This window comes from Apium graveolens, chromosome 1 (genome assembly GCF_009905375.1).
Source record: "Apium graveolens cultivar Ventura chromosome 1, ASM990537v1, whole genome shotgun sequence".
In the NCBI taxonomy this organism is placed as follows: Eukaryota; Viridiplantae; Streptophyta; class Magnoliopsida; order Apiales; family Apiaceae; genus Apium; species Apium graveolens.
Genome location: NC_133647.1, coordinates 72,877,264 through 72,949,352, shown reverse-complemented (window position 1 = coordinate 72,949,352; position 72,089 = coordinate 72,877,264). Strand labels below are relative to the sequence as shown.

The 72,089-nt window shown below is 37.3% G+C and overlaps 3 protein-coding genes and 2 non-coding genes across 5 annotated transcripts; 2 read left to right on the top strand and 3 right to left on the bottom strand.

Annotated features, from left to right (window-relative positions):
* Positions 1-11,694: 11,694 nt before the first annotated feature.
* Positions 11,695-11,801, top strand: LOC141681517 (small nucleolar RNA R71). The gene has a single exon (XR_012558951.1). It is a non-coding gene; the product is annotated as a small nucleolar RNA R71 (small nucleolar RNA).
* Positions 11,802-15,534: 3,733 nt separating this feature from the next.
* On the bottom strand, positions 15,535-15,641 carry LOC141682471 (small nucleolar RNA R71). Its single transcript, XR_012559793.1, has one exon. It is a non-coding gene; the product is annotated as a small nucleolar RNA R71 (small nucleolar RNA).
* A 21,215-nt stretch (positions 15,642-36,856) lies between these two features.
* LOC141664316 (cation/calcium exchanger 5) lies at positions 36,857-46,351 on the top strand. The gene is made up of 2 exons (XM_074470240.1): positions 36,857-37,833; positions 45,190-46,351. The coding sequence occupies exons 1-2, from the start codon at positions 36,943-36,945 to the stop codon at positions 45,952-45,954; spliced, it is 1,656 nt and encodes a 551-aa protein (XP_074326341.1). The 5' UTR covers positions 36,857-36,942; the 3' UTR covers positions 45,955-46,351.
* Positions 46,352-47,769: 1,418 nt separating this feature from the next.
* On the bottom strand, positions 47,770-49,247 carry LOC141664308 (gamma conglutin 1-like). The gene has a single exon (XM_074470231.1). The coding sequence runs from the start codon at positions 49,148-49,150 to the stop codon at positions 47,861-47,863; it is 1,290 nt and encodes a 429-aa protein (XP_074326332.1). The 5' UTR covers positions 49,151-49,247; the 3' UTR covers positions 47,770-47,860.
* Positions 49,248-50,438: 1,191 nt separating this feature from the next.
* LOC141664296 (uncharacterized) lies at positions 50,439-53,326 on the bottom strand. Its single transcript, XM_074470220.1, has 3 exons — positions 52,970-53,326; positions 52,785-52,860; positions 50,439-52,002 (listed from the first exon to the last, which is right to left on the bottom strand). Exons 1-3 carry the CDS (start codon positions 52,997-52,999, stop codon positions 50,600-50,602), a joined length of 1,509 nt encoding a protein of 502 aa, XP_074326321.1. The 5' UTR covers positions 53,000-53,326; the 3' UTR covers positions 50,439-50,599.
* Between the last annotated feature and the right edge of the window lie 18,763 nt (positions 53,327-72,089).

The following is a 72,089-nucleotide window of genomic DNA, read 5'->3' as shown; positions in this document are numbered from 1 at the left end:
AACTTAAATCAGTTTATTCTAACCTCTGGCTCCGTGCCTTTCTTGGTCTTTCACCAATGGGTGGTCTCTCTCTTAGGAGGGTAAGTGACAAAAACGGTCTTTTGTGGTTCATCAATCATTTTGAATCTCAAATGATTCCTATATTTCCTTTAGCCAGGTTCTTGCCTCGGCTGGGTCAGCCTGTTCCTTGGAACTCTGAGAGCTTAGCGATTTAAAGGTCATGAAAGAATTTCACACCACATTGTTTCCTCAAGGTGGTGGTTGGGAATAAAATATAAGTTCTGTTTAGACAGGTTCATGAATTTCCGTATAGGAGTACCATCTCGGGTCTCCTTATCTCGCTCGACTTTTGCTTTCTTAGTCTAAATATTTCTTCCTACTCCCCATAATTGGAGTCATCTTTTAATTTAAAATCTTCATTTTCCACTTTATTATATTCCGGGTTCTTTATATCTTAATTGCAACCTCCCTGATTATCACGTTCAGGGTTTGCTCTAAATCTTATTCCTCAAACTATGGCTCTCATCTAAGTTCTCATCCTTACGCTCTTGAACTTTCGGAACCCAAATTCTATAAGAATACCTCATTATTCCCTTATCATCTTTCTCGATATTAATCTTTTATCTAATTGTTGGCTCTCTGCCTTCATTCATAACTTTTTCTGGCACAATATGATCTTTTCCAATAATTCGGGCTGTATTGCAATCTCAAACAGCTTTTCGGTACCGGCTCCGGTTACCTTCACTTCTATTTTCATTTTCTCAAAATCTCTTATAAACTCTCCAAAAGACATTATCATCTTGAGTCTCTCCTTTTTACTAAGGGCATCAGCCACCATATTGGCTTTCCCCGAATGATAAAGAATCTCCCAATCATTATTCTTGATTAGCTCTAACTGCCTCCTCTGGCATACGTTGAGCTCTTTCTACGTGAAAATGTACTAGAGCACTTATGGCTTAGGTAATTCTCGCACTTCTCTCCATACAAGTAGTGCCTCCAATCCTTAGGGTAAAACTATTACCACGAGCCTAAGCTCATGAGCGGGGATATCGAATTTCATATTACCTTAATTGTCTTGACATGTACGCGATTACCTTACCGTGCTGCATAAGCACGCACCCTAAGCCCTTGTGCGAAGCGTCACTATACTTCACAAAATCTTTTTTTTCCATCCGGCAACGCCAGCATAAGGGCCATCACCAACCTCTGCTTCAGTTCTTGAAAGTTGTTCTCGCATTTCTCTGTCCATTCGAACTTCTCAGTCTTACGAGTAAGCCGCGTTAAAGGGGCTACTATCTTTACAACTTGAACGAACCTCCGGTAGTGACCGGCCAATCCTACCTCTGGTAGTCGACCAAACCATGGTCATCAATTCATCAGTGGTCCTTTATCCAATCCTGTCAGGATCCTCCATGGGATCCTCCTCAATAACTATCCCTTCTAGGACAACATCCTCAACCGCTAAATCCTCAATATCAACATCATCCGGTCCTGCATTAGGACACTCTATCGGATCCACAATCCGATCTCCAATTAGTAATAAAATATCATCGCGATGTTGCTCCTCAACCTCAGGGTTCGGAGTCCCGCTACCATATACGATAACGAACTACGCTCCTATCACGATATTTATAAGGGTTCCCATAAGGGTTATAACTGTCAGTACTACGTTAGGTAGCCCGACTATGAACTTGGCAAGAGTTCTTATTATCTTAGTGAATTTATTATCTTAACGTCCCATCATCTCTGAGGTTTATAACGCTTAGCTCTGATACCACTTCTGTAACACCCCCAGATCCGGGGTCGGGGATCCGGGTCGTCACGGTCTTTCTTTCCACAATATCACTTCACTTAATTAATAATAATAACCTTATGCTGTGACCCCACACTAACACACACCACAACCCGTTATAGTCTCAGAGATGAAATTTAAATAAGTACAAGTCTTTGAATCCACAATTTAAAAGTTATTACAACCCAAAATGATTACTTGATAAATTTACAGTTAATTGCCATTATCTGCCACAAGTTATAATTATACATAATTTGATTCTCAAAAATAGAATGCCTGATCTACCAATAGATCTACCTCTGCAGCTATAGCAGCCACAACATCATCGGGAAGACGCGGGATGCTTCCCACGCGCTTGCGCTGGGTCTGCTGGAGTCTGGCCATCTTTCCTAACTGTTGTTGTGTGATGAAGAAATAAAGCAAGAGTGAGCCTTACAGCTCGCAAGATAATATGTAGTGATAACAATAATATAAGTATCTAAATGGATACTTACTAGAATCTTTTATCATGAGTAAGATAAAAACAAGGGATGAAGTTACCAAATACTTCACTATACTTATATCATTTATAAAGCTACTTGAACTACCACTGTTCAAAGTATAATGAGCTTTCAACAGTTCATCACATAGATGAGACTACAAGACAAGATTTGAATAGATTAAATCTTTAAAATATCATCAAAATAAAATGAAGTTACGAGATACTTCATTTGATGCAAACATCATTTTGAAAACTTGACCCTGCCAACACTCAACAATCGCCCAACCGTAGCCTTTCTATCGAAATGCTCTGGGTAGTGTTGCAGAAATATCCAATTGGATGATGAACTCATTACGGGAGTTTGCCGCGCCAGGAAGACCACTTACGATGATCAGTCGTAGTAGTGCAACCCCACCATTTTCTACATGTAGAGGAGAACCTGTCGGATTTACTTGTCAACCGAACACTGAACTCCTAAGGAATGGACCGCCTTAGCGGAACTTCCAGGCCATTTGGGCCAATATAATAAGGCTGGGCCGGCGCTACTCGGCCACTTATGCCACTCCTAGTTCAGATGAAATCCATGACTCTGAAACGTAAAGCTCGTTCCCCCTTTCCCCAAGTAGAAACTTGTTGATACGGCTTCACCAAGAAGTCGTATCTAGTTGGAAAGGAAAACTCACCGATATTTCCCAGGCGATGCCTGTTAATGGATTAACTTGTTCCAAGAATTTTACTTCCCGAATATTGGGTAAGTAATCAATTCATTTATCAAAACAGCAACCTTGTTGCGAATATAAAATACACCACAGAGCCGGATTCCCCAGGTTTTGAGCGAGTATTTAAATCCCCTTAAAAAGGAAGATCTTAAATATAAAAATGAGTTTTGGGATCCGCTCTAACTTTTAAAAATCATTTTGAAGACTCGAAAACACTTTAAAGAGTGTTTGGAGTAAAGCTGATTTAATGAAGTGAATCAGTCCCCAGTATATTTAGAAAAATGCCTGAATATTATTATTTAAATAATATTCTCATAAAGATAATCCTTATAAAAATAATCGAAGTAGAAGTATTAAAACTTATACTTGAAATGGATATTAAATAACCAAAGATATACTTATATAAAAGTACTATCTTTATTTGAATAATCGAAAATAAGTTTGATTATTTACACCTTATTCTTTAATAAAATAAAGAATATATCTCAGCAAATAATCGGAGTCATAGATCCTCAAATGAATATTCAAAAATATTCAATAAATAATATAAACTGAGTCATAAGCCCTCGAATGAATATTCAAATAATATTCAGATAAATAAATAAAAGGGTCATAAGCCCTCGAATGAATATTCAAATAATATTCAATAAATAAAATAAAGTTAAAGTTATCGAATAAACCTTATTCGATTAATAGTTTGGAAAACTATAACCATATATATATATATATATCCATATCCATATATACAAAATCTACTCGGGATCCTCGACTCCCGGTTTTAGAAAATATTTTCACCTTTGGGTCCCTATACTAAGGGTATATGCAAGTTACCGCTATCCTCTAGCATAGGTATTATCAACTGAACCAACAGATATATAACTCAAGAATATGAGACAGGCATGCATATATATATACCATATCAGCATGCTTCAATATATCGCAACATTTGCTAATTAACCAATATGCATTTATCACAAGATCATGCATATACAAATGTATACATCACAACAACAGTATAACGGATAGAATACTTGCCTGAGCGACTTGGGGTGATAAAAGGCTCGGGACGAGTCTGGTAACCTATAAACAACAAGTAAGTTGGAATTAAACCAAAATCACTTGTAAATCTATACTTTAACTAACTTAGACTCTAACGCTTGTTTTGCGCTCACTGATTCGCTTAAGTCACTCGGGTACCCTCGGCTCCACCATTTTTAATAATTTAACCTTTACGAGTTTTAAAGCGATTCCTTCGCGAGTGTCTTACCAACTGCCTAAAACACTTACCATAAATGTTTCATACATTAATTAACCCTTTTTGGTCTTTAACCTATGTTTCAAAGTAAGGCGAGGGGAAAAGTTTCGTTCGCGAAACGCCGTTACTTGAAACGGTCGTTTCTCCTAAACCGTGCATCGGAATCGAACGAACTACATATCAAAACGAAGCTCGTAACATGAGCTATCTAAACATGGCAGTGGTAATAATCTAGCAGGGGGTTCTCGGGTCCTAATGCTATGCACAAAAACAGTCCAAAGAAAATCGGACGTTACAACGGCTATGTTTACGCGATTTCCCAATTTTAAGCCATTCAAAACCAACCACAAACCAACCTCAAATCCAACATAAAACCAACATCCATCCTTATCACATCATAACAACCCCAACCAATTCAATTTAATCATTCATACTTATGCCTAAGCTTAACTTTAATCATACTTAAGTTCTTTTAATCAAAACCACAACATTTACCATTCCATTTCACTACCATTCCAAATCCCAAACTCTAAATCACAACAACAAGCTACAATATCATCCTACTAATTAAAATCATCTTATAATACATAGGGATCTAGGGTTTGGAGATGGTATACCTTCCTTGAAGTGGTGGGAGGAGCTAGGAAGCCTTAAGAAGCTTTGAGAAGTCTTAGGAAAGCTTGGATCTTCAAGAAAAACAAGAAAAACTTCAAGTTAAAAACTTGAAAACACTATTCATAGTCTTCTTCTTTGATTAAATGAAGAAGATTGAGAAGGAATTAATGGCTTAAACTCATGATATAGCCCTAACTAAGCATGAAGATGATTAGGGAATTTACTCACCAATTTAGGAAGCTTGGATCTTGAATTTTTGAAATTTTTGCCCATTTGCAATAGTAAAAGCCGAGAGCATGATGAACCATGCCTTGGTTTCTTTTTGATTTTGATGAAAATGATTTTGCTTGGCTTGGTTTTTGTGTTTGATTTAGTAAATTACCTAGTTGCCCTTGATTTTGTGTGGTTAAAAAGTCACCACATCTCCTTCCTTTCTTGTCATGCCTATGTCACCTTGCACATGTCATAATGCTCCCACTTGTCCACACCTTGTGGTTTGATGATGTCACAATCCCTGGCTTCTTGTACAAGCTTGTCTCTTGGTCACTTATTTGTTTTACGGTTCGCTTATCTTTCGTTCTCGTTTATCGTTTGAGGGATCATACCCGGGATCTTATTACTTAGGTTCCCTTAACCTTTCTCAATATATTGTATTCCTTTTATGATCCTCTCTTATAATCCTTTAATTTAAATCCTTTTTATCCTGTTACCTTATACTCAATTCTCTCCGTATCTAGTGGATTTCCGGGAAAATCAAAGTGTTCAGAATTGGATTTTGACGATCTTTACATACACTTATATACCACATAGAGTACTAATAATATCCCATAAGATCAATAACAGAACCCCTACATAGCGTGGCATGAACAGTTTTCTCATTCAGCAAAAATACTATTCATAAGGGTTTCAAAAATTTCCAAAAATTGGGGTTATTACACAAAGTGATCAAGCTAGTCAAAGTGCTATGGCAGAATCATAATGTGAAAGAATCAACTTGGGAACTATAGAGCGCAATGCTAGAAAAGTACCCCCATTTGTTTTCTATTTGATTCCGGGACGGAATCCTTTTAAGGAGGGGAGACTGTAATAACCCCAAAATTTGGAACTTTTTGTAACCCTTATCAATAGTGTTTTTGCTGATTATGCTGAATAAGAAAAATTTTCATGCCACACTATGTAGGGGTTCTTCTATTGTTATTCTGAGATCTTATTAGTACTCTATATGGTATATAAGTGTATGTAAAGATCGTCAGAATCCAAATTCGAACACTTTGATTTTTCCCGAAAATCTACCAGATACCGAAAAAATTGAGTATAAGGTAACAGGATAAAAAGGATTTAAATTCAAGGATTATAAGAGAGGATCATAAAAGGAATATAATTTATTGAGAAAGGTTAAGGAAACCCAAATAATAAGATCCCGGGTATGATCCCTCAAACGATAAACGAGAACGAAGTTAAGCGAACCATATAACAGATCAGCGATCATTAACCAAGTAATTAGGAGTTAATCAAAGAGGTTAGTGATAATGATGTCATCACACCAACAAGAAGAGGACAAGTGTGGGAAGGTGACATAGGAAAATGACATAAGCATGACCAAAGGGAAGGAAGTGTTGGTTGATTATAAACCACACAAAATTTACCATGGTTAAAAGGTAATTAATCAAAACAAAAGCAAAACAAAAGCAAAACAAAAGCAAAACAACCAAAAAAACAAATCACAAATCACTAAAACACATTTTCTCCACCTTTCCAAGCAAGAAGCTCTCGGCTTCTTCACTTTTTCAAAGATAAGAAAATCAAAATCCAAGTTCCAAGCTTTGTCAATTAGTAAGGTAATTATCTAAGGTTCCTTGTACTTAGATATAGATATCCTATAAGTCTAAGCTTCAAATTCCTTCACAATCTCTTCCTAAAATTCATGGAAGAAGAGAGTGAATAGTGTTTTTCAAGAACTTGAAATTTTGATCTTGTGTTTTTGTTTAGACAAAACTTTAGTAAGGATTTTCCAAGGTTGTTCCAAGCTCCTTAGTTACTCTTACTCACCAAGGAAGGTATAATCTCATACCCTAGCCCTAATTTTGTAAATTTAGGGTTTTTGTGTTTGGTATGGTTCATGAGAAGCATGGTTATTGAATATTTAGAGATTAGTCGGTTTTGTGATGTTTTTTGCAGTTGTAAATCTTGATTATTAATTAATGAACTTAAGTAAGCTTTTAGTTCATGATTGAGAAGTAGTATAAATTGGAGAACTTGAGGTGTTGGGGCTGTTGTAGTATTTTATGGATGGAGTTTGGTTGTAGTAATGATTGTGGATTGATTGTGGATTGATTTGGAGTAGGATAAAATTTGGTAATCGCTTAAACATAGCTGTCGTAATGCCCGATTTACTTTAAACTATTTTTGTTCTTAACATCAGGACCCGAGAATCACTGTTAGGTTTTTACCATTGCTATGATTAGATAGTTCATATTACGAGCTTCGTTTTGATATGTGGTTCGCTTGAATCCGATGTACGGTTTAGGAGAAACGGCCGTTTTAAATAACGGCGTTTTGCGAACGAACCATTACCCCTCGCCTTACTTTGAAACATTGGTTAAGGCCCTTAATTGACTAATTGGATTATGAAAAAATTATGTAAAGTGGATTAGACAGTTGGTAGGGTACTCGTGAAAGAATCGCCTTAAAACTCTTAATGGTTAATTTATTAAAAATGGTGGAGCTAAGGGTACTCGAGCGACTTAAGTGAATCGCTAAGCGCAAAAGCGAACGTTAGCATCTAATTGGTTAAAGTATAGATTCATAAGCGACTTTGGTTTAATTCCAACTTATATGTTGTTTATAGGTTACCAGACTCGTCCCAAGCCATTTATCACCCCCAGTCGCTCAGGCAAGTTTTCTACCTGTTATACTGTTGTTGTGATGTAAATATATGTATATGCATTATCTTGTGATTAGTGCATGATTGTTATTAGCAAATTTTGTGATATATTGGAGCATGCGGATATGGTATATATGCATGTCTGTTTCGTAATCTTGATATCTATCTGTTGATTCCAATGCTTATAATTGCATAATACCTATGCTAGAGATAAGCAGTAGTTGCGTATACCCTTAGTATAGGGGACCCAAAGGTGAATATTTTCTAAAACCGGGATTCGATGTTCCCGAGTATATTATATATATTTATATATAGATATAGATATAGTTTTCAAAACTATTAATCGAATAAGGTTTATTCGATAACTTTATTTTTATTAATGAATAATACTTTGAATATTCATTCGAGGACTTATGACTCGGTTTATTTTATTTAATGAATAATACTTTGAATATTCATTCGAGGACTTATGACTCGGTTTATTTTATTTAATGAATATTATTTTGAATATTCATTTGAGGACTTATGACTCCAATTATTTACGAAATAATATTCTTTATCTTATTAAAGAATAATGTTTCGATAATCAAACTTATTTTCGATTATTCAAATAAAGATAGTACTTTCGTATAAGTATATCTTTGGTTATTTAATATTCATTTCAAGTATGAGTTTTAAAACTTCTACTTTAAATTATTATATAGAGATTATCCTTATGGGAATATTATTTAAATAATAATATTCAGATATTTTCTAATATATTGGGGTTGATTTATTTTATTAAATCGGCATTACTCCAAACATTCTTAAAAGTGTTTTCGAGTCTTCAAAATGATTTTAAAAGTTAGAGCGGATCCCAAAACTCATTTTTATATTTAAGATCTTCCTTTCAAAGGGGATTTAAATACTCGCTCAAAACCTGAGGGATCCGGCTCTGTGGTGTATTTATGTTCGCAACAAGGTTGCTGTTTTGATAAATGAATTGATTACTTACCCAATGTTCGGGAAGTAAGTCCATCTATAGAGTCGGCATAAGCAACATGGGCTCAGTGGGCGTCCATGAAAGTGTAAGTGGCTCAGTGGGAGTCCATCAAATGCGCAAGTGGTTGAGTGGCAGTCCAGCATAAGGTCCTATTGCGGCCAGAGTGATGACCAGTGGGGAATTCATCCATCTACTAGTAGAAAAGGTTACTTATTCGTATCTTTGCCTGATCAGCAAGATATCAGGTTTATGCCAAGGTTTTCTCCTTTCCAAATTCATTGGATATTACAATTCTGTTTATAATTTTCATAACAGAGGTTTTCAAGGAGTGTATGAAATGTATATATATAGGTGTATATATATATCAGGACTTAATGAAGTATCTCGTAACTTCATTATTTATAATGATATTTCAAGAATTGAATATATTCAAATCTTATCTTGTAGTCTCATCTATGTGATGAACTTTTGAAACGGATTATACCTTGAACGGTGGTAGTTCAAGTAGTATTCGGAAAAGATATAAGTATATTGGAGTATCTTGTAACTTCATATTTTAAACTTATATCTAATAAATGATTATCTTGTGCATGTCAAAGATTTTCAGAAAAATGTTGAGACAAGGTTAGATATATGAGATCACCTTGCAATGATATTTTTATACAGTTATAAACTGGAACTCTGTGTATATTATACATGTCAGAGGATTTCAAAGATTTTGAAAACTATATATGTATATATATACTGAATATTTTGCGACTTGGTCGCGTTAAGATGTCAACTTGGTTCATTTCTTCTTGACCAAGACTTTCATGAGTACGATGAGAATGTTCATATATTGTTAATTATTATACATATTATTTCGGTGGGCTTGTTGCTCACCCTTGCTTTCTTCTTTCATCACACAACAACATATAGCAAAGATGAACAGGACCAAGCTCCCATTTCGCAAGCGGTTAGGAAACATTCCCCAGTTTCCTGTAGGCGTTGAGGCCGTTGTAGCTGAGGTAGGATCTACCAATAGGCTAGGCTTTCAACTTCTGATGTACCAGACTATGTATATTTATGAATTGTAATAATGGCAAAGAATATGTAAATTATTCAGAAACCCTTTTTAAGGTGAAATGATTTATAATTGTGGAATAAAATGACTTGTGTTATTTTGGTATTCATCTCTGAGACTATAACTTGTGGTGTGTGTGTGTATATTGTGGGGTCACAGTACGCAGCAGTTGGTTTACTGTTAAGATTAAGTATGGGTAAGGGAAATGGAACGCGTGACAACCCGAATCCTCGACCCCGGATATGGGGGTGTTACATCAGACCTTAGCATTTGATCAAGTTCCGAAGTAACCACAGAATCGACCAATTCCACTTTTAAGCACTCTTCATTATCAGTAGGGAATTTTATGGCATTGAACACATTAAAAGTCACGTCCTGATCCAGCACTCGCATAGTAAGCTCACCCTTCTGTGTATCAATCAAGGTTCTGACAGTAGCCAAGAATGGTTTTCCCAAGATTATGGGAATCTTCTTATCCTCCTCGAAATCAAGAATTACAAAATCAGTAGGAAAGATGAGTTTGTCCACCTTGACCAAGACATCCTCCACAATGCCTCGTGGATATGTAATAGAACGATTGGCCAACTGCAAGGACATATAAGTAGGCTTTGGATCAGGTAAATCCAACTTCTTGAAGACAGACAAAGGCATCAGATTGATGCTAGCTCCCAAATTACATAAACACTTGTCGAATGACAAGTTTCCAAAAGTGCAAGGAATAGTGAAGCTTCTAGGATCTTTAAGCTTCGGAGGCAACTTTTGTTGCAGCACAACACTGCATTCCTCCGTAAGGGTAACGGTCTCTAAGTCATCGAGCTTCACTTTACGAGATAGAATACCTTTCATAAACTTCGCATAGCTAGGCATTTGTTCAAGAGCTTCAGTGAAAGGTATGTTGATATGAAGTTTCTTGAAACCTTCCAAGAACTTAGAAAATTGCTTATCCAGCTTTTGCTTTTGTAGTCTTTTAGGAAAAGGAGGTGCAGGATAGACCTGCTTTTCTACTGTATTACCCTCAGGAGGAGTGTTGACAACAGCTATCTTCCTTAGTTCCACTTCTGCTTCCTTCTGCACTTCTTCTTCAGCCACAACTTTAACTTCTGGAACTTGAGATTTTTCGGGATTTTCAACCTTCCCAGACCTCAATGTGATTGCCTTAACCTGCTCTTTAGCTTCCTTCTTGCCTGGCACTTCAGCGTCACTAGGGAGTGTACCAGGTTGTCGATTCAGCAAAGTATTGGCAATCTGCCCAATTTGATTCTCCAAGGTCTAAATAGAACCCGCTTGGCTCTTGCACATGAGCTTCAACTCCTCTAATTCAGATTTTTCATTAGATTGTGGTAGCTATTGAAGTTGGAGTTGTTGTCTTGATGCATATTGCGGTTGTTGAAAACCATGATGGTTCTATTGCTTCACTGCATACTACTGATAAGGCTGTTACACCGCATTTTGAGTGTTGCTCCAGCTGAAGTTAGGATGATTGCAGTTTTTGTGATGATAGGTGGCTGGAGCTGGTTGCTGCGACCTCTGAAATTTGCTCATGAACTGAACTGATTCACTAGAAATAGCACACTGCTCCATCTCATGCACACCATCAAAAAGCTCATAGACACTAGTGATCTGATTCACCCCATAATTAGCCAAAGAATCCACCTTCATAGTCAAAGCTTGAAGCTGAGCAGCTATAGCAGTAGTTGTATCCACTTCTGGAATTTCTACTACATTGACTTGAGGCATTCTCTGAGTTGGGTTCTGGTATTCATTAGCGGCCATCAGCTCAATTAATTCATAAGCTTCATCATAGCTTTTAGCCCATAAGGCTCCTCCTGATTTTGCATCAAGCATGGGTCTAGAAGTTGCACCCAACCCATTATAAAATCAGTTAATGATCATCCAGTCAGGCATCCCATGATGAGGACACTTCTTAAGCATCTCCTTGTAGCGATCCCAAGCCTCACACAAAGATTCTCCCGATTGCTGCGTAAATTGAGTAAGAGCATTCCTGATTGCAGCAGTCTTCTCCATAGGGAATAATTTAGTAAGAAACTTCTGAGCCAGATCTTCCCAAGTAGTAATAGAGCCTGGTGGTAGAGAATGCAACCAACACTTAGCCTTATCCCTCAGAGAGAATGGGAATGGCCCCATCTTAATAGCATCTTCAGTAACTCCATTAAACTTAAAAGTGTCGTAGATCTCGATGAAATCTCTGATGTGCATGTTGGGATCTTCTATAGGAGAACCCAAATTGAACTGAATTTTGTATCATCTGAATCGTGCTCGACTTGATTTCAAAGGTGTTAGCCGCAATGGATGGCCTGATAATGCTAGACTGAATATCATTGATCTTCGGCTTAGAATAATCCATCAAAGCCTTAGGATTCGCTGTTTGATCTCCCATTATAACTAGAGCTTCTTCTTCAACTTTCTCCTCAACAAAAACTTCTTTTTCAAATACTTCCTCCACTTTATCCAGTGTACTCTTTCGAGATCGAGAATGCGTTAGCATAAATGTTCTCTTGACTACCTGAAAAAGAAACAAGCAAATAAGTAAGTAAAATATCTGAGTCGGTGAACTTTAACGACTACTGATGACAAGCACATAAACTAAAACTTAACACCGAGTCCCCGGCAGCGGTACCAAAAACTTGTTAGGACGAAAATATGCGCTAATATTCACGCAAGTATACGCGATCGCAAGTAATATAGAATTAATTCTAGTTCGTTCCCACAGAGACTGGTTTAGGTTAATTTAAGAATGTGTACTTATGCAACGATGGTATGGTTATTATTCAATGCTAAGACGATTAACAATTTGAGATTATTTATAACTAAGATATTAACTAATATAAAATTAACTAAGAGAATTAAGGTTAAATTACTTATATGAAACAAACATGGGATTCTAACTTCATTACTACTTCATTCAAAGTCATTGTTCTTATCCTTAGCATGCAATGGTGATGACAACTAATCAGACAACACGAAACTAGTAAACGCCAACTTTCGTTGTACGAATACCCTACAACCAGACATCCACAAAAGAGATAGAAGATGAATATACATCAAATATGTTGAGACCCTATATGTCTATAGAATTTGACAACATAAAGGTTTAATGTGCAAGTTATCTATCTTGATTACATAGGGCAAGTAAGATGGTTAAAATTACCTACGAATCATGCATAACAAATACATAAACCTATGCTAGCATGGCAAGTTCTAAACTCCTACATTCACTTTCACTTCAATAGAGATTAACATGCTATCTTATAAGTTCGCAACGCTCATAAGACGAATAAGCACAACCAATACTAGGATATCATACAATCACCACACACTAAGGTATTAAAACATAATAACTATTGAAATCCATAAGTAAATCCGCTAGAACCCCATGATAACGATTAGCCCATAACTGAACTCATCATCACCGTGGGTTCGGATGAAAGCATGTTATAATAAACTAAGTCTTTATAACTGAATAAATAAACCAAAGTACTTAATCAAGAGTAATAGGTTCAATAATCAAGAAAACTAGCATCCAAGATTACAACTTAAACAAAGAATCACAAGAATAAACTAGATCCTCTTCGCCTTCATTGTATTTGTGCTCCTAGGTTTTCTCGATGTCTTCTCCTTAGTCTCGTTATTAAAAACGTCTTTAGATAGGCTTTATATAGTAGTAGAATAATCCTTCAAACTCTCAAAATTCAAGTAGAAACAGAATTCTGAAAACCCAACCTGGCGCGGCCACGCGCTCTCCCAGCGCGGGCGCGCTGTCTGTTGAGTGGCATTTATGACACTTTATTACGCTCCGTAAAGCTTTGGATTGATGTTTTGCACTCAAATTGTTAGTGTTTTTAACGTGTTTTTGTAGTGTTTTCGTATTTCAGGCATTTACCAGGTAACCAGGTGAATTAGCATGGTTTTAGTGCTAATATGGTGTTAGGATGGTGTCTAGAATAAAAGCTCGTGAAAAGACCAGCTCAAATCAGGAAGAAAAGAAGAAGTCAATATTTTTTCCAGAGAGACGGCACGCCCACGCTATATAAACAAAACTTATGCTCGTTTTTCATAAGAAGACGTACCAGAGCTTAAGGAGAAGGCGTAAGAAGACTGTAGAGCACAAATCAACCAAAGTGAAAAGGATCTATTTTATTCTTGTGATTCTTTGTTTTAAGTTGTAACTTTGGAAGCTAGTTTTCTTATTCATGAACCTATACTCTTGTTTCGTACTTGGTTTTATTAAGCATAAAGACTATGTTTATTATACCATGCTTTCATCGGAACCCACATTGATGATGAGTCCGATTATGGGCTAATCGTTATCGCGGGGTTCTAACAGATTTATTTATGGATTTCTTTAGTTAATTCATTTCGATGCCTTAGTGTGTGGTGATTGTATTATAACCTAGTTTTGGTTGTGCTTATTCGTCTTATGAGCGTCGCGAACTTATAAGATAGTGTGATAATCTTTAATGAAGGGAAAGTGAATTTAAGGGTTTAGAACTTGCCATGCTAGCATAGGTTCATTATGTGATATGCATGATTCGTAGGTAATTTTAACCATCTTACTTGCCCTATGTAATTATTATAGATAACTTGTGCATTAAACCGTTATGTTATCAAATTCTATAGACATATAGGGTCTTAATATAGTTGGTGTCTATTCAGCTTCTATCTCTTTTGTGGATGTCTGGTAGTATGGTATTCATACAATGAAAGTTGGCGTTTATCAGTTTCGTGTTATCTGATTAGTGGCATCACCATTACATGCTAAGGTTAAGAACGAAAAGGTTATTGAATGAAGTATTTAATGAAGTTAGAATCCCATGTTTGTGTCATATACTATTCAATTCTCTTTAATCTCCTAGTTTATGTTCTTTATTATAATTCTTAGTTAATCATAGTTATAAACAATCTCAATTTGTTATTCGTCTTAGCATTGGATAATAACCATACTAGTGTTGCATAGATACATTGATTGAAATTAACATAAACCAGTCCCTGTGGGAACGAACTAGAATTTATTCTATATTACTTGTGATCGCGTATACTTGCGTGATTATTAGCGCGTGTTCTAGCCCTAACAAGTTTTTGGCACCACTGTCGGGGACTGCGGTGTTAATTTTTAGTTTATGTGTTTGTCATCATTGGTCGTTAAAGTTTAGTGACTCAGACATTGTTACTTACTTAATTCTTTGTCGCGTTTCAGGTACTCTAGCGAGCGTGTATACATACGCATTCTCGGTCTCGTAAGAGAACACTGGATCTAGCTGAGGAAGTAGTTGTAGTCTTAGAGAAAGTTGAAGAAGAGATCTTAGTTGAGAAAGAAGAAGAAGCTCTTGTTGCAATGGGAGAACCAGAAGCGAATCCAAAGACTTTGATGGACTACTCTCAACCGAAGATCATTGATATTCAGTCTAGCATTGTTCGACCATCCATCGCGGCTAATACCTTTGAGATCAAGTCGAGCATGATTCAAATGATACAGAAGTCAGTTCAGTTTGGGGGTTCTCCGACAGAAGACCCCAACATGCATATCAGAGATTTCATCGAGATCTGCGATACTTTCAAGTTTAATGGAGTTTCTGAAGATGCTATTAAGTTGAGGCTTTTCACATTCTCTTTGCGGGATAAAGCTAAGTGATGGTTACATTCTCTACCACCAGGGTCTATCACCAAATGGGAGGATCTTGCTCAAAAGTTCTTAACTAAATTCTTTCCTATGGCGAAGACTGCTGCAATTAGAAAAACACTTACTCAATTTGCTCAGCAATCTGGAGAATCTTTGTGTGAGGCTTGGGATCGATATAAGGAGATGCTTAGGAAGTGTCCTCATCATGGGATGCCTGAATGGATGATCATTAACTGTTTTTATAATGGTTTGGGTGCTGCTTTTAGACCCATGCTTGATGCAGCATCAGGAGGAGCCTTGTGGGCTAAAAGCTACGATGAAGCTTATGAATTGATTGAACTGATGGTTGCTAATGAATAACATAATCCTACTCAGAGACTTACTCAGGGCAAGGTAGTAGGAATTCTAGAGTTGGATGCAGCTACTGCTATAGCTACTCAACTTAAGGCTTTGACGATGAAGGTGGATTCTCTGTCTAATTATGGAGTTAATCAGATCACTAGTTTCTGTGAGCTTTATGTTGGTGCCCATGAGATGATCAGTATGCCATTTCTAGTGAATCAGCTCAATTCATGAGCAACTTTCAGAGGTCACAGCAACCTGTACCAGCCACCTATCATCCTAACAACCGTAATTATCCTAACTTTAGCTGGAGCAACACTCAGAATGCGGTTCAACAGCCTTATCAGCAGTATCCAGCAGAGCAGTACAACCCTCTAGTTTTTAACAACCACAATATGCACCAAGGTAACAACTCCAGCTGCAACAGTCTAATGAAAAATCTTAATTGGAAGAGTTGAGGCTCACGTGCAGGAGCCAAGCGGTTTCTATCAAGATGTTGGAAAATTAAATCGGATAAATTACCAATGCCTTGTTAAATTGTCAACCCGTTATACTCCCTAGTGACACTGAAGTGCCAGGAAAGAGGGAAGCTAAGGAGCAGGTTAAGGCAATTATATTAAGGTCTGGGAAGGTTGCAAATCCTGAATACTCTCAAGTTTCGGATGAAGAAGTTGTGGCTGACAAAGAAGTGCAGAAGGAAGCTGAAGTGGAACCAAGGAAGACTACTGTTGAACACACTCCTACTGAGGGTAAAACAGGGGAGAAATAGACCTATTCTCCACCTCCCTTTCTTAAAAGGATGCAGAAGAAAAAGCTAGATAAGCAGTTTGAGAAGTTTCTGGAGGTGTTCAAGAAACTTCACATCAACATACCTTTCACTGAAGCTCTTGAGCAGATGCCTAGTTATGCAAAGTTTATGAAAGGTATTCTCTCTCGGAAGGTGAAGCTCGATAATTTAGAGACTGTTGTTCTCACGGAGGAATGCAGTGTTGTGCTGCAACAGAAGTTGCCTCCGAAGCTTAAAGATCCTGAAAACTTCACTATTCATTGCACTATTGGAAAGGTGTCATTTGACAAATGATTATGTGACTTGGGAGCTAGCATCAATCTGATGCCTTTTCCCATCTTCAACAAGTTAGACTTACCTGATCAAAAACCTACTTTTATGACTTTGTAGCTGGCTGATCGTTCTAGTACATATCCGCGAGGCATTATTGAGGATGTTTTGTTCAAGGTGGATAAACTCATCTTTCCTGCTGATTTTATGATTCTTGATTTCGAGGATGATAAGAAGATTCCCATCATCTTGGGAAGACCTTTCTTGGCTATTGGTCAAACCTTGATAGATGTGTAGAAGGGTGAGCTCACCATGCGAGTGTTGGATCAGGATGTCACTTTTAATATGTTCAATGCCATGAAATTCCCTACAGAAAATGAGGAGTGTTTAAAGGTGGAGTTGGTCGTTTGGTTGGTACTTCAGAACTTAATCAATTGTTAAGGTCTGATGCCTTAGAAAAGGCCTTATTGGGGAATTCTGATAGTGAAGATGACGAAGGTGATGAGAAACTGCAATATCTGAATGCTTCTCCCTAGAAAAGGAAGATGGATATGCCTTTTGAATCTCTTGGAATGGAGGAGCTGAACAAATCTCCAAAGTGCCTCAAGTCATCTATTGAGGAAGCTCCTACACTAGAGCTTAAACAATTACCCGAACACTTAAGGTATGCTTTCTTGGGTGAGGAATCTACTTTGCCTGTTATTATTGCGTCTGACCTTTCAGGTAGTGATGAGGAAAAACTCTTAAGAATTCTGAGAGAGTTCAAATCAGCAATTGGATGGACGATAGCAGATATCAAAAGGATCAGCCCTTCTTATTGTATGCATAAAATTCTACTATAGGAAGGTAGAAAGCCTACTATTGAGCAACAAAGAAGGATAAACCCTATCATGAAAAAATTTGTGAAGAAGGAAATTCTAAAATGGTTGGATGTAGGGATCATCTATCCCAATTCTGACAACTCTTGGGTGAGTCCAGTTCAGTGTGTGCCGAAGAAAGGAGGTATCACCGTTGTTTCTAATGAGAAGAATGAGCTCATTCATACTCGAACAGTCACGGGGTGGAGAGTTTGCATGTATTACAGGAAGCTGAACAAGGCCAGGAGAAAAGATCACTTCCCTCTTCCATATATTGATCAGATGCTTGACAGATTGGCTGGGCATTAGTACTACTGTCTTTTGGATGGCTATTCGGGCTATAATCATATTGTATTGCTCCGAAAGATCTGGAAAAGACTACTTTCACTTGTCCATTTGGAAATTTCACCTTTGGAAGGGTTTCTTTTGGTCTATGTGGAGCACCGGCCATATTTCAGAGATGCATGATGGCTATTTTTTCTGACATGATTGGTCAGAATGTGGAGGTGTTTATGGACGACTTCTCTGTGTTTGGCTATTCATTTGATGAGTGCTTGCAGAATCTTGGTGACGTTCTTAAAAGGTGTGTTGAGACCAACTTGGTTCTCAACTGGGAGAAATGTCACTTTATGGTGCGACGGGGCATTATTCTTTGTCACAAGGTCCCTAGTAAGGGTCTTGAGGTGGACAAAGCCAAGGTGGGGGTCATCGAAAATCTTCCCCCACCAATTTCTGTTAAGGGAGTTCGCAGCTTTCTTGGTCATGCGGGCTTCTATAGGCGGTTCATAAAGGACTTCTCAAAAATTTCTAAACCTTTGTGCAATCTTTTGGAGAAGGATGTTTCATTCAAGTTTGATGACGAGTGCCTAGCTGCTTTTGAGTTCTTGAAAAAGAGTTTAATCACAGCACCTGTTATAACTACACCTGATTGGAATGAACCTTTTGAGATGATGTGCGATGCAAGTGACTATGCAGTTAGAGCAGTTCTTAGGCAGAGAAAGAATAACATATTTCAAGTGGTCTACCATGCTAGTAAGACCCTAAATGGTGCTCAACTGAATTATACTACTACTGAGAAAGAACTTTTGGCTATTGTCTATGGTTTTGAGAAGTTTCGATCTTATCTGTTTGGGATGAAGGTGACAGTTTGTACTGATCACGCTGCGATTCGATATATCGTCTCGAAGAAGGACTCGAAGCCTAGATTGATTATATGGGTTCTTTTTCTTCAGGAATTTGAATTAGAGATCAAGGACAGAAAAGGTATCGAGGTCAAGTCGCTGATCATCTCTCGTGTTTGCAAGATCCATGTGCAACTTCACAGGATAAGACATTGATAAATGAGTCTTTTCCCGATGAGCATCTGTTTGGAGTGCAAGAGTAAGAATTATGGTTTGCAGACATTGTGAACTACCTTGTGAGTAATATCATGCCTCTCGACTTGTGGTACGCTCAAAGGAAGAAGTTTCTTCATGAGGTGGAGTGGTACATGTTGGATGAACCATATTTGTTTAGGCAAAGAGCTGACCAAATCATCAAGAGATGTATTCCTTACAGCAAAACGGGGGGGGGGATCTTCTGAGACTGTCATTCAACTGTTTATGGAGGCCACTACGGTGGAGAAAAGACAACAGTTCACGTCCTTCAAGCGGGATTCTTCTGGCTTACATTGTTTAAGGATGCGCATCACTTTGTTTTGAAGTGTGATTGATGCCAGCGTGTGGGTAATATGTCCAAGAGGGATGAGATGCCTCTTAATGTGCTTCTCGAGGTTAAAGTATTCGATGTATGGGGAATCGACTTCATGGGGCCATTTATCTCATCTTGGAATAATCAATATATCTTGTTGGCGGTTGAATATGTGTCGAAATGGGTGGAAGTCAAGGCTTTGCTGACAAATGATGCGAAGGTAGTGCTTAATTTTCTTTATAAACAGATATTTACAAGATTTGGGACTCCAAGAGTCATAATCAGTGATGAGAGATCGCATTTTTGCAATCGCAAGTTCATTACCATGATGCAAAGGTATAATGTGAATCATCGCATCGCTACAGCCTACCATCCTCAAACTAATGGTCAAGCAAAGGTTTCTAACAGGGACATCAAGCGTATTTTAGAAAAAGTTGTGTGTCCTGTTAGGGCGAAAACACGCGCTAATATTCACGCAAGTATACGCGTTCGCAAGTGAAAGGAATATGTCCTAAGTCCACTCAGGTATTAGGATTTAGGAATAATTCTTTATGTAATCTGTTTTGATTTCATTGATATTAATAAAAGACTTGTTTTGTTTTTATTACGGGCTCTATCTATTTAAGTGTTTAAATAAGATATACCATAGTTTAGAGTAAAGCTTTTTATGGATTATGATGAGATCATAATAGTGAGACCTAAAAAGATGATAACTCTAAACTTAAATAGTTCCTGGTCATAGGATTACTAACTGGTAATTAATAATCTGCAAAGATCGGTACATACTATGCTTGCTTCATTATGAAGGATGTCTGTTCTCATAGACATTTGTGTGGTGACACTATAGCTAGTATATAGGTGCTTATTATAGAATAAGTTCATTGAACATGACTCGCACAGCTTAACAACTGATGGAGTTCACTCACGTGTCAGTAGTTGTTCACATAGTGATAGTTGTACAAGTATCCTTAAACTTGAGGTCATCATAGTCATCTTGTGTACACTGAACTATGCTTTGGTTTAGTTCTTAGTCTCCAGGGACAATTATTAGGGCTCTTCTGGGTATAGGAATTTGTACACGAAGATAGTGTATGATCAATAAAGGATCTACCCCTTCCAGTGAAGGAAGCGAATATTCAAGGCTGATCCACTTATGCTAGTTCAGGAATCTCTAGCCAGAGTAAATGAAATTAGAAAGGAGTTTCTAATTTGCATAGAACTACGCATAGTAAATGGTAAGCAAGTGATTGAATTAGATAGGCTTGACACGAGATCCATGCCTTGTATTTAATCGGGACATTGTAGGGTAGGAGTTTATTGTACGGTAACTATTCACTGACAGGTTCTTGGTATTCTAAGCAGTGAATTCATATTATCCGGATAGTCGCGATATGTTGAGAAGCATCACTCACGATGTAGAATAAATGTGATTAATTAATTAATCATATTTAATAAATTAGAGAATTTATATAAATAATGATAAAATAGTTTTATTATTATTTATTTCTACTGCCGGCTTAATATTGAACCTACAGGGTCACACCATAAAAAGAGAATGATTTAATGGTGGAGGAATTAATTAATAATGGCTAATAATTATTTATTTGTGAAATAAATAATTATTTGGCAAATTTAATAATTGATTAAATGAGATTTAATTGATTATAAATTAATTAAGAAAAGTTCTTAATATTATTAATTAAGGATTTAATTTTTGGAAATTAAATCAAGAGAGAGAATTATTTCTAAAGTGTTTAGAAAAAGGATTAATGATTAAAAGGTGTTTTAATTATTAATGAGAATAATAAATAGGATAATAATAATAATAATATTTATGGAAAAATTTCAGCTGAAAATTTTGCCTATAAATACGCTATTATAGACCCTAATTTTATTCCAACCCACAACAAACCCGAAAACCCAAAAAAGTTTGGAAAACTCAATTCTCTCCACCTCCTTCCTCCTCCGTAACATCGTTTTCTTGGTGGATACCGGTGGAGTGCTTCACACTTGAGGAGCAACTGCTAAGGATCTCTGATCGTTGTCTCCGAATTATTTTAAAAGGTTAGATTCGATCCCTCGAATTTTTATTCACGATTTATATGCTATTATTTGGATTTTATATGTGTAAAAGTGTTTTGCCATGCCCCCGCTGCGTTAAAAATCCAACATTGGTATCAGAGCATAGGTTGTATGCATATAGATCTGTGGTAAAAATTTCAGAATTATGTGCTTGTATGGATTAATTATGATTTTTACAAGTTATATCATTGATTAATTTTGTCTGATGAGAAATCGTTTCTCAGAATAATTTTGAATGTTGATCTGGGTTCTACAAGTGTTGTAGATCGTCTGGGTATTTTTTTTCATAATTTTATGATGTATAGATTTTTTATTATGAATTTTTGAAGTTCTTGTAATTAAATTCGTAATTAAATAAGTAAATATATGTATATATAGTATATATATATGTTTGTATATATCTGTACTATCTGCCTATGCTGTTGCTGTTCTGTGTTGCACAGTAAAAGAGAAGACAGACACGGCAGAAAAGGACAGGCACGGAATTCGAGGAAGCGGTTGACGGCTGCTGAAACAAAAAAAAAATTATAGGGGTGTAATGCATTCTGGGAATGCGTTACACACCTGTGGCGCATTCACGGAATGCGTTACACCCTTTAATGGCTTAAAAGGGGTGTAACGCATCACCCGAATGCGTTACAGCCCGTCTATTAATTTTAAAATTGATTTTCTGGGAGTTTCGTAACTCCGTTTTGGGCGTGCAATATACCGTTGGATTCATTTTTCCGAGACGGATCTAATGGAGTGATCAATTTTAGTTTATATAAAAGTTTTGAACTGTTTATATTTCCATGAAGTGTTTTAAAGCTGTTTTTGACTGTTTTTAATTGCTTTTAAATTCTTCATGTGATACATAGAGATGTATAATGCTTAGACTAATGTGCTAGATGATATAACATGCCTACCTTGATGTTTATTCATGTTGATATATGTGATATATGCTTAGTTTATCATGCGATGATAGATTTAGGTGAACTTAAATAAACATAAGGCGTTTGTTAGACAACCTAGTATAGTGAAATTATTTCATAACCTTAATAATAATATTATGAATACAATCATTAGATTCTTGTGTTTATGAAATATGTAATTGAATATGAATTTTCGATATGAGAGAAAGGATGATTCTGTCAACAACAGATTTTTATCTGTAAGAAAGGGTTATTAAGTGACGCCTCTTGATAATGCTCCACCCGATCTGGAAATCGTCTGATTATTGATTATTGATTTGAAATATTTAATTTAAAAGGAAGAATCTCTTTATAATATGATTATGATTGTAACGTAATATAATCCCTCTAAAATTAAATAATATCAAGTAGTAATTGGTCAATGATACAACGGGCTTGTGTCGGTCATAGCCTTCCAACATGATAGAAAGTAGTTCTTATTTTTGAATCATTGTCGTTTCGTGCCATAGCCGAGGGCTTTGATTTCGAAATAAGAAATACTTGTCTATTACATAGAGATGTGTACATTGAATAAGAATCTAAAGGTCGTTACGTGCCACGGCCGTGGGCCTTTGGGGACTGATTCAATAGTACGGAATGTTGGGTTAGACTTGACTTAGAATATTGAGTTTGTCGTGCCACAGCCGTGACTCAATTATTCAAGAGGCTAAAGTTTGATTAGGGAATAACATTAGATGTAATTGACAAGAGTTGTCTGCCTATTGAACATTACATGGCGTTTCGTGCCACAGCCGGGGTTGTGTGATGGAATGTAGGATCCCTATTCCCACTAGCATTATGAATGCTTAATTTTTCACGTAGGGGGTTGAATAAATTAGGAAAACTAGTGGGAGCCACTTATGAATAAAGACCCGATTCATATAGTGTTTTGAAATGAAATCGAATATTTGCTAAGTGTTGTTATGTGTTTATCATTTACAGATTTACTTTATACGTTATGTCTTCTGCACTATCACTCAGGAGCATACTAGATGCTCACAAATTGACTGGTCCTAATTATGCTGACTGGCTTCGAAACTTGAGAATTGTTCTCAGGATTGAGAAGCTGGAATACGTGATTGACTCACCTAAGCCTACTGAACCTGCTAGTGATGCACATAATGATGAACATGTTGTGTATCGTAAGTGGATAGATGATGCAAATGTTGCTCAATGCATCATGCTAGCTTCCATGAACATTGAGCTACAGAAGCAACATGAGCATATGGATGCTCACACTATCCTCTTGCATCTACAAGAGTTGTATGATGTGGTAGGGAGGACAGCTCGATATGAGATATCGAAGGAGCTGTTCGGAAGTAGGATATCTGAGGGATCATCTATGAATGACCATGTACTTAAGATGATCAATTTGATTGAACGTCTTGAACAACTTGGTTTTGCCATGGATGGGGAGCTGAGCCAAGACCTGGTCTTGCAATCACTTCCGAGTTTGTTCTCGCAGTTTGTTGTGAACTTTCACATGAATAAGTTGGATGTCAGCCTGCCTGAACTCCACAACATGTTGAAGACTGCGGAATCGAATTTTTCCCCTAAAAAGAGTTCTGTTCTTCTAATTGGTGAAGGTTCCAATCCTAAGAAAAGGAAGAGGAACTCTTCCAAGAAGAAGAAAGTAGGTGAGAAAACGCCGATTCCACCAAAAGCTGAAGACCCCGAGAGCAAAGTTGTTTGCTTTCACTGTAACAAGGTGGGGCACTGGAAGAGGAACTGCAAGGTTTACCTTGCAGAATTGAAGAAGAAGGGTAGTGAGACTACCGCTTCTGATTCAGGTATGTTCATGATAGAAGTGAATATGTCATTTCTACTTGGGTATTAGATACCGCCTGTGGTTCTCATATCTGCAATTTGTTGCGGGGACCAAGGAGAAGTAGGACTCTTGAGGAAGAGGAGGTGATTCTACTGATGGAAATGGAGCAAGAGTTGCTGCTGAAGATGTAGAATCATTTCATTTATATATGCCTACGGGCAAGACTATTATTTGAAATAATTGTTATTTTGTTCCCTCGATTGTGAGGAATATTATTCCCATGTTAGACTTGGCTGGATTTTCATTTATTATTGAGAATAATGAATGTTCTATTCTTAGAGATAATATTCTTTATGGACGTGGTACTTTAAATAATGGTCTGTATATATGTGACATAATTTACTTCAGATTGAACAAACTAATAAAAGAAAAGGGATGATAAAAATCTCACTTTATAGTGGCACTGCAGTCTCCATTTAGTGGACATGGAGAGAGGGCTGCAGATTTGCTAGGAATGGTACACACAGATGTATGTGGACCAATGTCTAAGCAAGCCATGGGTGGATTTTCATACTTTATTACTTTCATAGATGATAGATCTAGATTCGGATATGTGTTTGATGAAACACAAATCTGAAGCCTTTGAAAAGTTCAAAGAGTATAAGTATGAAGTGGAGAAACAAACCAAACATAGTATTATAATTCTTCGATTAGATCGAGGTGGTGAATACTTGAATGGAGAGTTTCTGGATTATCTCAAAGTAAATGGTATAGTCTCCCAGTGGACTCCTCCAGATTAGTATCTGAAAGGAGAAATCGAACTTTGTTAGACATAGTTCGGTCCATGATGAGCTATAAAAATCTTCCAGTATTCCTATAGGGTTATGCATTGGAAACCTCAGCATATTTACTGTATAAGGTGATTTCCAAAATCTGTTCCTCAAACTTCGTATGAGATATGAAAAGAAAGGAAACCGAGTCTTAAACACGTTAAGATTTGGGGATGTCCAGCTTAAGTCAAGTAAGTTGACCCAGATAAGCTGGAATATCGATCCGTAAAATGTAGTTTTGTGGGATATCCTAAAGAGACTTCAGGGTATTATTTTTACACCGATCATCGGGTGTTTGTCTCCAGACATGCTACCTTCTTGGAAAAGGAGTTTATCCTTGAAGGAAACAGTGGGAGCAAAATTGAACTTGATGAAGTTCAAGAAGCACAAACTACTATGGATCAAGTGGAAACACCAGTTCTGACTGAACAACCTTTTGTGGAATAGCCCATTCATAGATCAGGGAGAGTGTCTCGCCAACCTGAGAGGTAATATGGCCTTGTCATTGAGAATGACAATGAGTTATCGATCATTGATGATGACGACCCTGTGACCTATAATGAGGCTATGAGTAGTGTTGACTCAGAGAAATGGCATAGTGCCATGAAATCCAGAATGGAATCTATGTATACTGTTTACAAAAGATAGATTATAGATGGCCAGGTGGAGACCTATAAGGCCATGCTTGTGGCAAAAGGATTCAAATAAAGGCGATGGATTGACTTTGATGAAACCTTTTACCTGTAGCCCTGTTATAATCAGTTTGGATTTTGCTTGCGATTGCTGCTTACTACGACTATGAGATCTGGCAAATAGCCAGATGGTTTTCTTTCCAAGTGAAATGAAAACCTAGTGTGTAAGCTGCTGTGAACCATATGTGGTTTAAAGCAAGCTTCTCGTAGATGGAACATCCAAAGAGTTTGGTTTTATCAAAAACATAGATGAACCATGCGTCTACAAAAGGGTTAGTGGGAGCGTGGTAACATTTCTTATATTGTATTGAAATAGAGTTGACACACATAACAACATAGCAGACCCACTCACAAAGCTACTTTTTGAAAGTCACTTTGATCGTCATAAAGATGAGATGGGTATTAGATACCAGAGTGATTGGCTTTAGTACAAGTGGGAGATTGAAAGGAATATGTCCTAAGTCCAATCAGGTATTAGGATTTAGGAATAACTCTTTATGTAATCTGTTTTAATTTCATTGATATTAATAAAAGACTTGTTTTGTTTTTATTACGGGCTCTATCTATTTAAGTGTTTAAATAAGATATACCATAGTTTAGAGTAAAGCTTTTTATGGATTATGATGAGATCATAATAGTGAGACCTAAAAAGATGATAACTCTAAACTTAAATACTTCCTGCTCATAGGATTACTAACTGGTAATTAATTAATCCGCAAAGATCGGTACATACTATGCTTGCTTCATTATGAAGGATGTCTGTTCTCATAGACATTTGTGTGGTGACATTATAGCTAGTATGTAGGTGCTTATTATAGAATAAGTTCACTGAACATGACTCGCACAGCTGAACAACTGATGGAGTTCACTCACGTGTCAGCAGTTGTTCACATAGTGATAGTTGTACAAGTATCCTTAGACTTGAGGTCATCATAGTCATCTTGTGTACACTGAACTATGCTTTGGTTTAGTTCTTAGTCTCCAGGGACAATTATTAGGGCTCTTCTAGGTATAGGAATTTGTACACGAAGATAGTGTATGATCAATAAAGGATCTACCCCTTCCAGTGAAGGAAGCGAATGTTCAAGGCTGATCCACTTATGCTAGTTCAGGAATCTCTGGCCAGAGTAAATGAAATTAGAAAGGAGTTTCTAATTTGCATAGAACTACGCATAGTAAATGGTAAGCAAGTGATTGAATTAGATAGGCTTGACATGAGATCCATGCCTTGTATTTAATCGGGACATTGTAGGGTAGAAGGAGTTTATTGTACGGTAACTATTCACTGACAGGTTCTTGGTATTCTAAGTAGTGAATTCATATTATCCGGATAGTCGCGATATGTTGAGAAGCATCATTCACAATGTAGAATAAATGTGATTAATTAATTAATCATATTTAATAAATTAGAGAATTTATATAAATAATGATAAAATAGTTTTATTATTATTTATTTCTACTACCGGCTTAATATTGAACCTACAGGGTCACACCATAAAAAGAGAATGATTTAATGGTGGAGGAATTAATTAATAATGGCTAATAATTATTTATTTGTGAAATAAATAATTATTTGGCAAATTTAATAATTGATTAAATGAGATTTAATTGATTATAAATTAATTAAGAAAAGTTCTTAATATTATTAATTAAGGATTTAATTTTTAAAAATTAAATCAAGAGAGAGAATTATTTCTAAAGTGTTTAGAAAAAGGATTAATGATTAAAAGGTGTTTTAATTATTAATGAGAATAATAAATGGGATAATAATAATAATATTTATGGAAAAATTTCAGCTGAAAATTTTGCCTATAAATACACTATTATAGACCCTAATTTTATTCCAACCCACAACAAACCCGAAAACCCAAAAAAGTTTGGAAAACTCAATTCTCTCCACCTCCTTCCTCCTCCGTAACATCATTTTCTTGGTGGATACCGGTGGAGTGCTTCACACTTGAGGAGCAACTGCTAAGGATCTCTGATCGTTGTCTCCGAATTATTTTAAAAGGTTAGATTCGATCCCTCGAATTTTTATTCACGATTTATATGCTATTATTTGGATTTTATATGTGTAAAAGTGTTTTGCCATGCCCCCGCTGCGTTAAAAATCCAACAGCAAGTAGTATAAGATATAAATCAGATTCGTTCCCACCGAGACTGGTTTAGGTTAAGTTCAATTTATGCACCTATGCAACAATGTATGGTTATCGCTCAATGCTAAGACAAATAACAAATTGGGTTTTTATTAAACTAAGAGATTATACTAAATAACATTAACTAAGAGAATTGAAGTTGAATTACTATATATGACAAACATGGGATTCTAACTTCATTACTACTTCATTCAATAGCCTTCTCGTTCTTAACCTTAGCATGCGATGGTGAGGACACTAATCAGATAACACGAAACTGATAAACGCCAACTTTCGTTGCACGAGTACCATTCTACCAGACATCCACAAAAGAGATAGAAGCTGAATAGGCACCAATTATATTGAGACCCTATATGTCTATAGAATTTGACAACATAACGGTTTAAGAACAAGTTATCTATCTTGATTACATAGGACAAGTAAAACGGTTAGAGTTACCTACGAATCATGCATAAACATACATGAACCTATGCTAGCATGGCAAGTTCTAAACCTCTATATTCACTGTCGCTTCAATAGAGATTAACACGCTATCTTATATGTTAGCTACGCACATAAGACGAATACGCACAACCAATACTAGAATATCAATCAATCACCACACACCAAGATATCGAAACAATTAACTATTGAAATCCATAAGTAAATCCGCTAGAATCCCATGACAACGATTAGCCCATAATCGAACTCATCGTCACCATGGGTTCCAATGAAAGCATGGTATAAACAACGTCTTAATAAACTAAATAATAATCAAAGTACGAATAAACGAGATCTAGGTTCAACAAGAATGAAAACGAGCATCCAAAGTTACAACTAATTCAAAGAATCACAAGTTGAAAACAAGATCTTCTTTTTCGGAGTTGTTCTGTGCTTCTAGGTCTTCTCCTTGGTATCCCAATCTTCCCGGATGATGAAAACCCTTTTTTTAAGTATATATACGCCCCTAGTGGACCTAGACCCTTAAAATCATCAAATTCTACTCAAAAAAGGCTTTTTCAGCGAAATCAGCGACCAGCCGCGCCCTGAGCGGCCGCTCAGCTCTGCTGAGCGGGCGCTCAGCTACTGACTGGAAAAATATTCTGATCAATCTTGTTTTGACCATAACTTGAGTTCTACTCGTCAGAATTAGGCGATTCAACTGCCCACGCGAAGCTATTGAGATTCTCTACAACTTGACAATCGACTTGGCTTCCAATTCTGATCAATTTTCATCATATTTCCTTTAAAAGCTCTTTTCTTCATATAACTGATACCTGAAATGCATTAACACAAAAACACATCAAAATACCAACAACTTGAGTCCAAAACACCAATTTAAGCTTGTAATAAAGCATTCCAAGTGGATATAAAATCCACTTATCATGTCCATCAAGGAAGGATTGGTCTTTGAAGCTTAATGAAGCTGTTTGGGCATATAGAACAGCATACAAAACTCCGTTGGGTATGTCGTCGTTTCAGTTGGTTTATGGTAAGGGGTGTCATTTGCCTGTGGAGCTCGAGCATAAAGCATATTGGGCTTTAAAAAAGTTGAACCTTGATTTGGATGCAGCTGGTAAGAACAGAATGTTTCAATTGAATGAACTTGATGAATTTCGGCTTCAAGCGTATGAAAACAACAAAATGTACAAGGAGAAAGTCAAGAGGTGGCACGATAGGGGTCTAGTGCTCAAGTTATTTGTGTCGGGACAACAAGTTCTGTTATTTAACTCTAGCTCGTCTCCGTCTTTTTCCTGGAAAATTAAAGTTGAAATGGTATGGGCATTTCATAATCAAAACTGTGTTTCTGCATGGAGATGTGGAGATTTTGAGAATGATCAGGCCAAGCATTCAAGGTAAATGGTCAGAGGTTGAAGCACTACTATGGATATACGGCAAACTGTGAGGTGGTTAGTGTCGTTTTATTGTCAACTTGATCTCGAGATTCTACGTCGTGCTAACGACGTAAACCAAGTGCTTCTTGGGAGGCAACCCAAGTTTGTTGTACAATAGTAGATAGAGGAAGCAGGAAGAAAAGAGAAAAACATAAAAGAAATAAAAAAATAAAAAAATCCAGGGTCCATTTCAGTAGCACGGCGCACCGAGAAGCGGGGCGGCAGCGCTATTTTTCCAGTAACTGGGCGCGCCCGTGCTGACTTGGTGCGCAGCCGCATTGAAACTCCCAAAACTGGGCGCGCCCGTGCCGAGATGATGCGCGCCCGCGCCGAGATGATGCATGCCCGCGCCGAGATGTCTCGCGCCCACGCCGAGATGGCGCGCGCCCGCGCCGAGATGGCGCGCGCCCGCGCCGGATCCCCGATTCAGAAAAAAATATAAGTCGGTTTTTGAAGAGAAAATCGGGGTTTTTAATACAAAATCAATTTCCACCCGAATTTTACTCTTCCACATCCCAAATTTCCCTCTCCAAATCAAACCCATTATTCCCATTATTCCCATAATCAATTCCCACTCCTTTTCCATAACTAATTCTCTCTCAATCTCCTATATATACATACACTTATACACCAACTTCTCAATCACTTCTCAAAAATCTCAAACACAAAATCTCTCTTACAAACCTCTATCCTCTCAATCTCTCTCAATCTCAATGGCACCAAAAAGACAACGAACTCAAATAAGTAGCAGCACCGCCGATTCTTCGAGTGCAGGTGGCGTGAGGCCTAGGTTTTCAACTCCTGAGGCTGAAGCGGAGTATGTGAGACTACTTTCAAAGTCTATAGCCAAGGAGTATGGTTTTCTGCCATCGGGGAAAGATGGTAAGTTATTGGAGATGATCTTGGAGATGGGCTGGGTTGTTTTCTGCGAGACACCCGATGTTGTGCCCATGAGTGTGGTGCATAAGTTTTATGATAATGCTAAGGCAGATAAGAACGGTTTCACGGTGGTGAGAGGGATGACGGTGGACTATAGTGCTAAGGCGATTCGTAGGGTGATTGAGAAGCCCGAGAAGACGGAGGATCAGGATAACTAGAACGAGAAGACTCCGGAGTAGTTTAACTTGGATTTGATTGTTGTTACCCTGTGCGTGCCTGAGACACAGTGGAAGTTAAAGAAGGGAACGAATGAGTATGCCATGTATCCTGCCTCGTGCATGAACATGTTTGTACGTGCATAGAATTCTTTTATTTGTTCTAATATCATGCCATCTTCTCATGTGCATGAGATTACGATGGAGCGTGCTCGGTTGTTGTGGGGTATTCTGCAAGAGGATTATGTGGATCTTGGGATGGTGATCCATTAGGGTATTCTGAGGTTCTTGCGAGGGAGTACTACAGGGTCGATATCATATGCGTCCATTGTGACAAAGTTGTGCGTGGCGGTTGGCGTTCGTTGGCTCGCACATGAGCAGCTGTAGCTCCCTAGTGCTCCGATTGACAGTTCAACAATGTTGCATATGACTGAGTGGGGGAGGAAAGCCTGATTTGAAGGGGCTGGGTTACTCTTTTGACCATCTTCCAGGTGGAAGGCCACGTGATCAGATGTATGCTTGTGGGATGGCGCAGGCAAGTAAGGCAGCATGGAGAGCTCAGTTGAGAGAGGAGGGTGGTCCTTTGGGATCACAGCAGTAGCAGCAGTAGAAGGAAGCACAGGGCAGTTCTGGTTTGAGTACGACGTAGTATAGGCGTCTAGCTATGAGGATGGATGTGATGCTTGACATCCATAGCAGGTTTGCACATGACCTCACCCAGGCGTTGGGGACTGCTTTCAGAGCCACAGGAGTTGACATTCAGTGGCCAGTATTTGGTGAGGATTCCGTGTATCCACCTCCAGACACTCCTGACACTCCACCCCTTGAGGGTGATGATCCTGGTTCTGATTAGGTATGCCTGATTCCTTGCTATTATCTTTATTGAGGACAGTGAATATTTTAAGTTTGGGGGTAGTAGTTAAGGATTTATGTGTTCAGTGTGAGTCGCATGTAGTTTGCATGATCGTGCTAGTTTAGTTCATATAGTTTCATGTTTGCCATGTAGTAGTTTTTTTTATTATTTTTGTAGTTTTTATGATATTTTGTTCATATAATTTCATGCATTTGCATAATAACATGATCCCTTGGATGATTTTTTCGATTGATTTGTGATATTGATGCTAGTATAGTGATGTCGTATTTAGTGATGTTAATCCTTATCGAGTTGATTTGCATGCTAGAGACAATTGTATTTCACTAAGTCTTATAGGTTGCTTGAGGGCTAGATCATGGTCATGGTTTATTTGTTTGTCGAGGTTTAATCGCTTGTTTATATTTAGAATTAAGGATATTATCTTAATAATAAAATAAAATGGATATTTAAAAAATTGGAGAAAACTGGATTTCATTGCTAATTGTTATGGCTAGATGTCAAATGGCTAGTAGCCATCTTATTTTATATGAGTAGTCTAGGGTTGAGCGAGATGGAGCGAAACGCACTCGTTCAGAAATTTGTGAAAAAAAGAAGAAAAAAAGAGAAAAAAAAGAAAAAAAATATATGTGTTTATGCATAATTGATCACGAGCGGGCTCTTGAATACTCGAATTATTAAGTTCTTAGGGGACTTTGTGCCTAATGACCTAAGGCTTTTTATAGTCTGGGATCCGCTAATCTAACGCTCGCCACATGAGTATTATTGTATAAGTCTTTTGTGAACCTCATTCATTGCGCGATAAAATAAGCACATTTGTGTTGTTTTGTGTTGTGAATAAAAGCATGAATCCGTGTAAATTCCGATATAAGAGTTGAAGTGTTATAAGTTATTTTGAGTCTAGCTTTTATTCTATTTATAAGCCTTGAGATTGCTTTGATGAGTAGTGAGTCATAATTATTGATCTAGTTGCAATAGTATATCTGTAAGCAGTTACACACACACACGTTTCTGGCTTGTAAGTTAATTTGTGGGGTTTGATTGATCTTTGTGCGAATAACTGCATTTGTTGAGATGTTGCTTGTTGATTGGTTTAGTTATTCTATGGGGATCGATGCATTCATATAGTTGCATTCATGCATTTTTATTTCTTGTTCTTTGAGTCTGTTTATGCTTGAGGACAAACATCGGTTCAAGTTTGGGGGTATGTTGAGTGGCATTTATGACACTTTATTATGCTCTGTAAAGCTTTGAATTGATGTTTTGCACTCAAGTTGTTAGTGTTTTTAATGTATTTTTGTAGTGTTTTCGCATTTCAGGCATTTACCAGGTAACTAGCTGAATTAGCATGATTTTAGTGCTAATATGGTGTTAGGATGGTGTCTAGAATAAAAACTCGTGAAAAGACCAACTCAAATCAGCAAGAAAAGAAGAAGTCAGCATTTTTCCAGAGAGACGGTGCGCCCACGCTGTGATAGCGCGCGGCCGCACCAGGATTCCAGAGATGCAGCGCGCCCGCGCGGGTCAAGCGTGCGACCGCGCCAGGTCGAATTCAAAGAATCCTGTTTTTACTCTGATTTTGATCCAGAAGACTTCTAATCTACATGGGCTGCTATATAAATATAACTTATGCTCGTTTTTCATAAGAAGATGTACCAGAGCTTAAGGAGAAGGCGTAAGAAGACCGTAGAGCACTACGTGTTCCATGCTTTCATCGGAACCCACATTGATGATGAGTCCGATTATAGGCTAATCGTTATCGTGGGGTTCTAACGAAAGATAGTGTGTTAATATTTAATGAAGCAAAAGTGAATTTAAGGGTTTAGAACTTGCCATGCTAGCATAGGTTCATGTATGTGATATGCATGATTCGTAGGTAATTTTAACCATCTTACTTGCCCTATGTAATCATGATAGATAACTTTTGCATTAAACCGTTATGTTGTCAAATTCTATAGACATATAGGGTCTCAATATAATTGGTGTCAATTCAGCTTCTATCTCTTTTGTGGATGTCTGGTAGTATGGTATTCATACAACGAAAGTTGGCGTTTATCAGTTTCGTGTTATCTTATTAGTGTCATCACCATTACATGCTAAGGTTAAGAACGAAAAGGTTATTGAATGAAGTATTTAATGAAGTTAGAATCCCATATTTATGTCATATATTATTTAATTCTCTTTAATCTCCTAGTTTATGTTCTTTAGTATAATTCTTAGTTAATCATAGTTATAAACAATCTCAATTTGTTATTCGTCTTAACATTGGATAATAACCATACCGGTGTTGCATAGATACATTGATTGAAATCAACCTAAACCAGTCCTTGTGGGAACGGACTATAATTTATTCTATATTACTTGCGATCGCGTATACTTGCGTGAATATTAGCGCGTGTTCTAGCTTTAACACTGTCCTTTTGACAAACTGGCGCGGCCGCGCGCTATCACAGCGCAGGCGCGCTGACCTTCTGGAGAAAATTCTTCCTTCTGCTTTCTTTGCTAGGTTTTTATGGCGATCAACGAGCATTTATTCAAGACACCTTTCTAACACAATTTTAGCACCAAAGCAATGCTAAATCTCCTTGATCCCTTATCTATGCCTGGAATGCAAAACACTATAAAAAAATATAAAAACACAAACAACTTGAGTACAAAACACCAATTCGAGCCTTTATAGGATGTTCTAAGTGGACATGAATGCCACTACAAGAACAAAGAAGAATTTCCATTTCCATGCTTAACTGAAGATATTCAAAGATACTGGATTGAGAAATGAAGTAGCATGAAATTAGACTAGAAATTTTTTATCTTATTTGTTTATCTTTTTATCATGTAACTTGGTGATATATAAACCAAGTGTAGCAAGTAGAATTTTATCAAGTAAGTAAGCAATTACCATAAAAACAGAAAAAGCAAAATCTGTAAAGAATTTCTCTGTTCTTGTAGTTCAACTTGTAAGAAGCTGTGTACAACATTATAATACAGACTTCTCTACTTAATCTATATCTCCGGTGGATAAGTTTAATCCAGAAAGTTTTTAAATACTTGTATTTGATTACTTTGTGTTTTGATTTTATCAATATTTTCATTCCGCATCATAGCCAAATCAAACACAGTTATATAGTTATAGTAGAACTGTTCTTAAAATTGAAAAAGTAGCCAAAATTATATTCAACCCCCCCCCCTTATGTAATTTTTTGTTAGATTGTTTGGGAATAACAAACATAGAACAAGAACATAAAACAAGTACATGGAAGTAGATGTCGAAACAAGTAGATGCAACACATGACATAAAAGAAGTGCATATGAAAACTAGTCATCTAGGCCATAGTAGATATTAACACCATTTTCTAGTTCATTTGTGATCTTAATCATCAGTTCATCATTATATCTAGCCAAGTTTGTTTCCATCATTTGTCCATTCTGCTTTTTAGATGACTCATAATGTTCTACAAGATGTTTGGGTGTACGACAAGTACGAGTCCAATGCCCATGAGCCCCACATCTAAAGCAGATATCTCTAGTATCCCCTTCTGGTGGTGCCTTCCTTTTCTTTGGCTTCTCATTCTGCCACTTTTGGTGGCCATAATTGTTGTTGTATTCATCACGCTGCCACTTCAGGTGACCAGAGTTATACTGATTACAAAACCAATCACGAAAATTTCCGCATCCACGATTCTGTCTGTAATCTCGTCCTCCTCTATGCCCTTTCCCACGTCCATTTTTCCGGAATGACGTGTTATGTACCTAGGTAACTGGGCAGAACATGTGGGACGTATCTGATGATTTTTCAATAACAACTCGTTGTTCTTTTCAGCTACAAGAAGGAGAGATATCAGCTCACTATATTTTTGAAAGTTGCGCTCCTGATATTGTTGGGCCAGAATCATAGTGTTGGGATGAAAGGTTGAGAGCGTCTTTTCAATCATGTCAGCATCAGTAATATTCTCGCCACACAAGGTCAGTTTTGAGCTTATTTTGAATAAGGCAGAATTATACTCAGCAACATATTTGAAATCTTGTAACCTTATGTTAAGCCAGTCATACCGGGCATGAGGTAGATGAACAAGTTTTTGGTGATCAAATCTATTTTTGAGATTATTCCGAAGGGTGAGTGGGTTTTTGACGGTTAAGTATTCAGATTTTAAATTTTCATGAATATGATGCCTAAGAAAAATGATAGCCTTGACATTTTGTTCAATGCTTGAAGTTTTTCTCGATTCTATGGTGTCTTTTAACCCGTTAGCACTAATGTGTAATTCAGCAGCGACTACCCAAGATTAGATAATTATCCCCAGATACATCCAAGACAACAAACTCTAATTTTACAAGATTCGCCATTCTGAATAGATTTTAAACAAGATATAATATGTTACATAATATTTAAACAGACAAGTTGAAATAATACCTTTATACAAAAGTTACGACGGCATAGCCGTCCATAAAACTTTTGATTATTACTTGACGGCAGCGCCATCTTTATAGTATTACTTGACGGCATATCCATCTTTATATATTTCAGTCAGTAACAAAAATAAATATATAACAATAATTAGAATAAAATGAGTAAAAGAAATCGTACCTCTTTTATGAAATAGTTTTAGTTGATAGAGACTCGTGGGTCAGAATAAGTCGTACCTCTTTCGAGAATTAAGATTCAGTTGGCAGAGACTTGTGCTGATAACGTGATATAAATAACTATAAACTATAGAGTAAAAAAGAAAGAGAAAGGTCTCAAAAGTATTATTACTTCTTCTGTGATTGTTCAAGTACAAATGACTAGGCAAAATTTCTATTTATAGTGGAGTTTTATCAACTAAACTAAGAAAACTTAATATGTAAGTTTTCTTAGTTATATTAACAAAATTTTGATTTTCGTGACAAGTTTCCAATATTAAATTAAGTCTTTCTTGATAAGTATCGCGAGTCTTTCTTAGTAAATATTACGAGTCTTTTTTAATAAGATTTGACAATAATTATTACTATAACAAAATTATTATAATTGATTCATTCTTTTTAATAATAATGGATCCTCCATGACAAAAAAATAAAATTATGGATCCTCGTAGACACACAAAAAATACCGCAATCAAAATAAATAAATTTCTGCGCACGTTAGAAATACGGCCGTACTTATAAATTAAAAACACCAGATCTAGAACTAAGAAACTAACCAGAACCAAACATTTCAAACGCAGCAATACAATAAAAAAACACACACACAAACACACACTGACTGATCAATGGCATGGCACTCTCTCTCCACTCTCTAATCTCTCTCTCAATCTCCCTAACCATTCTCTCCACTCTCTCAATCTTCTTCTTAAATCTCTCTCACCCTCTCGAAACCCCATCTAAAATCCCCCACAGAATCCTCCTTAACTCCACCCATCAATCTTGCTCCTCTATTCTTGATACCCCTCGACTCTTTCGCTGTAAATTCGCAATCTTGCATTGTTCTCCATCAAATGGGCTTATTAATTACTTCTCTCTTCATTTTTGCATCTTCCAAGAAACCCCTTTTGTGTCCATCACTTTTCTTGGAGTGTGTGTTTTGTTACAGTTTTATGTGCTTGTTAAAACAGCTCAATCAAGATTCTCAGTTGTTGTGACTAAACTTGTGGGGCATTTGAGTTTATCTCCTTCAATGGGTGCTGTGACTTTGCTTGCACTTGGGAATGGTGCACCTGATGTGTTTGCTTCTGTTGCTGCTGTTGGTGGAGGCCAGGCCAGGACTGGTTTTGGTGCTATTTTGTCTGCTGGGACTTTCGTTTCGGCTTTCGTGGTTGGTTTTGTTGCCATTTATGCTGCTCCCTTTAGTGTTTTGCCTGAACAGTTTGTGAGAGATGTGTTGTTTTATTTGACTGCTGCTTTGTTTTTGTTTTATGTGTATTTGAGTGCTGAGATTTATCTTTGGCAAGCCGTCGGATTTGTGGCGTTCTATTTGTTTTTTGTTGGGGTTGTGTTTTGGATGGATTTGGGAATGGGGAGTGGGAAAGGGAAGGGAGGTGGCAGTGGTGAATTGGGTTTTGTTGGGGGCGGTGATGTCGATAAGGGTTCCGTGGAAGTTGTTGTGGAAAATGTGAGGAATTTTGAGAAAGGGAAGCCTAGGTTCCGGTTTTGGCAAGGGTTTGGACAGGTATGTTTAGGATATTGATTATGGTTGCTAATTTTAATGTTCATAGCTGTGTCGTGCGTACTAGTGTTCCCTTTCTCATGTTATTTAATTTGCTTCGGGTGATGTCGTTGTGATTGGAATAGTGAAATGCATGTGAGTATCTTTGCTTTACGAATGAATAAGATTTTCCTGTCAATCTTGACTCCATTGTTTGGATTCAATTGTTTTTTAATTTCTTTTATACAAAAACCAAAATTTTAGTTAGCAAAAAAACCAAAACTTTAGCCTCTGATGCTTTGCGGTGCAGCAGGCTCCATACTTAGACTTTGTTGTAATGTTCTTAACTACGTTTAGTATTCATTTATGTTGTTTAATTTGCACCTTGGTGCTGTGGTTGTGATTTATCTGTCAACTTTATATGGAAATCTTTGTTTTACCAATTATATTTCCCTACGAACATTTACTGGTTTGTTGCAGATTAAAAGTTTTTTTGAGAAAATATTATGAATTATACAAATAATTCATTATCCTTTCTTGTACACACAAACTAACTCATCTTTATCGAAGGTTTCATTGTGCATAGGCTGTCATAGCACATACTTTAAGTGTTGTGGTCAGTGTAAATACTGCAATACCAGACCAAAATTGATTGGAGTAGGAATGTGTTTCCGAGAGGGTGGGCTATAAATGATGAAGAGTATAGTAATAGGAAATTATAACATGTTCAGATCATTACCTAAGTCAAGTATTTAGCTATGGTGGCTGGAGAAATACTGAATCATATTTTGATAATAGTCTGATTTGGCCTTATTTCTTCTCTGATTTGGCCTTATTTCTTCTAAATATTGTGAAATATGATGTCTAAACTCATGAGCTCAATCACAAAATGATTTTTGGCCTTCCCGGAAAATGTTGTCATGTCCCTAGTTATGTATTTGGTCCTGACAGACTTAAATGGGGCATGTAGAAGGTCTATACTTATTTGATGACTAGCACTCACTATTAAGTTTATGGTATTCTGATCGCTATTAGCTTTAATGTAATATGGTTATGTGGAAGACAAAATATGTTGATGAAAATCTCTAAACCACTTAAGAAATTACAGATTTACGGGTAATAAAATTTCTATCACTAAATCTGTTTTTGGCACAAGGATCAAGTATTTAAAACCATCTTGACTCAATTTAATAGGATTCTCTTCTAAAGTTTTTCCTTACTTAATCACAAAGACATCATAAGCATGATGATAGAAAGTTGAACCTCTTCCGTCTGTTCCCTTCCTGTACCTCCCCTTTCTCCCTTTCATTCAATACATCAATAAAGGCATATGTGTTAGTGGTAGCAAGAGGATCCTTGCCAAATTCTGCTTCATTTTCTCCCTTGTCCAAGTTGATCCTAACCAAATGTGCTTCTTTATCGCCTGCATCTGAAGATGCTCTCTTCTTTCTACATGTCTTTAATTTTGTTGCATATTTGATGCTCAAGACGATTTTGAAAGCAAATGTCCTATTTTTTATAATGAGTTTACTCCCCTCCCTTCATAATTTATCATATTGTTCTAAAAATAAATTTAGTCTCTCTTTGTTATTCTTTTACAAGTATTGGTAAAGGAGGGTCTTCACTTTATTCTTTTAAATGGAATCAACCTTATGGCATTTTGTAGCTTACATTGTCATTCCTGGCTCGGCTCCGATTTTTCTCTGGTAAAATCTATTATAATGGCTGTACAAAGAAAGTAGATTTCAGAAAGGGTTTAGATCATAAATAGCAAAATATTTAAGCTGAAGATTTATAAGTTTGGAAGCACGGACACGGATGCGGCGACACAGGGATTTGCCAATTAGTAATGAGTCCTAGATATTGGACACGGTAATAAAAAATTGAGAAGTTAAAAAATATAGGATTTTCTATATGTCAAACATTGAAAAAATTTAATTATAGTAGATTAGTAGTAATAAAAGTTTCTTCCACGATAAGTGATGAACTAAAATCTGATTTATTCTACGTTTTCATTAATAGAAGAATGTCTATCTCGTGTATGAATACCAGCTTCCATTTGTGGTTCATTAAGAAAGAAATTTGCAATCTCTAGAACAACTTCCACTTGTGATGAAAATACGATGAAAACACAGACAAGCATATAAAATATGAGAATGTCGCACAATTAGAGTAAATTCAGTTGGTATTGGGCTTTGTTTGGGTGAGCCGGGTTCTTGGCTGTGTCAGGTCTCGTGTCTGCCTCGTTTTGGAGCCGTGTCCCCTGCCGTTTTTCTGTCGAAACGTCACATGGCGTGTCGGACCGACCCGTTGCCATCCCTAGATTTCTGCATCTCTCTAGGGTTTCTCTCTCTCGAAACTATTATCCTTCTGCTAATCTCCTACATTCTAGCTTTAATCTCTTAGATTACTACTTGTTCTCCTATTCTCTATAATCAAAAACACCAAATACAACATAAAACTTTAGAAAATACAAGTCAGAAACCTCAGTCCCTGACAAATTGGTATCAGAGTCTCAGAACTTGATCTACCACTTCTTTCACTGTGTTGTGTGTCAGCAGATCGAGCCTACAAGTGCAGTAATCGCAACTGTAATCTCTGAGATTTGTTCATCTCTTTTCAGGTGTCTTGTTCAATACTCTATCTTATAGATCTGTTGAATTTCAATCATGTTCAGTATGTCCTTGAGTTGTTTTATTCATATTGAGTTTGTTTAGTCATTACTTAGCTATTCTAGTTGTTTTTAAGTTGAAGAGAAGTACAAAAATAGTAGCAATAATAGTCACTGTAGAGCTGTGTTAGTTTTGTGATCTGTTCTGGAGATAATTGATTTAGATCTGTAAATCGGAGTGAAGTTAGTCTACTTGTGGCTGATTAAGTTGCTGTGGAGTAAAAATTGGTGGAGAATTGTTGTTTGAATACAGATCTAAGAAGTTTTGAATAGATTGAGCATAAACTATTTGATATATTGTCTGAGAGAATGAGTTACTATAGGAATGATGAGTTTGTGGAGACTTCTCATCAAGGAGCTTTAAGGATGATACAAAATGACTTACAAGGACACTGTTCGGTACTGATGAGAAAATTGAGAGATTATAAAAGCAAATTGAGTTGCTAGTAATTGGAATGAATCAGAAGACTAGTAGGCAGAGTGAAGTGGAGAATCTATATGAGGAGGAACTGGATGACTACAAAGAGAATAGAGAATGTAACTCCACACTTTACTCAGAGAGGCATGTTCAGAGATCCAACACATGCAGCATCTGAGAGACAGAAGGCTTCTCACAGACAATATAAGGTGGAAGATGATGCTAGGGCTGGTAAATTCATTGGAGGAACTTTGAAGGATAATCAAAGTATGAGGCACCTCAAGTTATCTTCTCCAGTTTATAAAGAAGGGACTGATGCCCTGGAATGGCTTAGGGATTGTGAAGAATATTTCACAATCTATGAAGTTAATGATGGGAATTAGGAAGAGAGTTGCTATAGCAGACATGCATTTAAGTGGCGTTCCTAAGTCTTGGTATAAATCTTTCTTGATTGGCCAAGACAAGGTATCTTGGCAACAATATTCTGATGCTTTCACATCCAGGTTTGGTGAAGTGGACACTGACTTGGTTTTTAACAAATTCAAGAAGCTGCAACAAGTGAATTCAGTAGAGGAATACTTTGATGAATTTGAGAAAAGTAGAGGTCAGCTCTTGAAGAAGATTCCTAAGAAGATTCCTAGTCTAACTAAGGAATACTTCTTGGAAAACTTTGTTGGTGGACTACAAACTACAAAGTGAAATTAAAGGTATGATTAGGTTATTGGAACTTAGTTCAGTGGAACAAACTCGCAAGCTAGCTAGATATTATGAGCAAACATTAGGTGCACAACCTAAGAAGTATTGTTGTTTTTGGAGGTGGATATAAATCCAATGCAGTGGGACAGGGAACAGTTAAGAGCAGTACTGCTGTAACTGGAATAGCTGCTACCAGTAAAGCAGGCCTGTTGATACATAGTAAGGCTCCAAAAAACATTTCTTCTAAACCCAAACCACTGACTTATGCTAGAGAGAAGAAAGAAGGCAAAAGGGTTTATGCTTCTATTATGATGAAAAATTCACAAAAGGGCATGAATGTAAGAAACCACAGAATTTCAAGATGGTGGTTGAGGCGGAGATGGAATATTCAGATCCACCAGTTTATGATGAAAATCCAACTGAAGAAATTTGTGCACTAGAGGATCAGGAGATCATATTGTCAGAAGAATCAAATCAGAGAAGGCCTATGCAATTTGAGGGAGTTTATAACAATACAACTGTAAGGGTATCAATTGACGGTGGCAGTGTTCTTAATCTGATCTATAAAGAAGTCTGTTCAAACTTGGGACTGAAAAAGGTGAAACATGCACCTACTCACTTCAAGTTGCCCATGGAGAAACTCTAACTAGTAATGAGAAGTGTGATGAGTTCAAATGGAGGTGGCATGATGTGGAACTCTGTACAGAGGTTTGGATTGCAGAGATACAAGATTTTGAAGTTATACTTGCTGTGGAATGGCTGTCTAAACTTGGCAACTTTCAGTGCAATTTTGGTACTCATACTCTGAAATTCCAGTGTGAAGGAGTTGATATGAAGATAACTTCTGATACTGAGGTGGAGTTAGTGGGGGAGTGTTATCAGTTGACTACTGTGGTGCCACTTTGGATGGAACAGATAGTGCAAAGTTATGAAGAAGATACTGAGATTAAGGACATCATTGTTGAAGCTTTTGTGATGAGATGGGGACCTCAACAATACTATCTTCAGCAAGGGTTACTGCAATACCAAGGCAAGTGGGTTGTTGGAGTTAAAGGAGACCTAAGGAAGCAAATATTTGAAGAGCTTCACTGTAAAGGTGTGGGAGGGCATTCAGGCAACAGGGCCACCTATAAGAGAATTACTGAATATTTCTATTGGTCTACCATAAGACAGGATTTGGGCAGATGGGTAAGGGAGTGTGAGATTTGTGAGCAAGTTAAGGGTGAAAATGTGAGAAGTTCAGGCTTGTTGGTGCCATTACCCATTCCTCAAGAGCCATGGAAGGATATAGTTAAGGACTTCATAACAAGTCTACCAAAGTCTAGAGGTTTTGAAGTCATTTGGGTAGTAGTTGATAGGTTCAGCAGATATGCACATTTCATATCACTGAATCATCATATTACAGCAAAATGTTTGGCTCAAACATTCTTTGAGCAAATTTATAGACTACATTGCATTTCACATTCCATAGTAGTAAGTGACAGAGATAGTCTCTTTTTAAGTAAGTTTTGGCAAACTCTATTCAAGATATCAGGCACCAGACTTTGCCTCAGCAGTGCATGTCACCCTCAATCTGATGGGTGTATAGAAAGAATTAATCAGTGTATGGAGCAGTACTCGAGGAGTATGACCAGTCAAACTCCAAATAATTGGGCTACATGGTTGGTGGCTGCTAAATGGTGGTATAACACCACTTTTCATACCACTTTGAATACTTCTCTTTACCAAGTGGTTATGGAGTGAGACCAAGACGTATAGTATTAGTGGATAGGGTTCACGCTAATCTTTCTTCCTTAGAAGATATGTTAATTGACAAGCAGCAACAGTGGACCCTTTTGAAAGAAATACTGGAGAAGGCTCAGCTGAGGATGAAAAGTTTTGTTGATAACAGGAGGTCTGAGAGAGTATTTGAGGTAGGAGACTTGGTTTATTCGAAATTGCAACCTTATAGACAGGTTACTGTGGCAATCAGAAAGAATTTTAAGTTGTCTGCAAGGTATTTTGGTCCTTATAAAATACTGGAGAAGATAGGTGGAGCTGCTTACAGATTGGATTTGCCAGATGTGTCTCAGTTGAAGAAAGCAGTGGGCCAAATCAAAGCTCTCAGGAAGCCACCCCAGGAAGCCACCCCAGGTCAATGAACACGGGTATTTGATCTTAGTCCTCTAAGAAGTTTGGATACCAGAATTATTGTAAAGGGTCATAAGGTGGTGCATCAAGTTTTGATACAGTGGAAGGGGTGCAACATTGATGAAGCAACATGGGACTATGGGAGGATGAGGATCTCTTGAAGCTCAACTTTCCAGAATTTATTTCATCTTGAAGGAGGGAGGATTGTCAGGAATAGGCTGTTATGCATATTACTAGTAGTATTAGTACTTGTTACTAAGGGTACTATGGTCTTTCTGTATGACCTGAGTAGTATAATAGTATGGAGGACTTGTAATTCTGTTATGTTGAATCTATTATCAGAAAATGGAAATGTTTTCCCCCAATCCTTTCTCTCTAATTTCTGTACTTTCTCTCTGTGTAACTGATTTCTGCATCTCTCTAGGGTTTCTCTCTCTCTAGAAACTATCATCCTTCTGCTAATCTCCTACATTCTAGCTTAAATCTCTTAAGACTTGTTCTCCTGTTCTCTATAATCAAAAACACCAAAAACAACATAAAACTTCAGAAAATACAAGTCAGAAACCTCAGTCCCTGACATCCTTAAATATAAAATGTGACATGAATAATCAGAGATTTAGGGCTTACATACCATTATTGCTGAGTAGATTTTAGATGATCAAGTGGATAACCAAAACTGTTTTTGGGGAAATTGAGTCTGAATGCATGGCGCTGCTGCTTCTTCCTTCTGGGTTTGAGGAGGTTACAATTTCCGTGTATATATATATTTGTTACATACATATGTATGTGTGTGTATCTGTGTTTATACATCCTTTTTTTTCTGTTAGCCTTTACAGAAAACAGAAATTGAAAACAATTCTGTAGAATCATGTAAATGGGAAATATTCTGTAATTTATTTAAAATAAGAAAGATTTACAGGTAACATATTGTAAAGCAGCAGTTATTTCTAGTTATGTGCTTGGTCATAACTGAATGACTTACTAGATATTTAGTTATATGTTCGGTAATTGGTATAAGGTGTGCATAACACTGTTATGGCTTAGGTCAGCAAGGTAGCTCAAGTTACGGCTAAAATTTGTTGTATATATATATATAATAAAGAAGTTCTGATCATGGATATTAATAAAACTGAAACCAGAATTTCAAGTATTTATCTTACCTACTCATCTTAATCTTCTGTTGTTTCTCATTCTAAACCATCTTTTATGTGTTATCCTGCATTGCCTTGGTCTAGCTACTTGCTGAGCTAATTTGTTGGAGTCTTTGTCCCTTGTGGAATAAAAGTTGTTTTTTTATCTCTACACTATGTATTTTTTTGTATTAATATCAGATGCTTAGATCCCTTGACAAATATTTTTACATTCTGCTTTCTCCTGTACCTATGTATGGCTTGCCAATATGAAAGTATCTTATAGAAGTATATATCCTTGACATAATTTCCCTTTTTCTCTTTGTTGCTTTCAGATATCAAAGGCATGGGAGGTTCCAGTCTCTCTACTTTTGAAACTGACTGTTCCCGAACCTTCGCCTTCTGAATGGAGTAGGTTCTATCGATCTGCCAATATTGCTCTTTGCCCACTTCTCCTTCTGTATACTTGCAAATCTTTTATGCCTTTGGATCATCCTGTCAGTTTTCTTCTTCAAAGTACGCATTTTCCTCTTTGGTCAGTTGTACTAATAGGAAGCTCCTCGCTAGCAGTTCTTCATTACATTGTCGAAAAAGACCCTCCAAAAAATGAACCAATGCCTATAGTGATTGCAGCATTTGTAATGAGTGTGTTTTGGATTTCTACTGTGGCGGGAGAACTTCTGAACTGTCTGGCAGCTCTTGGGTCACTTCTCCAGTTGCCACCTGCACTCCTTGGTTTGACTGTACTTGCATGGGGGAATTCAGTTGGTGATCTTGTAGCTGATGTTGCTGTAGCAAAGGCAGGACAACCGGCTATGGCCATGGCTGGGTGTTTTGCTGGCCCAATGTTTAATATGCTCTTTGGGCTTGGAACGGCATTGGTGATACAAACAGCTAGTGTTTATCCTAAAGCTTATGAGCTACATTTCCATGTCAGCATTGTCGTTGCTTTCATATTCTTGCTTTTAAGCCTGATGGGTTCTCTCCTAGTAGTTACTTGGTGCAGGTTTCGGGTGCCAAGAGTCTGGGGATTTTGCCTTGTCGGTCTCTACATTGTTTTTATTATAGTTAGCCTGATCATTGCAAGATTGTCAATCTGATATGATATACGAACCGGTATCATGTTGTACAGTTGATAACGATGATCCACAATATATGTGGTCAAATTTCGAATACTGATCATCTGACTATTGGAGCACTGCGAGATGAATATATGGCAATAGTTACACGAAAGTAGGTAGTATTTATTATTTATTAATTTAGTTATCCTATCTTTCTATGTGCACAATTGTGCCCAATTTGTAGGTTAAATGATCGAATGCTCCTGAAATATAGTTTGCAATGTATGATTGAAATGTTGTATAGTCAACAGAGACTGACCTATATTCTTTTGTTTAGAGGTGATGATACGTGGATTATATCCGACTCTTGTAGGGTTGGGTCTATATTGCAATAAATATGAGTGGGATTAGTATTTCTTTTCGATAAAAAATGAGTCATATTCTTTTGTTTAGAAAGTATAATTAAAATTTTGTATTGTTTATGCATAGTTGGATTACTTTCTATAGAGTGGTAGAATTATACACTTGTTCTAGTTGTTTTTTAGAAATAGTATTGTTTAGTTCATTGTTGCATCGATTCTCTTGTATCCGGTGTTATAAACAAACCTCTAGGTTTAATATATATCACTTCTTTTTTCAAAAAAACTCACGAGTAAGAAACGACTCCTCACTTCAAACTTCAATTTTGAGTACCCAAATTTCAAGAGCCTCCTAACTCTTCCTCAAAATATCGAGGAGCCAATTTTTTCTCCTCTCATTTAGTAGTCTCTCTCCTCTTTTTTTTTCATTATTCATACACATTAATTATATTCAATTTTTTACTAATATCATATATCTCTTTTCCAATATAACAAGTACATTTATTAATAAAATCTATACGAGTTATATTTTGATATACTCTTTTTCTGGTTGGTTTGGTTATCTCCATTTATGACAGTCAGATCTTTTGAATCAAATGATCAGGACTGTTACATCCAAATACAAAAATAATATACACTACTCAGGTTTCTAGGTTCGAATCCCGCCAACAACGAATATTTATACTATTATTTACACTACTCAAACTCTCACATTCGAACCCCACCAACAACAAATATTTATATTATTATTTAAATGTTATCCAAATTTCAGTTTTGAATCCTGTCAACAATAAATATAAATATTATTATTTATAAATATACTAATAAGGTTAATGATCATAATCTCATTAATTATATTCTATCTAATATTAATTAAAAAAATATATTATAATTTATATAATATAAAAATATTAATGAAGATCCGTGAATGGCACGGGTTGTAAAGTTATTATAAATTAAGAGTTGGGAATAAAGATGTTATTGAAGATGATAAGAAATTTTGGATCCTAAATGATTAGGAGTCAACTAAATTATATTATTTCTAGAAAAAATTCAAGTAATTTGTTGGAGTTGCTGTAAGCCTAAAAACAATTGAATTACCTTTCATTGTACTAAACTTCCATTGTTATTACTATCATTAATCAATGTTAATGTGTTCTTATAGGTTTTTTATATTAAGGAGGTGGATCGGCACGCATTCTAATATTTTCGTAAAGTATTATTTCCTAAATAATTTTAAATATATTTTTTTAAGATAAAAAATTAATATTTAAATTTTTATATAGAAATAGAAATTTTAAAAATAAATTATAGAATTATATTTTATGATAGCTTTAAAATGTGTGTGAGTACAAAAATGAGTGGGACAGAAGAAGTATGAATTTTTGAGTATTGTGGGTGCTTTGTCAACTAATGAGGATCTTGTTATCTCGATAGAAATCCCGCCATGCCAGAAACATATTAAGATGTGAACTAGCTAAAAGAAAGTAGCAAGTAAACTAAACAAAGATCTCAAACATTATTTCATGCTAAGATTACAGAGTAAAAGCAAATAGTAAAAGTTGATTCACACACAGGTGATTTATCTAAGGAGTAGAGGTGAAGTTAAAGGTAGCACAACTGGTACGTTTAAGCAACAAGGAGTTGCTAAATCCAAGCCTAGACCTTGCGAGATCAAATTCAAGAAGATTATTTTCCAACTGGTAAGAGCCAATGACAATCGGATCTCTAGGCCTTATTCCTCCATCCACAAACCCTAAGCAGTAAATATTTGGTCTTGCCAGCACCAATGAGTTTGCTCCGGATATTGTCCAGCTAACATTTCCATTTCTCAAAACAAGGTTGATACTCGGAGCTGCAGGCCCCATCCAAGAACCTGATATGTAACTCGAGTTGAAACACACACCAAAAGGAGAGATTGGAGGTTGAATTTGAGGCGCCCAAGAGAGCTGATCAGCGAAAAACTTTGTTGTAGCCATGAAAATTGAGTGATGTAGAGAGGTATAAGGTGTTGTTGTACTAATTAAAGCTTTGACGAAGGAGCCTCGTTTATTTCTGAAAAAAGAAGACATGTCGAATGGGAGAGGTTTGTTGTTTATGCTTATTGCAGTCACTTGTATATGGTACCCTCCTCTGTGGCCGATTGTTATTGGAGTGTATCCTACTATCGGACGTGAAACAGTAGACATTCCAGGATCCAGCTCATAAGGTCCTTTCCCAAAGAAAATGACCCCATTACGTGTGTTGGATGAGGTGAGACACAAGCCAAATTTTGGTCGAAATCCGAAATGTGAAGCAAGTTGGTGTGGTATAGAAACTGAATTGTGTCCTAATCCAGCTACTCCTACTACATCTGTCGGTAATGCCTCTCCCAGTAACCTAGACGGTGCACATGAAAAGATGAACTGAGGGACATCTACATACAGACCAGAATTTTGCCCACGACCCACTTGAATGGAGACGCTATCTTGGCCTAGCTCACCTAAGACATTCCAGTGGGTAAGGGGGTTTGTATTCATGACGCCACATGTGTCGTTATGGCAACCTGGCCTGGCCGGAGCTGAGCATTTGTGGCAGTAATGATTACCAACCCTTGCACACTGAGTGGAGTGACACAATGGAAACTGATAGGTTGCAGATGTATAGTTTTTTTCACAATTGAACCACAAAAATTTGTTGTTTAGATCGACAAGAAGTGGAGTTGCTACAAGAGGAGTTCCTTTGTGAATATTTGTGACATGGAGAGCCGTGGCAGTGTCTTTAGTCACGGGAAGCACAAGCGCGTTAGGCTGAAAGGGAAGTCGATATTTGGACAGGACAACCGGTGATAGAATGGAGAAGATGAGTAGCAAAAGCTTAAGGATTGAAGTAGTCATTGTATAGAAGCTGTGGAAATGTAATGATAAGTATGGTGGTATTATATACAACTTGTATTTCACAAGATTTTCGTGCTTCACTTGGCATGCATATCGAAAGCAGTGACAAAAGAAGATTTGTCTTGATATAGAAAGTTTTGGTGTTTGTGATGTTAAAGGTGAAGCTGTGCATGAAGGGATAGAAATATTGGTGATTATCTCTTAACAACAAGGAAGATGAAGCTAGCTTAGCTCCTGCATGAGTTTTGTTTAGTTGTATACGGCGGGTTTGAGGATAGACTTGACTGCTTGTTGTGAGCTGATCCTAGCTTGTTTTTTTTTTTTATTATGTCTAGGACCATCAGGTCTTCTTTTTTGGCAATAATTAGCCCAAACTATATACTGCTTACAAGGCCCATGTAAGAGTTGAGATTTTTTGTAATTTTTGGTCTTTTAATAGTCCAAACTCCAGTGTCCAAAACTCTGAAAATATTGAACATAAGATTTCAAAGTAAAAAATAACTAATGATGTTCGAAATGGAATCATATTCCTGGAAAAAAGAATACTTGTACTATAAAATAGTACTAGTACTTAAGAACGTGGGGGACAGGGTACATGATCATTGTGATACCCTAGGATTTACCAAAATTAAATTAAATTGAGGAAGTACAGAGGTCTAGTTGACTCTTTTAGCCAGCCATGTAACCCAGTGCTTGTTTAAATACTCGAAACAAAGTAGTACACCCAATTAATTGTCTGCTCACTTCATTATTTGTCCTTGGGTTTTCAACTGACTTTTCTCTTACCCAACCCAGCCATTGCACTAAAAATTAAAAATACCTAAACCACTGGTACTACTAGTACTAAATTCAATATGCACATTGCACTCAAATTTGCAACACAAAAAACCCTCCATGGCCCTTTAATTACATACAACTCCTACTCCTTTTTTGTTGTAGAATTTAGAAATGTCAATTGTTGGCCCTTTGATGACCAAGCATTGAATTTAGAATTGATTTTGGGTTGTGAGTTGTAACTCCATTATTGCAGATCCACCCACATGTTCATAATTAAGACATCCAGTCCACCTCAATTAAACTACTCAAGCCTCAAGATAAGATTATCTTATAACTCAACTTTGTAAGAATGTACAAATTTGTACATAGTCCCCTCATGGAGCAGGGATGAATCACGAACAAGGTGGGTGAATCTTGGAAACTTTGTCTTTGTAAATATCTACTATTACAAACTCAACCCCTTCTGTAGATTCTATTGTAAATTGGTAAAAGCATTTAAACTGCCAAACAATTAGAAACAACATCTATCCCATTTCCATTCAACAAAGGCACAACTTTTGCTTAATTATCTTACTATTTGTGTAAGAGTCACTCCTCTAGCACAAAATTACACATTCATAAGTCCCAATATTGCAAAACTATTACAGATTACAGCTACTCCCTTGACAATTTTTACATAATACTACAACTATCAGTGTTTTCATCATTAAAGTAGTGGGTTATATTATCATTGACATGAGGCGGCATCATCGGTGGTGGTGGACTGTAGCTCATTGCATGCTGCGGCCGCCCATACATTGGCGGATTGTACATTCCTCCAGCTGCCTGCTGCTGGTTCATCATCATCGCCGCCATATACTGTTGTTGTTGATTGTAAGGGTTCCCCTGCCCCATTCCTTGATAATATCCACCCGAAATAGCTGCGGCCGGATGGCCTTGAACTGCCTGATAATTCCCCATCGGATAATTACCCATTTGGCCCATCTGATTCCCCATTTGATCCATTGGGTGGTTACCCATTGGATAACTCCCCATTTGACCCATATTTCCCATCTGTCCCATTGTCCTACCAGCATTATGAGTCTTCATATCATGAAAACCATCATGCTTTGCAGCCCCTTTCACATTAATATATTGATCCCCACCAGGTCCACCACCATTATTGTGGCCATCACCACCTTTGTTTTTTCCTCCATTGTTAGCCTTACCTTCTCCTTGCATCTTCCCACTATTTTTACCACCATCATTTTTACCTCCAAAATTTTTACCATCAAATTTTTTACCCCCTTGATTGTTTTTTCCACCCTTCTTGCTATCTTTTCCACCAAATTCACCACTTTTTTTACCACCATCTTTATTCCCATCAGTCTTCCCAATCAAGCTTTTGAATGAAAACCCACCCTTCTTTTTCTCATCCTTCTCTTTCTTCTCATCCTTCTTTCCATCTTTTTTACCATCCCTCTTTCCATCTTTTTTACCCTTAACATCTATAGGCAGATCAAATCCTCCCTTTTTACTACCAAAATTCATCACCATCCCGATTCCTCCTTTCATCTTATTTTCTTGAATCTTATGAATATTCCGGTGATCATCAAAACCATGACCACCAAACTCCTCATCATCCTCCTCCTCATCATATTCATCATCGTCATCATAATCATCATCGCTATACTCATCACTATCTTCACCATCATCCATCGGAAAATCAAACTTAACTGTTTTCTGATCCTTGGAAGGCATCTTGAAATCCTTAGACACCTTTCCGTGTTGTTGCAGTATCTGTTGGAGCTGAGCTTGTTGTTGTTGAAGATTCTTTAGTTGATCGTTGGCGCCCTTTTGTTGAGACTTATTGTTGTTGTTGTTGTCCTTCCCACCTTTCTTATTACCATTGTCCATCTGCTGCATATTCTTGAACATATTATTCATCATAATATTGTTTGAGCCTTTTTGTGCTCCACCCCATAGCTCAGCATGTTTCCCCGACTTCACTAGCTTTTTAACTAGTGTAGTTGGATCAACATTTCCTGCCACAGTTACTTTCCCTTGTTCTGAATCTATGCTTACAGAATACACCCCTAGAGACAAATTTCAAAAAAATAAAATATGCTATAAATTACAAAAAAAACAAGCATTATAGAAAGATATTTAACACTTTTTTACATGATAATTTCGATTCAAAGAAATCCTTTGAACTGTAACATAACTCATATGTGCAGAACTTGACTCTACATAACTGTCCTTTTAAATTAAAAAAATTAAGGAAATATTTTAAAAAATACGCCCGAAAACATGTAAATTAGAAGCCTACAAATGATATTACGAGAAATATAATTATGGAAGTTAATTATTTCATTCAGAAAAGTTAGAATCTGGGACACGGCTCATCAGTGCAAAACCCAGAGCTTGGTACTCTTTTCCTGAATTAATATATTTCTAATTTCAAAAGATATTGTCTGAGTGATTATTATTCAAGATATCTACATATATAAATGAAGAATTTAGTAGTTGAGTCTAAAAAAGTGGTACTCTTGTGAACTGCAAGAAAACTGATTCTTGTTTTCTTGTTAAACTCAAGCTTACAATCCTTGTTTTCAAAAAAAAAATTAAAAAATAAACCTACAATAATGAGCTGAGAAATACCAATCTAAAAGCTTTAACATGATCTGACACTACAAGACATATAGTATATCATTACTAAGGAGTTAACACTTCATAAAAATAGTTACAATCTGGGAACTGGGACAAAGCTCATTAGTGCAAGAAGAAACAAGGATTTTTTTATTTTTTTTTTTAAAAAAATGTTAACAAACATGACTGATAAATAGAGTAGTACACAGAAAAGGAATCACACACATACCTTCCATTTTCTGCAACAGCTTCTTGACCTTTTGTTTACAACCATCACAGTGTATGCTCACTCTAAGCACACAGCTCTACATTAAAAACATACACACACAGAAAATGAGTTAAAACACAAAAGTTGCTGTACAACATCACAAGAACAAGAAGAAAAAGAGTGAAGTAGTACAAAAGAGCAAGTACCTGCATCTTCATCATATCTTGCTTATTCATCCCTGTTAAGATCTGACTGAGTAACTCAAACTACAAACAACGAAAAAGAGACCAACAAGTAAATGTATAAAACACTCCACAAAAGTATTCCTAGGAAGCTTGCTTTGTTGGGCTGTTCCAACCAAAAAGATTCAATGGTTTTTTTAGTAGAGAGATAGACACAAATAATGTAAGTAGATATTTAAGCAGTATTATATAAGGTAGAGGGGATGAGGGAATCAGGTAGGAAAGGAAGTACGAAGGTGGGTTAGAAAACAATACTGTACTACTTAAAAAAGAGTTGGATTTATAGGGAGTAGCAGCTGGACATCACCTTTATATTTAGGCTTCTGCCTGTGTTTGAATTGCTTGCTTCATTAGATTTGACTCTGACAACTAGATATTTTACACTTTCTTCTTGCTGTGTTTTCGACTTCAAAAATATTAAAGGAGAAATTGAGATTAGATATCATGTTTTATCGGCCCGAATTTTCTTTATGAATGATTTAATTGGTATATTTCATAGATTAATATATGTTTTAAGCATGTGAGAAATAAGTTCCTCTAACAGCCCGCTCTTGACTGTAACAGCCCGCATTTCCGGACTATTAACTCTAAATCAAAACTAATACAATTACTGATAGGGATAAATAAGTCCTGATTTTATAATTAATGGGCTGATAGGCCCAATAAGAAGATGTATGATATTCAGACCAGAAAGGTTAAGCCTGATGGACCAGATCAGGTCTGATGGAATAAAAGAGGCCCAAAAGCCCTGATTATTAATTAATTTCGTAATTAATTAATAAGGGAAAAATCAGCTATTGAGAAGAGTCCTGATAAGGATATAAATCCTTATAGATTATCCTCAAGGGGACCTAAAAGGATAAGGAATCAGTTTCCTACTATCTAGGACTCCAAAGTCCATTCTAATTATGAGACTTGCCCACCAAGTCTCCTATACCAAGTCCAATTCAAGGACCACCAACATCTATATAAGGGGCCTCACCCCACAAATCAGAACTACGTTTTTTGGCTTGATTCTCTAATTCACAGAGATACGTAGGCATCTCGTAAAGGCAGATTGAGTCACGAAGCACGAGAGCAGCCATTAAAGGCCTTGAGCTCCCGAATCTTAGTAATAAATACAGCAAATAATAACCTTAGCTTTTTATCCATAACATTTGGCGCCGTCTGTGGGAAAAACAACAACCATGGCGAGAACACGGAGAACAATTGGAGCTCTAGAGGAAGGAACACCATCAGAGACAACCCAGGTGATTTCATCAACCGTGGAGGTTCCTCCCCATTCAACTTATGCATCTACTCAGGGGGAAGCCCAGACAGGGGCAACTCAACCTCAGCCACAAGGGACAACTCCCCCGACTATTCAAGGTACGAATCCTCAAGTTCAACAAGTACATATACCTGTGAATTCTCGACCCGTCGGGTATGAATATTCAACTGTTGTTACTACTAACCCCCCTTATGGGATGCCCCTTCACCCTGAGGTTGGAGGAAGCGGATATGCTGGGCGAAGTGAAGCACGAGGGCGGTCGCCCCCCTATATACGAGGTTTGGATCCTATCCCTGAGGATCGGGAATTTTCTGGTCCATACACTGAGAGAGACTCCGAATCTTCGGATGATGAAGTGGCCCCGAGAAGGAGGCGTCCTGGAAAAGAGCCAATGGCCGATGGAAGGCAACGCCCCCAAAGCACCCCATGGGTGAATCCCCAAGAAGTGCAGGAAAAGATCAGGGCTCATGAGGCTGAAATCCAAAGGCTGAGGCGTGATTTGGAGGCTCACCAAGCCACCAGACCCCACATACCTCCTAGGGGGAGAAATCCTCCTCCTATCATAGACCTGGATGGTCCGGTAAGAAGAAGGGCTACTGTCCCAAGAACTGATCCAAGCAATCTCCTTCCCCTTGGAGATCCTGACGATCCAACTCCACCCTTCACAGAAGAGATAATGAATGCCCATATCTCAAGGAAATTCAAGATGCCCACTATCAAAGCCTATGATGGCACGGGAGACCCCGCTAATCATGTTAGGACATTCTCTAATGCACTGTTGCTGCAACCCGTGAATGATGCTATAAAATGTCGGGCCTTCCCTCAAACCCTGTCGGGTATGGCTCAAAGATGGTACAGTCGCCTACCCCCAAATTCTATTGGATCATTCAGAGAATTAAGTCAGGCTTTTATTAAGCAATTCATCAGTGGAAGAGTCCATGAAAAAAGCTCAGCATCTCTTATGAGTCTTGTGCAGGGAGCTAAGGAATCCTTAAGAGATTACCTGAATCGTTTTACAAAGGAAGCTTTAAAAGTCCCAGACCTTGATGATAAGGTAGCCATGATAGCACTGCAACAAGGAACTAGGGATGAGTTTTTCAAGATGTCTTTGGCCAAACGACCCCCTGAGAGCATGTTGCAGCTCCAAGAGAGGGCAGGGAAGTATATCAAGGTTGAAGAAAGTATGAGGAAGACCGTAGTAAGTAATGAGCCCACTGGAGGCAAGAAACGAAAAACTGATTTGGAGTATATCGCTAAGGACAAATATCCTAGAACCGAACAAAACCCTGATTCAACCCCCAAGAAGGGAGGACCTGGGCAAAAGTTCACTGAATACGCTAAGCTGAATGCTCCCAGAAGTCAGATTTTGATGGAGATTGAGAAAGACAGAGATATTCGCTGGCCTAAGCCCTTGAAGGCTGATCCCGCCAAGCTAGATAAGGGCAAGTATTGCAGGTTTCACAAAGATGTTGGCCATGACACCGATGAGTGTAGGCAATTGAAAGATGAAATTGAGTTTTTGATTCGAAAAGGAAGATTGAACAAGTATACTGGAGATGGAGGGGACAGAAATAATAATGGAAGGAAGAACTTTGAAGATCGTAGGAGGGACCAAGACGATCAGGGGCGAAACCCCCAGCCTAGAGGACCAGTTATAAACACCATTTATGGAGGGCCGAGACCTCGAGGGCCTGTGATAAACACGATCTTTGGAGGTCCAACTGCTGCTGGATTGTCCAAAAATTCCAGAAAGGCATATACTAGAGAGGTTATGCATATTGTTGGAGAAGCCCCAAAGAGGGCCAGGACAGAAGTAACATTGGCTTTTGATGATTCCGACCTAGAGGGTGTGAAGTTTCCCCATGACGACCCGCTGGTCATAACACCAATAATAGGAAATAGCCCGGTTAAGAGGGTCCTTGTGGATAATGGTGCTTCTGTGGATATCTTGCTCCACGACACCTTTCTAAGGATGGGGTATAACGACTCCCAGTTAACACCAACCGACATGCCGATATATGGATTTGCTGGAGTAGAATGTCCTGTGGAAGGGATAATCAAATTGCCAACCACCATAGGTACGGAGCCAAGGCAAGCAACGCAGATGCTGGATTTCGTGGTGGTAAAGGCTAGTTCGACTTATAATGCTATCATGGGAAGAACAGGGATACATGCCTTCAAGGCAGTTCCCTCTTCCTACCACTCAGTCATGAAGTTTCCCACCCGAAACGGGATTGGAGAAGAAAGAGGAGATCAAAAAATGGCTAGAAGCTGTTATGTGGCCTCTTTGAGGGCAGATGGAGTCGGGGGGCAGGTTCTTCCTATTGAAGATATGGATGTTCGAGAAAATGATGAGAATAGAGGAAGGCCAGCAGAAGAATTGGTCTCGGTTCCTTTAGACCCCGAGAATCCTGAGAGGACGACTTTCATTGGAGCCACATTAGAGGAGCCCCTTAGAGGGAAGTTAGTGAAATTTTTGCAAGAAAATAGTGATGTGTTTGCATGGTCAGCAGCTGATATGCCAGGCATAGACCCGGAGTTGATTACTCACAAGCTAAACGTAGATCCAAGCCGGAAGACAGTGAAACAAAAGAAAAGAAATTTTGCCCCGGAAAGACAAGAGGCTATAAAGCAGGAAGTGGAAAAGCTCTTAGAGGCCGGTTTCATTGAGGAGATTCAATTTCCGGAGTGGTTAGCAAACCCTGTAATGGTGAAGAAGGCTAATGGAAAGTGGAGGATGTGTATAGACTTCACCGATCTGAATGATGCATGCCCCAAAGACTGTTTTCCGCTGCCTAGAATTGATACTTTGATTGATGCCACCGCTGGACATGAGATGCTGAGTTTCATGGATGGGTTTAGCGGATACAACCAGATCAAAATGCATAAGAATGACATTCCAAAGGTATCATTTATCACTGACTTTGGTGTTTATTGTTATCTTGTTATGGCGTTTGGTCTCAAGAATGCAGGAGCCACCTATCAGAGGTTGGTGAATAAAATTTTTAAGGATCTTATTGGGAAGACTATGGAAGTCTATGTTGATGACATGCTAGTCAAGAGTCTAGTAAAGACTAATCATATAACCCATTTGAGGGAAGCTTTTGAGGTCCTGAGGTACCACAAGATGATGTTGAATCCTACGAAGTGTGCTTTCGGAGTAGGATCTGGAAAATTCTTGGGATTGATGGTCTCAAAGAGGGGAATTGAGGCTAACCCCGATAAAATAAAGGCAATCCTGGACATGGAACCCCCAAAAACTGTCAAGGATGTTCAGAAACTCACAGGAAGGGTTGCTGCGCTAGGACGATTCATCTCCAAGTCAGGAGACAAGTGCTTGTCATTCTTCAAGTCATTAAAGAACATTAAAGACTTTGTATGGAGTAAGGAAAATCAGAAGGCATTTGAAGAGTTAAAGAAGTATATGGGCCAGGCCCCGTTGTTGGCCAAGCCAGTTCTGAGTGAAGTTTTATTCTTGTACTTGGCTGTTTCAGAAAGCGCCTTGAGCGCGGTGTTGGTTAAGGAGGAACTGAAAGTCCAGAAACCCGTATACTATGTCAGCAAAATTTTGCATGGTGCTGAGTTGAATTATTCAGCCATTGAGAAATTCGCTTTAGCCTTGGTAATGGCTGCAAGAAAGCTGCGTCCTTATTTTCAAGCTCACCAAATTGAAGTGCTAACAAATCAGCCACTGAGAAATATCATTCACAGTCCCAAGGCAAGTGGGAGACTGATTAAGTGGGCAATAGAGTTGGGAGAGTTCGATCTCAAGTATAAGCCACGTACGGCCATAAAAGCCCAGGCACTAGCTGACTTCGTGGTGGAATGTACCATACCCAACCAAGAAGTCGGGGGGCAGGAAGATACCATACCTCAAGACAAGAGAGTCGACAATGGGGACAGGGAGAAGAATGACAAGGAGAAAGAATATTGGGTTCTCTATTTTGATGGAGCATCAAAAACAAATTCCAGTGGAGCAGGGTTGGTTTTGCAAAGCCCTGATGGGTTCTTAATTGAGTATGCTATGAAGTTAGATTTTCCAACCACAAACAATTAGGCAGAGTATGAAGCCCTGATAGCTGGCCTTGGTCTAGCTGGGACACTTAGAGTCAAAAACTTAAAGGTCCGTGGAGACTCGAAGCTGATCATATCCCAGGTAAAGGGAGAATTTGAGGCAAGGGATGATACGATGGCTAAGTATGTCCGCCTAGTAAGGGCTGTGATGACCCAATTTAATGAATGCCATGTTGAACACATTCTGAGGGAAGAAAATGTTAAGGCAGATGCGCTATCAAAGTTCGCTTCGTCTGAGATTGAAGAAAGTTCAGGAAGTGTGTACTTCCGTGTTTTGAAGACACGGAGCATAGATGTTAAGCTAGTGGCTCCCATAGGCTTGGGGACGTCATGGATTGATCCCATCAAGGCTCACATTCAGACCGGTTGATTGCCAAGTGATGCAACTGAAGCACGGAAGTTAACTGTTCGGGCACTAAGATACTCTTTGATAGATGGGATTCTTTACAAAAGATCTTTCGTGGTTCCCTACTTGAGGTGTCTCAGGCCCGATGAGGCACGCTTGGCTCTTGAAGAAGTGCATGAAGGTATTTGTGGACAACACTTGGGGGGCAGGGCCTTGGCTCATAAGATAACTCGTTTAGGCTTCTATTGGCCAGAAATGATGGCTGATGCCAAAGAATATGTAAAGAAGTGTGATCGCTGTCAGAAGCATGCACCAATTGTTAGATAACCCCCTGAGATGCTGACCTCTATCAACTCGCCTATTCCCTTTGCCATGTGGGGGATGGATATTCTAGGGCCTTTTCCTATGGCCACGGCACAAAGGAAATTTCTGATTGTAGCCATTGATTATTTCACCAAGTGGATCGAAGCCAAACCCTTGGCCAAAATCACTACTAAGCAGGTTGCACAATTCCTGTGGGAAAACATTATGTGCCGATATGGAATTCCCCGTATCCTTGTCACTGACAATGGAACACAATTCAACAATGAGGAATTCAAGAAGTATTGTGAAGAAAATGAAATTGAGTTACGATTCACCTCTGTGGCTCACCCGCAAGCCAATGGACAAGCAGAGGTAGCAAATCGGATAATCCTGGATGGACTAAAGAAGAGGATCGAGAAGTCAAGAAATAATTGGGTAGATGAGATACTTCCAATATTATGGGCCTACAGGACTACTTGTAGAGTCACGACAGATGCAACTCCTTTCATGTTGGCATATGGGGCGGAAGCAGTAGTTCCCGTGGAGATATCACATTCCTCTCCAAGGATTCAGGCTTTCGATGAGAAAGAAAATGAGGAAGGGCAGAGATTAGCCCTGGATTTAATTGATGAAGTGCGAGATAAAGCACATGCAAAGATAGTAGAATATCATAAAAAAGCTTCATTCTACTACAACCTAAGGGTTAAAGAAAGGTTTTTTAAACAAGGCGATCTAATCTTGAGGAAGATAGAAGCATCTGGTGTAGGACAAAAAGGGAAGCTTGCCTCGAATTGGGAAGGGCCGTACAGAGTCAAGAGTGTTCAAGGTAGAGGAACCTACAAGCTAGAGACTATGGATGGTTTTGAAGTCCCGAGAACTTGGCATGCACAAAACCTGAAGGTTTACTATGTGTAGGGAAGCCGGATACGATTCTCACTCGTCAGGATGGCGAGTAGGTTGAAAAGCACCTTGAAGCTTTACTTGCTTAGGATTTATATGTTTTAGTTTTATTACGAAGTTTATTAAGACTTGTGTAAGGGACGAATCCCAGACAATTTTATGAAATTCATGAGTTCTTCAAAGTATGTTTGTAGCCTAACAAATAAAAATCAAATGCATGGATGCAAGCATAAAAGGTGATAAATGAAATAGATCTGATAGATGTTACAAAAGTTTGATAAATAAAGTCTCGAAAATAAAAAAAAAACAAGCCACGCAGGGTTGAAAAAGCTCTAAGGAGCTGAAGTACCCTCGGCATCCATATCATCGTCCTCTCCACTCTCGCTGGATGTCTCTGTCGTCTCGGAGGAGGAGGAAGAGCTGTCGTCCTCAGCAGGTCTGGAAGAAGACTCGGGAGGAGGAAGGATTGGATCCTGAGGAACATGGTCCGAGACAACTACTCGGGTACGAAACCTCTGTAGCAAAGCCTCGTCATCAGGGCAGATATAGTCCGCCGGGTTAATATCAGGACAAGCCTCGTTCACGGTCCCAAGGGCCGTGTCCCAACCAGTCCTAAAAAACCCAGGAAAGACTGAATCATCCCTAATCCTCATGGATTGGGCAAACTCCTCCGAGTCCAGATAGTTGTCTATAGCTTTATCCTTCTCCGCCCGAAGTACCACCAGCTCGGCGTTAGACTCTCCGAGTTCTTCCTCCTTGCGCTTGAGCTTCTTCTCCAGGGTAGCGTACTTCTTCTGTTGCCTCATGAGGGCATTATCGGCCTTATCAGAAGCCCGCTTCCATGATTCGGCTTGCCTCACAGCGCCTTGAAAATAGGCGTTAGACTAAAACAAAGCAATTAACAAAGTATAAGGCAAGAAAATGCTACAAGAATGAAAAATAAGTTCAAAAAAGAGAAGGCATACCGAAGCCAGAGACTGAGCTCCCATGAGCTTGATCCTCTCAAGATCAGGGGTGGCCACCACATCAGTAAAATCCTTGGGGGTCACGCTATGGTAAGACCAATCCCAAGCATGTTTCGTGGAACCAACTACGGTGTCCCCTCGGCGGAATCCCCAGAGAGGCTGAAAGGCGCCTGTGGCAGCAGCAGTAGGGGCAGCAGCAGTGATAGGAGTACCATGGCCTCCAGCTCCTTCAGTTGAGGCCTCCCCTATAGGCTCTTTGTGCTTCTTCAAAAAGATAGGCTCCGTGGCCTTTCCCCGGGTGTCTAGGCCTACGAGCCGAGCTTTCTTCATCCTAGCTGTTTCCTCAACCAAAGGAACATTGTCCTCGTTAATCTCCTTAGCAGCTGAAATAAAGCAAAGGACAAAATAAGTGAAGTTAATAATGCATGAAATGAAGTAAAATTGAGAAGGGAAGAAAAATACCCTGTTGAGAAACAGAGGATAGTCCCACATGAATCAGGGAAAACTCCTCTAAGAGAGTCCAGCTGGTGGTCGAGCCATCATCCTGAGTAAGCCCATTATAAATAATAGTTTCTTCAGGAGTTAAGTGAATGGATTTGAGGCTACCATCACTAACCTTCCCAAAAGAAGATCGAAAAAGTGTGCCCCAGTCACCATTCTCCCAACGTAACCCGACGAAACTATTCCTCCAATTTTGATTATTATCAGGAATAGAGGCGCTGTTAAAGATATGTTTGCTTTTGGGCCTTTGCTTGACATAGACCCAGCCGCAGATATTGGAAGAACTATTGTAACACTGAAAGACTTTCCTAAAAACAGCTACGGAAAGAGGAAAGCCCTCCCTAAGACAGCAGACCATAAAACATAGAATGTTCCTCCAGGCGTTTGGAGGAAGCTGACACGGGTTGATTTGTAAATCAGCCAAAAGATGAGGAATAAAGGGGTGAAAAGGAAACCTAAGCCCAGCATTAAGGGCATCTGTGTAAATGAAAAGAGTATCGGGTCTCCAGTGGCAAGTACGATCACCACCAGAGACTGGAACTAATCTAAGAGGAGGAAGGACGTTATAACGAGCATTTAGTTTATTGAAGTCTATGTTGTGCCAAGTATTACAATGATTAAAAGAGTCGAGATGTGCAGTGGAGGGATATTCATCCCCCCTAGTGTTAATCATATCGATTAAAGACATATACGAAGAACGAATATCGATATCCTTACCTCGTTTTGAAGCCGAGGCTATCTTTGCCGCCCTCTCAGAATTCTTGTCAACCATTAGTAAGCTAGAAAAAGCCTGAAGGAGAGGTTGGAAAACTAAGGGAGGGGATTTGAGAGAGGAAAGGTTAGAAAGTTGGAGGAAGGATGAGGAGAAGTTGTAGAATGAGTAGAGAGGTGAAATGAGAGGTGTGGAGAAATCAAACTCTCACCCCACCTTTATATAGCCAAGGAAGGGGGATAATGGGCCTTAAAAAGCCCATTTGGGCCCAAAACTTAGAAGGTTCTGGAATTATCCAGGAAATTCCTGGAAAATTCAAGAGAATTCTAGCAAAAATCAGAAGAAAACTTGATTTTTTGAAGAATCTGGAAGGATCCAGAAACACCCCAGAAGAATTTGGAGCCTATAAATAAGAGCCCAGTAAGAGGTTTGACCCGAAGAGAGCCCAGTGAAAGGTTTGACCCAAAATAAAAGCCCAGTTCAGGAAAAATAATGAAATTAAATATTATTGGGCCTAAAAAAAATATCAAGCCCAGATAAGGGCCCAAATATTCAAATCAAAGCCCTGCACCAGGGTCCAAAATCTAGAAGAAAATATATGTGAGTATTATCTTCAAAAAACCAGGAAAAACTAGGGGCCCAATTAACAAGGCCTGTGGAAAAGATGCCCAATAAGAAACAAGCCCAGAAAAGGGCCCAGATAATTGAAGTTGGAGGCCCAGGGATAAGGCCCACTATATTTAAGAAATGGGTTATATCAGGCCTATGAGCCAAAGCCCTGTTGAAAAAATAAGCCCAAAGATCAGCCCAACAAATTCAGCCCAGGGTTAAGGGCCCAAATCCAAGTGTATGCAAATAAATAAATAAATAATATATATAAATATGTATATATTCCTGACCTGTTCGACCAGAAAACATGAAGAAATCCTGGTCGAATGGCCTGAGGTCGAAACCCTGTCGATCAGGGGTAAAAAACGGCCTTAATTCGACCAGGACCAGGACTAATTCGACCAGAAATAATGAAGAATTCCTGATCGAAATCCTCGAGCCCGAATTGGCGTCGACCTGGGCAACCAAAAGGGGGTTAATTCGGTCAAAAATGGAGATCCTGACCGAAAATTCTGATCGAAATTGAATCCTGACCGAAAGAAGAAAATCCTTATCGAAATAGAATCCTGACCGAAGGGAGGAAATCCTGGACGAAATTCGACCAGGATTCCTGATCGAAAGCATCCTGCCCGAAACCCTGTCGACCAGGGCAATCTGAAGGTTAATTCGACCAGGATCCTAGTCGAAATTTTTATAAAAAAAAAAATCTGAAAAATTACAGAAAAAATAAGGAAATTCCTTAAATAATTTCTGAAAAATGTTAATATTTTCAGAAATAAGGAATAAAACCAGAAAATTAAAGGATAAATCCCAGAAATTAGGGAAAAAATCCAGAAAATAAGGAAATTCCTTAAATAATTTCTGAAAAATGTTAATATTTTCAGAAATAAGGAATAAATCCAGAAAATTAAAGGATAAATCCCAGAAGTTTAGGGAAAAAATCCAGAAATTAAGGATAAATCCCAGAAATTAAGGGAAAAATCCAGAAATTAAGGATAAATCCCAGAAATTAAGGGAAAAATCCAGAAATTTAGGGAAAAAAATCCAGAAATTAAGGATAAATCCCAGAAAATTAGGGAAAATCCCAGAAAATTAGGGAAAAATCCCAGAAAATTAGGGAAAATCCCAGAAAATTAGGGAAAAATTCCTGGAAATTAAGATAATTTCTGAACAAAAGGAAGATTCATTGTAAATGTGTAGGTCGCTCCACACTTTACGCAAAGACGAAACCCTGAAAGGGAACGAATAGATTTAACTTCTGCGAAACCTAATCAATGTTTCCCAAAAGTTGGGGGGCAAATGATAGGGATAAATAAGTCCTGATTTTATAATTAATGGGCTGATAGGCCCAATAAGAAGATGTATGATATTCAGACCAGAAAGGTTAAGCCTGATGGACCAGATTAGGTCTGATGGAATAAAAGAGGCCCAAAAGCCCTGATTATTAATTAATTTCGTAATTAATTAATAAGGGAAAAATCAGCTATTGAGAAGAGTCCTGATAAGGATATAAATCCTTATAGATTATCCTCAAGGGGACCTAAAAGGATAAGGAATCAGTTTCCTACTATCTAGGACTCCAAAGTCCATTCTAATTATGAGACTTGCCCACCAAGTCTCCTATACCAAGTCCAATTCAAGGACCACCAACATCTATATAAGGGGCCTCACCCCACAAATCAGAACTACGTTTTTTGGCTTGATTCTCTAATTCACAGAGATACGTAGGCATCTCGTAAAGGCAGATTGAGTCACGAAGCACGAGAGCAGCCATTAAAGGCCTTGAGCTCCCGAATCTTAGTAATAAATACAGCAAATAATAACCTTAGCTTTTTATCCATAACAATTACTAATCCAAAATTCTATTGCAACGGTGTATATTATAGACGCGCAGCTAAAAGCGGAAGTCCAAAAGTCAATCTACTCGAAAATCTTAAGTCCTTCAATGTTATCCAACTCGAACTTTTAGGCCGAACCTGAAATTGTAAGTAATGAGTTAAACAGCCCAGCAAAAAAACCAATCGATCTAACTAGTAGACCAAGTAACACATACACATATAACAAAATACGACATTCTATATGATACGATATACGAAACAAACACTTTCGATAAACATTCTTATTCTTATTCTTATTCGATACACACAATACACATCTATACTCTTTATTAATAAGTGAAACTATGTATAATTTGGTGCTAAAAGTACCAAATACCAAAGTACCAAATTTGGTACTTACCTGACATAAGTTGACTTCTATTATCAATAAACTTTGTTTTAAACACAAATCGACTTCTATTTTTTCTAAATTTTATTTTCTTTTTAGTTAGTATTCATCCAATCTTCTATTTACTTTATAAAATAAAATATTTTTTAAACGATTTATAAATTATATTAAAAATATATTAAGTTACGTTAAATTTAGTAAAATAACTTATATTTATTTTTAATTTTAGAAAAACTATAAACTACTAAGTAAATTACTAACACGAATTGACTTATATTCTCTGTAAACAATATTTATTTATAAATTATATTACAAATTTATTAAGTTACGTTAAATTAAGTAAAATAACATATATTCACTTTTATTTTGAAAAACTACTAACTACAAAGTAAACTATTAACACGGATTGACTTATATTCTCTGTAAAGTTTATTTACTATAGTATTATTTTAAAAATAATTAAGTAATAGCAAATGATTTTAGTAACATTTATTAACTTTTAAACCGAAAATTATTGATTTAACGATTGTATTTGTTACCGTCCATCACAACGTAACAGTAACAAATTTATGGGTTGTATTTAGATTATATTAAGTAATATTAAATTAAGTTTAATAACATCTATTTACTTTTAATTTATAAATTAATTTTTATCGATAATTAAGTATTATTAAATAAACTATATTGAAAAGGTTAATTATAAGATAATTATCAAATTATACTAATTAATATTAAATTATCTAAAGAACAGATATTTGGTTCAAAAGATAGAGATACAATCTGTTTCACAAAAGTAAAACTAATATGTTAGATTTCCATATCAAGTAGAACAATGCAAAACTAGAATTATAGTGGAAAATTTCATAACTGATTCGATTATTTTTAACCACATAACTATTTTTTGTTATATTAATATATTAATTTTATTTCGTGTTTTGCACGGATTATGAATAATTTTCTACAAATATCAATCCGATATTTTTAGTCTCAGGCCCGTGTGTCGCACGGGTTATCAACTATCTATACTAATAAGGAAACCATGTTTAGGTCCTAAATCTTGATACTCACTAGAAAATTATACAACTATTTTTAAAATTTTATATAATAAAATCTTAACTGACAAAAATTAACTTCTACTCTCTGTAAATGAATATCTAAAGAACAAGCTGAAGTGTGCTACTGAGATAGAAGTTGTGTTGAGGGAGAAGCTAGAGAAGAATGAAGTGAAACTGAAATCATTCAGAAATGCATTTTACTTAGTTGGTCAGTACTACGAGAAGAACAAGCCATGTGCTAACATAGCTATTAGCTTGGATTATGATGCATTGAACAACAACAAGAAAATTGAAGGTGACAAGGGAAAAGCAACAACAAATGAAGATGTCCCAACTATGCTGAGAAATGTTGGCTCACCTATGTTCAAAGCATGTGAGGTAAATTTTAGTGAAGAAGAGTTGATCATAAAGTAAGAAATTGTTGATGAGGACAATGAAAAGAAATCTACAGAAACAACTTCAACTTCTAAAGCTGAGAAGAAGCCCATGGTTGATCAAACTTCCAAAAAGCCAATAGAGGAAGTTAAAACTGAAGATGCAGGAAAGAAGAAGAAAAACAGAAATAGAAAGATTGGGATAAACAAAAGCAATAACTTTGCATTTGTTGCAAATGCTCCTAGAAAATAATGTCAGAAATGTGGCTCTACAAATCATCTAACTCACCTTTGTAAAAAGGCTGTTAGTGAGCCAAGATTGGGGGCATGCAAGTATGGTGAAGCAAAGACTGAGGATCCCTATTCCTTTTGTGATACGTTTGATTGCATTCCTTTCAACATGAAACTAATGACAATTTTCCATAAACTGAGAGTAGACATCAAAGAAATCAATTTAGGGTCTACAGCAAAAAAGGAACATGCAAATCAAGTAATGAACACCATTCTTTCTGAATTAACTCACTCTAATTCTGCACATTTTGTTAATAAGAAGAAAGTACCCAACACTGCTTGGGTAGCTAAAAACACTTAATCCTCATTGTGTGCAGGGCAAAATGAAGAAAGTCATATGGATCATAGACAGTGGATGCTCAAGACAAATGACAGGTGATATGTCCCTGCTATCACAATTTACGGAAATGGCTCGCCTATTAGTGACTTTTGGAGACAACATCAAAGACTTCACGATGAGATATGGTAAATTGATTTATGGAAATGTTGTCATTGAAGATGTAGCATTGGTTGCTAGTTTGGAATTAAATCTTCTAAGTGTGAGTCAATTCAATGATAGATGATTCAATGTTAAATTTGACAAAGGAGAATGCTTAATCATCAGCAAAAAGACTAATGAAGTTTCTCTGAAAGGAGTAAGAAAAGGAAGCTTATTTGTTGCAGACCTGGACTCAACAAATGAGGATGGAATTTGTTACTTCTACACCAAGGCATCTGAAAAATAAAGCAAGATGTGGCATAAAAAGCTCTCTCATTTGAATTTTAAAGCAATCAATACTCTAGTCAAAAAGGAGTTGGTGAGAGATATGTCAAATCTGGAGTTTGCTCAGAATGAGGTCTGTGAGGCTTGTAAAAAAGGAAAAATGAAGAAATCAAGTCACAAGAGTAAAACTGTGAATTGTGTAAGTGCACATTTGCAATTTATTCACATGGACTTATTTGGACCAATTAATGCCCTATCAATTTCAAGAAAGAAATATGCACTTATGATGGTGGATGACAACTCAAGATACACATGGGTAGAATTTATTCATTCTAAAGATGAAACTCCCCACATAATAATTGAACACATCAAAAAAATTGAGAAACAAGCTGAAGATCAGAATTATGTAAAAAGATTGAGGAGTGACAATGACACATAATTCAGAAATGCAACCTTAATTGAATCCATCAAAGACAAGGGCATTGTTCAAGAATTCTCAGCAGCTAGGACACCTCAACAGAATGGTGTTGTTGAAAGAAAAAATAGAACATTAGTGGAGGCTGCTAGAACAATGATGCATGATGCTAAATTCCCAACAAGTTTTTGGGAAGAAGCTGTGAATACTGCATGCTATACTCAAAATATATATCTTATCAACAAGTATCTTGGCAAATCACCCTACTCAATATTATCTAAAAGAAATCCTATTGTGAATCATCTTCATGTGTTTGGAAGCAAGTGTTATATTTTCAAAGACAACTCTGAATATGTGGAAAAATTTGACTATTAAGTTTTTGAAACATTTTTTCTGGGATATTCATTGGAGGGAACTGCCTACAAAGTCTATGTGCTTGAATAAAAGAAAATTATGGAAAGCACATATGTAACTTTTGATGATGACAAGTGTCCAGGCTTGGAATGCCTTGATGAAAATAAAGCCGAGGCTCTAAAATTTGAAAATCTCAACATTGATAGTGATTTTGAGGATGAAGCTGAAGTCAACACAAATCACATAATGGATGAAAAGTCAACTGAACAAGTGAATCATGAGAATGGAAGCTCATCTCAAACACCTGATTTTGATAGCACAAACTCTGGGGGAGAAAGAGAAGAAGGTTCTGCAAGTCATGTCAGTGGTGAGGAAAATACAGAAAACTCAAGTCAATAAACTCACACCAGGAAGTGGGATAAGGGTCACATAAAAGAAACAATTGTTGGCGATCCAACTATTGGAGTGAGAACTAGAAGTGTAACTGCAAATGAATGTCTTCATGAATGTTTTCTTTCACAAGTTGAGCCCAAGAAAACTGAAGAAGCTCTACTTGATCCCGATTGGATATCTACTATGCAAGAAGTGCTAAATTAGTTTAAAAGAAACAAATTTTGGGAATTAGTTCCTGCACCAAAGAACAGAAGTGTAATTGGAACAAAGTGGGTGTTCAAGAACAATATGGATGAAAATGGAATTGTCACAAAGAACAAAGTAAGGTTGGTTGCAAAAGGCTACTCACAGGAGGAAAGAATTGATTATGATGAGAATTTTGCTCCAGTTTCAAGACTTGAAGCAATAAGGATCTTTCTTGCATTTGTTGCATACTCAAACTTCAAAGTGTATCAAATGGATGTGAATAGTGCATTCCTTAATGGCGAGTTGGAAGAAGAAGTTTATGTGCAACAACCACCTGATTTTGAAGATCCAGAATTTTCTAACTTTGCGTACATGTTACTCAAGGCTCTCTATGGACTAAAGCAAGCACCTAGAGCCTGGTATGACACACTATCAGAATTTTTGCTTAAACATGGATTCACTAGAGGTACAATTGACAAGACTATCTTCTACAAGCAGCATGGTAATGATATGATACTAGTTCAGATCTATGTGGATGATATCATATTTGGTTCTACTAATGAAAAGCTATGTCAAAAATTCTCAAAGCTCATTCAGAGTGAATATGAAATGAGTATGATGGGATAACTCAGTTACTTTCTTGGACTCCAAGTTAGTCAGAGAAGTGATGGGATTTTCATCAGCCAAACTAAGTATGTCAAGGATTTATTGAAGATGTTTGGTATGGTTGATTGTTCACCTGCATCTACACCTATGTCTACAGCTACTAAGTTGGATGAAGATAAGAAAGGAAAAAGTGTAGACATTTCAGGTTATAGCTTTGTTATATTTAACTGTTAGTAGCCCAAATATTATGTTTGCAACATGTCTGTATGTAAGATTTTAAGCCAATCCAAAGGAATCACATTTGATGGCCGTGAAGAGAATTTTCAGATATTTAAAAGTGACTCTAAACTTGGGATTATGGTATCTTAAGGGAACAGGTTTTGAAGCTGTTGGATACACAAATGCAGATTTTGCTGGATGCAGGGTTGACCGGAAGAGTACTAGTGGAAGCTGTCAGTTTCTTGGACAAAGACTTGTATCCTGGTATAGCAAGAAACAACAATCCGTGTCAACTTTTACAGCTAAGGATGAATACATAGTTGCTGAAAGTTGTTGTGCTCAAGTGCTTTGGATTAGAAATCAACTACTGGATTATGGCCTAGTGTTACACAAAATTCCAATTATGTGTGAAAATACTAGTATTATATCTATTGTGGTTAATCCGGTTAATCATTCTAAAATAAAGCACATTGATGTAAGATACCACTTTATTAGAGAACATGTTGTAAATGGTACCATTGAGCTTATTTTTGTTCCAACCAAAAACAATTATCTAAAATTTTTATTAAATCTTCGGATGAAGCAACTTTCACTAGACTTGTAGGTAAAATTGGAATGCTAAATTCTTCATCCTAAAGGCAAGAACTCAGCTAATGTTTTACAACAGATTAATTTCTAGTAAATCAAAATTAATTTGATTTAATTAGAAATTAACTAGAATATGAGTTATAAATATTTCAGAAAATTCTGTATATTTATTTTTCAAAATTCAAAATTTAGCTTGGAATTTTTCAATTCTAAGAAAATTGTCTAAGTGTTAATATACTTTTTCAATATATGAAATTATCACAAGACAGAGTCAAAAATAACAAAAGTATTTAGAGAACTGAGTTCTCAACAAGTATAATTGACTTTTCGACAAGCCATTTTAAGACTTCTCAAGTGAGTTCTCGATAAGTCATTTTTTTAACTTCTCAAAAACTTCTCGACAAGCTTTATTATGACTTATCGATAAGTCATTGTAGAGTTCTCTACAAGTGTAAATTTTGGACTTATCAATAACTCAGAATTGAGATAATTTAATAAATTATTTTGATAAAATACTTTTGACAAAATCAATCTGATTTTATTTTAATTTATTCAAATAAAATTGGAAATAATTCAGTCCATTCAGGATAATTTTTGCTCCATTCCTCGTGTACTACCCCCTACGAGGATTATTCGGAAACCGAGTTCCATTTGTTTCAGCTCCGATTCACTTCCGGACGACCCTGAATGGACGCTAATGCAATTTCATAAATCCATGGGGACAAATTATGAAAAGAAATCCATAGGGACAAATTATGAAAGAAATCTAAAATTAATATGTATTTATTTGACATCTCGACAAGTCATTTTCTAGTTCTCGATAAGAATCAGGAAAATGACATATCGATATGTATGTATTCTCTCAATATGACTTCTCGATAAGCAAATTACAAACGTCCATTTTTAGTTCTCGATGAGTCATTTACCTTTTACTATAAATACCCAGACATCTCGATATACACCTCTTTACTTTTTTGAAATCTCTAAGTGACCTAATTTTTTCTAATTTTCAACCGCTCTCTCTCGTTTCAAACTCTTTCTCTCTAATTTTTCTTACTCACTCAATTTCACTCCTCTATAATGGCACTAAACAATGTTAGAGCTGCAATCCCCAAGGATGGAACCAACTATCTCGCTTTCACAGATGCTAATCAAGCTCCTGACAGTTTCAAGGGGTTTGTTAAATTTTTGTATGAGTCCTATCTTGCAGGGGCTCTAACTGCTAACCCAATCCTTTACTTGGACTTGGATGTTCTGCATGAATTCTTGACAATAGTTGTAGTGGGGATAGTCGTGCATGAAACTCTGTGTCTATGGTGGTGAACTGCTCTATTGAAGGCCAATAAGTGGAGTTTAATGAGCAGGATATGAATCAAGATTTGGGCATTCCAACTGAGAATGTGATGGAGGTTCCAACACATGATGAGCTAGTTGAGTTCCTGTACTTCATCAACTATAGTGAAATAATCAACCTGGCTAGCCTGAACAAAAAGTACCTAAGGAGGGAATGGTCTTTCTTGTTTGATTATATCATAAGGGCTTTTACTTGCAGGAAGACAAGATATGACAACATATCAAGTGTAGTCCAGAAGCTGGTGTCCATAGCCCACAATAGTCAATTGAATGTTGGTCTATTGATCCTGGAAGAACTAAGCACCAAGCTAACAATGCCCCTGGCTATAAGTGGTAAGAAAATTTTATTTCCTAGATTTATAATGTCTGCTTTAAATCATAAAGTACATGACATTCATATGTTTAATGGTATAGATAGTACTAAAACAGGCAATTGTAAGCAAGTGTCCAAAGTTCTATTTGGTCCACTTCTTACTAAAATAAGGTACATGTAAGTCTTAAAATCACTCCATATATGATGGAGAGATTCAGGACTTACCCTTACCCCATGCCTGACATGAGATCTAATGTTGATTCTAGTACAACATTAGCTCACGACCCTGTAGAAGTAAAAATACAGGACAACCAACATGGGCCTTCCC

Bases quoted from the DNA above. Each gene is read 5' to 3' on its own strand.
- LOC141664308 (XM_074470231.1), bottom strand. From the start codon at position 49,150: ATGACTACTTCAATCCTTAAGCTTTTGCTACTCATCTTCTCCATTCTA.
- LOC141664296 (XM_074470220.1), bottom strand. From the start codon at position 52,999: ATGAATAAGCAAGATATGATGAAGATGCAG. The intron at 52,861-52,969 runs GTACTTGCTCTT...TTTTTAATGTAG, and splicing joins AAGATATGATGAAGATGCAG to AGCTGTGTGCTTAGAGTGAG. The intron at 52,003-52,784 runs GTATGTGTGTGA...ATTTGTCTCTAG, and splicing joins GCTGTTGCAGAAAATGGAAG to GGGTGTATTCTGTAAGCATA.
- LOC141664316 (XM_074470240.1), top strand. From the start codon at position 36,943: ATGGCACTCTCTCTCCACTCTCTAATCTCTCTCTCAATCTCCCTAACC. The intron at 37,834-45,189 runs GTATGTTTAGGA...TGTTGCTTTCAG, and splicing joins TTTGGCAAGGGTTTGGACAG to ATATCAAAGGCATGGGAGGT.